Source organism: Anolis carolinensis, chromosome 5 (assembly GCF_035594765.1).
Source record: "Anolis carolinensis isolate JA03-04 chromosome 5, rAnoCar3.1.pri, whole genome shotgun sequence".
NCBI lineage: Eukaryota > Metazoa > Chordata > Lepidosauria > Squamata > Dactyloidae > Anolis > Anolis carolinensis.
In genome coordinates this window covers 152,080,941-152,141,888 of record NC_085845.1, presented here as the reverse complement: position 1 = coordinate 152,141,888, position 60,948 = coordinate 152,080,941, and the positions used below count along the sequence as shown (strand labels likewise).

Here is a 60,948-nt window from a genome sequence, read left to right as displayed (position 1 = left end):
TTTACTAAAGTTGAAGTAATTATCACAAAACAATTGCATGAACGTATTAACCCAGTGAAATTAAAACAGACTATGCATGGTCTGATTTATTAATCCCCAAAACAGAGTTAAGGATCTAATTATGAAATACATTTATATGATGTAAAATTAAAAAGTGATCAGTGTTGGACTGGGATTTAGAATCATTAAAATAGCAATGGAGGTTGATTCAATCCTAAAAATTGCTGTTGAAATTTTACGTTATTGGAATATTAGTGGTTTAGGAGCATACATCCATGATGCCTTATTGGTAAAACTGAGTTAAGTTAGACAAATGTCACTTTCTTGTTGACTTCTGTAGCAACTGTGAACTTTATAAACGCTTTTGTTCAAGTTCTAAATCCTTTTTTGTCCAATTTTTTTCTTACCGCCTTATGGCTAACATTAGCAAACGATACAAAACATTCACTTACAGATAGTTGTAATGCAAGCCCTTGCATGGCAATCCAAATTTATTGAACTACTGATGCTAAGTCATACAAAATTGCACCACTTTTAATTAAGGCTTTTAGTTTACATTTGGCCACCTCAAAGCAGTTGTAACATTAGGTTGGTCAATTTAAATACTGTGGCTCCCTGTTGGATTTTACACGCAATCTTTACACCCAAACGTTAATGCATACAAAGCAACAAGGCATTGTTAAATAAATCAGCAAAAAGGTAATTACTGCAACTTAGGCCCTGGGACCAATTACACATGATTAAAATTACTTCCCACATTCACATCCACAGTACTCGTCCACCATTTAACATCTCAACCAAAACGTTACACATGTAAAACAATCACTAACAGGCAAAAGTACTAAACCTGTATATTTGGTATTGCAAATACACTTATGCATGAGCAAGCAAGGGAATTCACAGTGAGAATCTACAGCTGCAGAAGCCCAAAAATGATTTACAAAAAAATTGTTAAATCATTAAAAAATTGTTTTAAAATATACACTTCTTGTTGTAGACCCCCACTGTACACACAACTATAAACATTGTTCCCTATGTAAACAAGGAAAAGGAAACATACAATAAAAGGTTGAAAAATCTGGACATTTCCTTCCCAACAGATATTAAAGGCAATGTCTTTAGGCAGACATTATACTGAAAGGACTCGTTTTAATAAGACTAGATCACTGTCTCCACAGGTTTTTTATCCTAAAATTAAAAAACTAGATAGCTGTTGTGTTAATCAAAGCGCTTTTGTACAATACAATGATGATCCTGTATTTCTTTTAAAAAAGTTACAATAAGCTACAAATACCAATGAAGCAAAGTTATCTGGAGTAGTCTATATAGGAGCTCTTTGGACTTTCTTTTATTACGCTAAAATAGTGGTGCTTTTAGGATTTACATTATTGTACTCTCCAATAGGAAGTATGGGGTTTGTTGTAGATACAGTACAGTTTTCATACATGTACAACATCGGCAGATGAACAATGTCTCTTTATCTGTAATACTGGATGTAGGCTCTGGTTTTACCAGTTGCATACACATAGGTTATTTATAAGTAAAAATCTTTCATGACACTGGAACGTGATTAGAATGTGCAAACTGATGTAGTAGCGATCATCCATTTCATAAGGGTACCACCATAGGAAAGTCCATTTAAGATGTTGGTAGGTTTAATAAAGTTGGAATGCTGGCACTGTTGTAGTCAGCAACAGTTCTTCAGACCTAGAGCAATTAGAAAAAAACCAAGGAGGTTTAGCACTCGGGTGGCATCTCAGCAACAAAGTAGCATCATTGTGTTTAAATAAAAGTATTAAATATTCCATGTGGTAGCCTGCTTGAGGATTCTCATTCTCCTGATGTTTAGTATAATTCATCTTTATGCCATTATCTTCAAACAAAATACATTATTAAATATTTATAACAAATATCAGATCCAGAGACAACCTGAACTAGCAAGTGTTCGAGAACAATCATGACAACTACAATATGAATACGGAACCCATTGATGACTTTATATTCCACTTCTCTCAAATAGCTGAAAACTTTATCCTGGGAGCTACAAATTCCCCTTTGGAGATCATACATACTTTTTACCAAACTCTGGGAGTTGCACTCCCCCCTCCTCAGTTTAATTTTTATTGAAATTAAGATTAGTCCTGATATTGATGTATGTTTTAAACACAATTTTGAGGATGTAGCAGCAGTATTTCCAGTACATATTGTCCAACTTACTTACATTTTATTTGATCATAATTGCATGCAGTTTTTTTTACTGATGATTTAATCACTTCTTGTGGTAAGGGTTTCAAATTATATGATAATGTTCCCTAAAGCAGATGTTTTACTCCTATTTACACTGCATAAGGAGCTCCTGGTGGCGCAGTGGGTTAAACCGCTGAGCTGCTGAACTTGCTGATGCTGACCAAAAGGTCAACGGTTCAAATCCGGGGAGCGGGGTGAGATCCCGCTGTTAGCCCCAGCTTCTGCCAACCTATCAGTTTGAAAACATGCAAAAGTGAGATTGGTAAGTACTGCTCTGGTGGGAAGGTAACAGCACTCCATGCAGTCATGCCGGGCACATGGCCTTGGAGGTGTACAGACAGCGTCAGTTCTTCGGCTTAGAAATGGAGATGAGCACCAACCCCCTGAGTCGGACATGACTAGACTTAATGTCAGGGGAATACAGTACCTTTACCTACACTGTATAATATGCAATGGCATTAAAATGTGGAATTGCTTTTAGGGAACATGCCAAAAAAAAGAAACTGTTGCTAACAGTGATAATTTTCAGTCCATATTTTAGTCTCTACTTAGTCTTTGTGTTTTTTAATTGGTTCTCAATATTCTTGCTTTCAGCCCATTGTTGAAATCAAATAAATGTCTTGGATTACAACTATGTTTCTCAGAAGAAAACTTTCCTACCTCCCTCTTCTCACAGTATTCCCTCAAAAAAGTAGTTTCTATGTGAGCAAGTGGCACTTTTGCAACACATATTCTTTGATTAGTCTTCTCTTATTATGAACAGAAATGCCTCCCACTTGCACAAGTATACCTTTGGAACCAAAGCATATCCCACATACAGTATACAATGCTTCTTATGCAGGACAGATTTCAAGTATTGGTAGACCACCGGCAGTTGTGTCTTTCATTACACTCTTGTTGCTTTCATCTTACCTGGCTCAGTGCTACAGTACAAACATGTATTAAAGTAGCTGACATGATGACTTTTTGCGTGCTTTTCCAGGCACAGGTGTTTTTCTGTTAATTTGCCGCACAAGGTCATAAAAGATCTGTAAACAGGGAGTTTCACATGTGAGTGTATTGTAATTTTTAATAACCAAGCATCTTATGACCAACTCCTATCTGTGTTCCATGTGCTAAGAACAAGAGAGATCCCTTGAATTTTCACTTATGTTCTCCAGCAACTGCAGAGACCCAAGGGAAAGGCGAGCTCTCTAATCTTTTGAGATAAAATTCTGCTGAAGCAGAGGTCCTATATGTTTTCTAGATACACCCTATTTAGACTACTCTACAAGAAATTACCTTTCAAAAGTGTCTGGAATCTTCAACTGGTCAACACACACTTCAGTAAGGGGCTGGGACTGATTACCTGCCTCACATGTTACAACTTGCTCACTGGCTACTGATCTGTTTCTAGGTATAACTCAAAGTACAGGCTACGACCATAAAGTCTCATACAGTTTAGAATGTATTCTCCCACATGGGCCTAATTAGGCTGAGATTGGTCCTACCAACCACAGAAGCTTAATTAGTGAGGACATGCCTTGGTGTCTGCTTCTAGGCCCAGATACTTCCTACCAAGCTACTCTGATATCCTTCTGTCACGGGCAAACACATATTTATTTAGGTGGGCATCTAGCAAATGATAGACTGCTGAGCAAGAGCCTTTTCACCATGTGAGTACTTCAATGTTTCTAATTAATGTTTTAAATTGTGTATTTAATCTTATCCTACATCAAACCCAATCCATGGAAACTTAATCAACACGTATGGAAGCTTCACTGATTTGATGGGGCCTACTTTACCTGAGAGTAGTAAATGGATTTAGATCATAGTGTTTTAATATTTACATTTATTTTTTAATTATATCTTGTCAGCTACCTTAATTCCTACTTTGGGGAGAAAACTGAGCTATAAATCCAGTAGGTACATACTTTCTATGAGCATTCAATACTAAAACAGATTAACTATTTCTCAGTTCCCCAAAAGTTCACAAAAGGCCTTGGGAGAGGAAAGAATAGTTTATGTTCCTTCTTCCAAGGCATTTTCAAGACACCGAGAATCTGCTAATTCATTTTTGAATTCTACCATTAAATTTCAGGATATAATGGCTCCACTACTGTGTAAAATGTACATATGACTATCACATTAAAATGATGTAAACATCAACAAAATAAGCATTACATTCAAAAACTCTGGGGAACTGGAAATACTAAAACTTAATATTAAAATAATATGCACCCTACATTCAAACAAAACTAATTATATCTATAATCCATTCTTCTAAGGCTACAACAGTTTACATAAATAACCTAACTTTACCAAAGCTGAAATTATTCTAATGATTTCAAAAGGACTTTGGCACAGATCATGCAATTTGTGTAATTTAACATCAGAAAATTAATATTATGACCAGTAAAATTCACAAAAGTTGCTAATGGCTGTTGGATAAAACAAAGACAGCTCAATAAAAGGCTTAGAACATTCATCTTTACCTCATTAACATTTATCTTTGATTTCGCAGAAGACTCTAAAAATGCACAGTTATTCCATTGCCTTGCTAAATTCTGTCCTTGTTCCTTTCCCACAACTCTTTCATCTTCCAAATCGCACTTGTTGCCAACCAGAATCATTGGTACCTAAAATGATAAAACACCCATGCATAAAATTTAGTAAATAGATTGAACAGCTGCTATTGTGAAGAACTGGGAAAATATTGGTTTAATTACAGTTTCCAACTTAGCACAGGGATGTTAATCAAGGATGAGGCGCCACAATAACATGTCCAAGATGTGGAACTAAGCAGCAGTTATTAGGAGGTGGTAAAATCTTCTCCGGGACTATGGCAACAGTGCTCCAATAGAGCAGTGTTGCACCTCCTCAGCTAAGGAGTTTTCTCCTCTTTTATTTCATTTAGAGCTTTGCTACTCAATCTGTCCCATTGTAACAATTCACAACTACAGCAATTATAAAACTATTATCCATAGTTTTTTGTTAAATGGACACATTCAGAAACCATGAGACCATTTCTACTCATATGTATTTATTAAGATAAATATATGAACACTATCTCTATTCGCCTACTTACATCATCAGTGTCTTTGACTCGAAGAATCTGTTCCCTTAGATCCTGTAAGTCATTAAATGTGGACTGTGCTGTGATGGAATATACTAAAGCAAATCCTTGACCATTTTTCATGTAGAGGTCTCTCATGGCTGTAAACTGTTCCTGTATCACAAAGACAGTAATGGAGATCTCAGGTTTTGACAAGTGCAACATGACTCAACATAAAATTGTACAACTTGGGTCTTCAGAACCCAAGCTTCTTCCTGGACTTTCAAAGAGAAAGAAGGGAAACTATTTTTGTTTATTGATTTTGCATAAACAATGAAAAGTAAATATGTAAAGTAATGCAATGCAACGGTTCTAAGGAAGTATTGTGATTCTCCCTCTCCTTTTTATTTTCATAGCAAACATAAGTTATAAATAGAAACAAAACCAGGTGTATTAATAATCCTCAACAGACACAAATAACTGTTTTGTATAAAAGAGACTACATTTTTCTATACTAATTTATTCCAGTTTATGTTTTTTTCCCAGTATGTTCAATTATCTGGTTTTTCCTTATATGCATGTTTTCCCCCACTAGATATTTCTGAACAACTCAACTCATACCTGACCAGTCAGTCTGTTAGGATTCATATGAATAGGAGAGCAACACATGAACGGTCATAGGATTCTCATTCCTGCTATTACATTCTTAAACAGGTACCAAACAGATGCCAGCATAAGTGTGTGACAATTAAAATGCTTCATCTGCTTTTCAAAACGAACCAATAAATTATCATTCTGTACTCTAATTTCTCATGCACTTGTAATTTGCGCTTCTGCTTACCAATAATTTAACTTATTTCTATCAAAATGGCACAGAAGTCATTTATTTGTGGATTAATGAAAAACTACACTTACATGCTAAATGTAGTCAAGAAAAACTAACAAAAATCTAGATTGTTCTGAAACCTAATTTATTACTGTGTAAACACAATTAAGAGTTGGCCTGCAACTCTCAACATGCTGAATTTTATTGTACATACCGTTCCTGCTGTGTCTAAGATTTCAAGCATACATTGTTGTGCATCTACTTCAACTTGCTGTCAAAAGAACAGAAGCAGATTTGTACTGAAGCATAAATCACGAAATTTCAAAAACTCAATTGCTTGCATTTACAAGTTATACCCACAATGCACAAGGTTTTGTCCCTTACCATATTCAAAGCAAATGGCAGGCTGTAAGAGAGTTTAAAAGTTTATATAATAAAATAGCAAAATGGTTAATTTTTACTGGGTCACCATGTTAAAGGGGGAAGCGACAGCAAGCGAAGAACAAAATGGCAGCAAAACCTTTAGTGCCTGTTATGACGGTAATGTTGCCTAACAGAAATATCTTTTTTATTAACACCACATGCCTCTGATTGTGGTATATATGGTACTAAGGTTTGTCTCTCCCTACTTGCCTGGCCTATTAGGTTAGTGTCATCATAATTTTTTATCTTTCTTTCTTCACCCTCTATCTTTATCTTTTTAACTTTTAATTAAATTCAGTGTTTTTATTCCATGCTCACATTGCCCAATTCCTTGAGTTAGAGTACATCTGAATTCCTTAATCCACCATCTCCGTCATCATGTTTTATATATACTCTGCATTTTGCTCAAAACTTGGGACTCAGAAAGTTTTCCCCTCAGAAATATCAATGATGTAATTTTCCTTGGGAAAACAAGTACTAACTATTCTATTCCTAATTGTTTTTATTACCTAAAGAGAATTTTCATGAACATTCTAGAATGTCATACCAGCTTGGGCAATCTTGCCACAAACAACAATATTCACAAAATTACGGAGTGTGTTGCAATAGTCTTAGACCTTAGGGCAACTACTGTTTGTCATTAATCTAGCTTTCGGCTTTAATGCAGCTGATGTTAGTTGACCATCAACTTCCCTGACTAATTTTAGAATGATTTGTCATTAGCATCACCATAGTAACATACTGTTTCTTATTTGCACAAACCTCAAAGATGTTTATAATATCATAAAATAATAAAATAACAAAAAACACAATTCATGATGTCCTAATCATTTGAGGGCTTTCTTTCTTTCTATCTGGCATTTCCCTTTAGCAAAGCCCCGAGAAGCTAGCATGTCACTCCTTGTTGTCATCCATTCTGAGAACAAACAATTTCATACCCATTACATTTATTACTGGATTCTTTTACAACACTCATGCCAACTGAAAGTACTGATATAAGAGGGTTGGAGAGTCTTTCTGTGAAATAATAATCCTCAAGATAAGAGTCCTGCAACTTTCCTGAGCTGAGATAATTGCATCACTCTCAATTTTACTTTCTGGATTTCGAAAACAAGGCCAAGCTTCTAACCAACCCATTCACATTTAACTGGAAAAATCTATATGCCCTGTCATCTCATGCTGAGTTAGTATAGCCAAATGTCATTTGGGGGGGGGGGGGGGGGGTTGTTTCTTTTAAAAACAATTCTTGCTTGTTTCAACATAGTAACATTAAATGGTACAAAACACAGAGCTTTCTTGGAAGGATTTGTTCAGAAGAGATTTTCTGTAACTTTCCCAAGGCTGAGAGAGTGTGACTTGCCCAAGGTCACCTAGTGGGTTCCATGGCTAGGCATGGATTTAAATCCTGGTCTTCAGAGTCGTAATCCAATGCTCAAACCATTACACCACACTGGCTATGAATTAATGTTACAATCTTAACATAATGCGCATACCTTTCTGTAGGAATCTTCTATCGTAGGATCATATTTTTCAACAAATATTCCTTGAACAAACTGTACAGTCTACAACAAAAGACAGTGATTACATATACACCATTTATATAATTGTTTGTAGTTCACAACACAAACAAAACTAAATTGTTTTAGATTGTTGCCTATATTATGGTAGCTTCTTCAAATGCTGTTACAGAAAGTATATAATTATAAGCCATTTTAATAAACTCATCGAGGTTGCTTGTAATTATGCTATAATCAATTTGAGCACAACTCCAGCACACACATGCATATATGTCACACCTTTTATTTGCGAGCTCTGTGTTTTATGGAAAGAAAGCTAAGAATGTTTTGGAAAGGTTATTGCTTAACTAGTTAAAACCTTTATTGTAATTATTAAGTTTATTTGATATTTATGTTTTGCCTCTGTATTTACCTGACAACACCATTTATCTTTTTAAATGAAATTTCTTAACATTATTATACTCTCACAAACATACTTATCATAGTTCATGTTTCCTACCGTTTTTAGAGCAATAGGTTATGTAACTGGAACAACCCTGTCTCTGGGCATTTTTTATTTATTTTTATGCTGTTGCTTTATGGTGATCATCTGTTTTACTAATTATTCGGAAAAATTCAGACAGCCAAATCACTAACATGTTGGAACATCTCTCATTTGTACATATACATATTTCAGGTATTCAGCTATGTTAAAAAGTACCCTCTTTTTCCTCTGCTAGTCTACATGGTTATTATTATGAACATCCAACCCTCATGTTGACACACAATGGGTTGCCAGGTTCTCAGTTATTTCTTTGGTGTTTCTCAATTTAAGGCTCACTCTAATCTTATTTTAAGCAGTGAAATATGGAATAGATTGCTGGAATACTCGCTGTAGGGTTCTTGTTTCCATTTCTTAAAGTAAATAAACACATGATAAAGATTAAGTAAATTCTTAATTAAAGGAACAGTGTAGTAGAACTTCTAAGAAAATACTCTTTAAATCCTAGTCAAATAATGGAGGTTCAAGGCTAGAAAATAAGGGAGGGAGACAGCCTGTTTTAAAGAGTTTGCCACCAATTAATCCAAATGCTGAAAACCTGCTACTATAGAATAAATAATCAATAATGCATTGGATCTAAATCCAGTTAGTCCTATTTAGAACAGATCCACTGAAATCACAAGTTAGAACTAAGAACTAAGAAGTCCAATTAATTTTAATCAGTTTATTTGGAGTGTGTTGTTGTGACTGCGCCTTCGGGGATTATGGTTGATGGGGATGGAATTCGAAGAGGAAGAAAAAACCCTCGTGATGAGGGTTCACTGGAGGAGTTGCGCAGGAAGCGACTTAGAGAGCTATATGGGGGATCTTCTGAGGAAGATTCAGATGGGGAGATGGATGCTGAGGAACAGGTGGTGGCTGGGGAAGCGGGCACTGAATGGGCACAGCCACCGGAGATGTCTGGGGATTTGGGGTCTATGGATACTTCTGAACCTGGGGTTTCTGCAGGAGCTGATCCCAATTGGGATGCTTGGAGAAGGGAGGATGGTTCTTTAAGTGTTCATGGGGCTAAGTGTGGGCAGGATGATTGGGACTCCGACGAATTGCTAGGTACTCCAGATCCACGAGCTCTAGCTGTGTGGAGCTCAGACTCTGAGTAGATTTGGGACACCTGGTGTTTGGGTGTGAGTGTTTGGTCACCCAGGAGGAAGGGGAATAAAATGGGAATGTTTGGCCACTGCACTTTGCGTGTGGCAAGGTGTTGCTGAGGCGCCATTGGGATCTCTGTGTTTCCATGAAGACTGGACTTGGACTATGATTTGAATCTGCTGTTATCACCTAGCTTGGCTCTCGCTGTGTCTTATCGTGGACCTGTTTTGGATGACTGCACCCTCTTCAGACCTTGGATCGGAATTTGACCTTGCTACTGCCTTCGCCCTGTGATTGATGACTACTATCGGCTTTTGACTCCTGGCTTGCTCTTTGGACACCGCTGTTATCTCCTGACCTGACCTTGGAATCCCAGACGACGTCTTTTCACCATCCTTTTGGAGCCTTCGGCTTTATCCACATTGTGGAAGCAGTCTACTGCATTCTTAGTTTGTTTGTTTGTTTCCTGACCAATTTGGTGTTTTCTTTTGGGAACTGTTCCTTTGAAAACTACAGAGCCAGCTGGCAGGGCTTGGACTCAGAAAGTGCAGTTTGCACTAAGTTTGTTTAGCTTTGTTTTTACCTGCTTGTGTTGCTGAATTATATTTTTGTTTGAACTGCTCTTGAAGCACTGATAGTGAAGTGTTTCAAGGTTTTTTCTGTGTTAACATTACTTTTTGGCTTATCTGCTGAATAAACTCTATTTTTGTTCGCTAATTGGCGTCTGACTCTTGACATGTGTGCTCATGAGTATGTGCCTTAAAGTTGTCTAATGAATCTGAGTGACTCCAGGGTTTTCTTTGGTGAAGAATATATAGCCTATAGCACCAGGTATTTGTTAGGTTTCTCCCATTCATGCACTAACCAAGGCTGACCCTGCACAGCTTACAGGATCAGGTGGCCTTTAGGGTATGATTCATTTTAAGTAGGCCTAATGTTGGAATTTCCCGCTGAACTAAAATGTGTGAATTTTAAAACTCACATTCTGAGTTCTGTTTGGTTTGAGCATACTTTTACTGAATTCATAAGATTTGCGGAACTTTCTACAGCATTTTCTTTAAATGTAAATGCAAATACAGTATTATTTGAATTATTTATCCAGTCTTTGGATCAATACTAAATACTAAATCCCCAGGGAGCCAAGATCTCACATACTGTCTCATATGATATGTTAGTTGTATTAATCTTTGTAGAAGCTTAAAACAATTGAATACTGTAGACTCAAATAAGATACTGTACACATGGATAAAGGGTTCTACTGTGATCTATACAATTCTTCTGGTATGCTGTACTGTGTCTCACATGGAGGAGAGGGATTCTTGTTGTTTCTTAATTATGGTTATTTATACAATTCTTCTGGTTCTGCTTTAAGAAAAGAATTCAAAGTGCTCTTTTAAGTTAGTTTCAAAGAAAGATTAGTCATTAAAGCTCTTCAGGAGTGAATGGAACCTAGAGTTCCTGGACTGTCTGAGTACCAAAACATAACAGGAATTTTAAAAAGATTAAATTTCTTTTGGATGTGGTGTTACAATAATAATATTTTTCTTTAGAGACCATGGTTACAGGTGACCATGGTTTATATTTCAGTATGAACATGGTATTTTAATTTACACACTAAAGTGAAAAAATACACAGGGAGATACAAAATTAGCATACAAACCATATCAGGCTTTTTAGTTCTAGAATTACCCTAACTATCCTAGAACTGTGACAAAGTGTTACATTTTATATACTCTATCACATTTGCACAGTTAACATTGCAATGTCTTTTTAGCACTTAAAACACAATAGCAACGGAAGTTTTACCCTTCAAAACACACAAAGCAACCTATACTTTATCTTAAAATCATGTGAAGTGGCAAAATATTACTTACCAGTGCAGACTTTCCAACACCTCCTGAACCAAGAACCACTAGTTTGTATTCACGCATGATGCAAGTGTTGAGTTACCACCTCAATATCTACAATAAAAAAGAAAACACTATATTGAAGAGGTGTGTGCTTCAAACTGACCTATTAACTTATACATAGTATTTATAGAATAAGAAGCATAATCATACTCTTCAACTGGGAAAAGGCTATTCTTTTCCAAAGTTAGTAGCAACTTTATGTTTTAAACCCCCAATAGCAAGTTAGGCAAACGTAAGGGGTGGGGATTTCATTTTCTCTCACACAGTACCTTGTTTCTTAACCAAATGGATCCTCATGCACACACCTGTCAAAATGTACCCAGAAACTTATATTATCTGCAGCTGAAATACTTGGAACTAAACCAGCAACTATCTGGTCCTATCCTTTAAATACAGAATCAAGAACATCTACCGGCTATTGAAGAAAAATCACCAGCAAAAGAACATTAGGTTATCCAGAGCTACCTGAAGTTTGTATTTTAGAGAAAGGGGATGTAGTCATGTTACCCTATCACAGCAAAAACAACAAATAATTTAGTGCTGCCTTAAAATTAGTAAGTTTTATTTGGGTAGCCAAATAAAAATCAAGATACTTTAATATAGTGAAACTTTTATTTCACCTTATTTAAAAAACAGATCTCTTTCCTATTTCTTTTCACTCTATTTTTTCTATGTATCCTATCTTTCTCTGTATCAAATTTATGCAAGTAATTTGTCAGGTTATAACTGTTCAACAGTACAAGTTAAAACACATACAAGTGAATTAATACATGAAATAAATGTATATCCAGCTTAATTTATTAGTAATGTAATTACACACTTCAAAGAATTAGTAAAATCATACCAGGAACAAGTTTTATGAAATATTACTATATATAGGACAAAAATTGGGTTCTGAGTTCTCCACTGCACAATTGAATGCTCACATATAAATGCAACAATTTACAAGTGAATAAATTAGTGGTGCTATTCCTTTTAACAGGAAAAAAAACTTGAAAAACTTGTATGTATACCATTCAGAGGAGGGGCTGGTTCCTTTTTTGATACGAGTTAAGGTACAGAAATCACATCAACCTGTAGGATAAGTTGACTAAGGTTTTTTGGGTTGGTTTTTAATTCACATTTCTAGACATATACATAAGTATAATTCTATACTTATACGTGAATATAACAGAACATGTGGTACTAGGGAGAGAAATAACATAGAAAGGATAGAGATAAGTTTACACCGCATCAAAAAGACCACGTCAAAATATTTCAGTAAACATTTTATCTATAACAATATGCACATTTGAAATGAAACAGGGTCAGAAAAGTCTTAGATAAGTAACGAAAAACATGTATAACTTTTTAGAGATCACTTGAAACCTTCTTTGAAAATTTATCCAAATTGTTTTTTTCTTTCACCAGCAGCCTTTTTTCATAGAATTTCCATTTTAGTGACCAAATTATCTATGCTTTTAAAAACATGGTGGGGCTTCCTGGCAAGGCAAGCTTATCTGTTCTTCCTTTTCATGTATGACCAGTAATGTATTCTGAAAGCATTTGCTTTTTTCCTTGACTGCTGTAGAGAGGCATACTCGGCTATAGAAGAACGAGCCAGAAAATTCTGAAGCTCAAACTTTATTGCATTGTTTAATGAAAACATGCAACACAACACCAAAACTATGTTTCCTCAACCTTCTTTCACCACCCTCCCAGTGTTTATTCTGCTAATAAAGCTTCCAATTAGATAGGGAAGAAAAGGAAAAACTTGGCAGGGATGAAAAGACTTTTAAAAAGGAGCTTCTTTATCAGAGGCTTTGTTATGTGTGGTATTTATATAGAGTTATTGCTTAGACAAATACCACAAAAAATAAAACAAAAAACACTTGAACTTTAAAAGAACGATCAAGGTGTTCCAAAATTTAAAGACACTTGAAAATATTTGATTGTTTAAAAGTCATGCTATCATTCTGGCACAGATACAGCTGCTATAGCTACAACACCAGGGATATAAAACATTGATTTTTAACAATTTTACATGATAAATATTCCTTATGGATTCATAATCCATAATAACTGCACACTGATGCAGTTTCTGTTGTTAGAATACTAGTGGCAAATACAAACCCAATTCATCTGAGCAGAGGGAAACCTTCAAAACACAGTGCATTTCTAGAAGTTACTTTACATATCAATGGAACAGACAGCCTTGATCCCGTGAAGACATATTACAAAGAATCAGAGTTCTTTATTTCTGATGCATATAACATGCTACCAAAAATAGGCCAAAAAGAAAATATAGGTTGGGCGCAGCAGGCAGGAAGTAAGTAAGTTAAGGCACTGAAGAAATAGGCTTCTCGGAGCTAGCAGATTTTGTGTCTTTCCTTGCCATCCTTTTTGACCCTTGAAGAACATCAGGAACACAGCCTGGATGCATTGGGAACAAGGTATCATCATGGATTAAACCACTTTGCAGCCCTACATTTAAAATAAACCACTCATAAAAGAAATCAATCTATCAAACCCAAACTTTGAAGGGAACTTTTTTAAATAATGAAAAGGATTCCGAGATGGTATTATTCACCTTCAGCCTTTTTGGGGTAATATAGTCAACTATCAGTTTTCTCCCATTCAAGCACTAACTATCAGTTGGCCCTCTATATCCACGAATTCTCCATTCATGGTTTCAACAGTCCTTTAAAGGCAACCATAAGGGTGATGTTGCTCTTGATGAAAATGCGTTTGACATCCCTGAACTAGTAAAAAAGGAAAATATATTTGATCAATTCTACAAATACAGAAACAGAAAATAACAGGAATAGCAAAACTCATGGCTGAGAATAATAAGCATAACAAAAATTCTCACAAATCTCAGTTTGGTCAGATAAAAAAGGAAAGAAGAACAGTAGACTACATCAATAAAGATTTATTAGTATTGGTAGTCTGAATGTTCTCTAACCATCTGTTCCCTGATAGGGCACATTATATCAGATGTTCACTACTTCTCAAACCTGAACTGCAAATGACACAATAGTTTAGTTTGGATTGCTCAGGGAGAAAACATTCTTGATGTAATGACTTGGGAACTGTCAACTATATACGTCAAATATATGCACCAACACTGTGGCACAGTGGTCAGATTGCTGAAATAGAATGGAAAATCCAGGTCCAAACTTCCACTTTTAGCCACGAAACTCACTGGGTGATATCAGACTGGTTGCTCTCTCTGAGCCTTACCTATAACATAGAATAAGTATGAATGATAAAGCATTCTTACCTAGTATGTATATTGCAGTAAGCAGGTATATATGACAAGCTAAGAAATGCAAATATCATAAGTAAATATGATACCCATATACTACCCTGTATCCATGTTATTTAGATGGCTTACAATAAATCAAAACAATTTTTTAAAAAAACAGAACATAAAATAAAAGACAACGTAATATAAAATGCTCACATCATCCCAGATTTAAAACACACTGCTTTTAGAACTGATTGGCCTAAAAAAAGTTGTTTGGGGAAGAAGAGAGGTTTTTATGTCACACCCAGCATACCAGATATTTGTATCTGGGCAAACCTTTCTACACCTGGGTAATTCTTTATTCAACAGCTTACTTCAGAGCAAGATCTCTGAAAAGTCAAGATTTAAGCAATGCCTATGGAAGCAAACAATCTATTCAGTAAATCAACCTCCCAAAGATTGAAACCTACATTTTAATTTGGTTGGAACATTGACTGGGAGTTAGTAAAAGTGTCAAAATAGAGGATATACTGGTCAAACTGCCCAGTGCCCACTAGTAATCTAGCATTTCTATTTTGTTGACTAGGGATGAACAATTAAAGACAGTGCAGCACTAATACAGTTTCATAGGTAATTGTGACCAACTTATCTCTAAGGCAAGTGAGGCTTTTGACATATCAACCCAAGTTAACAAAAGGTGAGTCAAACCATACATGTTACTTAAGACTGTAATGGCAATGATGAATCAATAAGCACACCCAGATTGTAAACCTAATCCTCCCGGAAACTCCTTAGAACAAGCTTAATACCATTCACAAAGATGGATAAATCATCAGTCAACAATGCCACCATCTTATATGCACTGAATTTCAATGTATTTATTTTTTCATTCAGTCCATTGCTGTGCTGCTCCAGTGCTGGTTCACCATAACCACTATCTCATCTACATATGACAAAAATGGTATAAAATGTCACATAATACTGATCTCACACCACATCTCTGGATAACCTTTCCCAGATTATTATAAACAGTCTGCAAAAAAAATAGAACTGAGAAGGATTGCAAAGCATCTCAAAAAACAAAGGTATAATCTCCCAGAAACAGCTTTTGAACTGGAACATGACCATACAACCCGAAAAACACCCAGTTTTTGAACTTCCTATACTCAATTCAGGCAGGTTATTCAATGGTCACCAGTTCTCTACGTAATTGTCATGAATTTTCCCAATGAAGTCAATCAGCCAAGTCAAGTGAGTTTATCCCTAAACCAGGCTAAACTGTAGCAATATAAATGCTAAGCTTCATCCAGCAATCAGTCTCAATCACTGAAAATAAAAAAACATAAGTTCTCTCAGAAAAGCCCTATTACTCTAGGAAGACTTGCTTGATTTTATTTTCCATTATTGTTTGTTTCTCCTTGCCAATAATGCACAGGAGAGTACCAGATAGAAGCTAGAACATATCAGTACCTGACAGAAACAGGAAACCATTGAAACCCTGTCTTAAGACTGCAAACAGACACAGCCTCCATATATTTTAATATCTACTACATTTTCCTTCCCTTCTCCATTTATCATTTGGCATGATGAAGAGTTCTGAAAAACTGAGATTGTTATGCAGTGTTTTCCAACTTCTTGGTTGGCTTTATAAACTTATAGTATTTTGTTATTATGAAGATCAAAAAAATTAATCTGGTCTAAACTATTTGTTTGCCTGATTAAATCACAAATTTAGCTAAGTTTATTTTATATTAATATGCAGCAGCGGCAGGCTAAGCTGTTAAACTAAACAGGGATGATTCTATTTGCAAAGAGAGAGCAAAAGTGATTCACTCATTCCTATTCCTAGCTCAAACTAATCTTATTGCTGTTATGTCCCCAACCTGCAACCATCCTGATGGCAGCATCCAATTCCTCCCAGGAATAACTAGTTCACTTGTGAATATCATCAGGAGAGCATTTTAAAGGCACAAATACAAGGTAATGCTACCCATAGGAGCATCCATAGCTCCTAAAGGTGACATTAGTTTTGCTATTGTATCATTCAGCTGTGGCTCTATTAAATATTGGTTCTACTCTTCAAGACATCAGCCTCTTGAAGTCAATAATCAGAAGAAAAACAGATGCTGTATGAAGGAAGTGTCTAGAAAATGATGGTGTTGATTTAGGACCATCTGACAGACAAAACTTTCTAGGTATCATGAGTCCCTCTGAAAAAGCTACAGGTAAGCAAGGATGTAAAGATGGAAAAGCACACAGATATTCCACCGGACAAAATATTCTCCCTCCTATCTGTTTCACATTGAACACACATCAAGCACATGTTACAGCCATGTCATAACCAGTCATTTTGAAACCTATGGGCATTTACATCATACCAGGAATATTAAAACATATTGTGCTGTGCATCTAATAGTAATGGGGGGGGGGAGGCAATTTTTCAGCTCAAGTTCTTGCCCAAAGCACAGAAACACATTTCATTTGCTTGGGCATCAGTAGACAGATCAGTCTCATCTCATAAAAGAAATTATAGCAATTTTTGTATATCCATGAGCCACATTAGTATCTGTAAAATTAGGAGCGCCATCAAAGATCAGAGAAACCATACCCACACTGAAGGTGATGATTTCAAAATTCCATCTCCAAATTTAGATTTCTGAAAATGTAGTGGCCAGCGTTATTTCTAAACATAAATACAGCACTGCCCTTTTAAGCTGGTTTAAAAAACAAAACAAAAACAGGCTGCTCTGATTTTAGCACATACATATATATAGTAGTTAAAAGAAAATAGTCTACAAGCGTTAACATACTTTTTGCTTTTATTACAATAGTTCATTCCAACTATTAGAACTAATATGCTTTTAGCAGATAAGGCACAAAAAAGTATTTTGCATGTATGCCTAGATACATAGAACCCACAATTATATAATCTCAATCTACAAATTCTTGAATCAAATGAAATTTCAGCCTTCAGAAAAAAATATCCACATCCTTAAGTAATCTTTCCCTCCATAACCATTACCTACTGAGGAACAAAGATTCAGATATATAAAGCAACTAGCATTTGCGGGGAAGATAGATAGTTGCTGAAGTAGTCAAGGAAGATGCAGTCAATGTAATCCTGAACTCGATCTCACAACACTGTTATTTTTACTGCGCATTTTAACAATATGAAGGAACAATTCTAAAGAGAACAGTCATACAGCATCTTGCAATGCCTGTGCAGAACCATGAAGCAGTACAAATAAGGTGATCTGTTTGTGGCTATCTGTCCATTAATAACTGTAGCCATCATGGTTCAATAGCTGAGCTAAACTCAATATATAAAACCGAAGTCTAGGTTGCTTGAAAGATTCAGATTCCAGGAAGATTACACAACTAATGATTGTTATCTGTTACAACAGTACATTTTACAGCAGCAACATTTTCAGTTTAGACTTAATCTTCAATTTCAAACTGGTGCCAAACATTCATTCTGCACATGAAGCCATATTTGGAAATGTAAGTTATAGCCCAACTTCCTTTATGAGAAAAGCTGAGCAAGACCAGTGACAGAGTAACAGTAATTAGGCCTTCCTATTACACAAGTTCCATAGAAGTCATGGAAAAAATGATAGCATTAAAGAGACCTGAAAATAATCCAAGCAAAAGGAGCAGAAACATTGATTTTGACATTTGCTAAGAAGGGTTCATTTTCCTAGAGAAAGTAAGCAAGCTTAGTATTATCTGCTGAAGCAGTAACATCTAGCTCCTAGATGCAGCACACTACATCATTTAATTGCCAGTTTCAGCCTGTGATATTGATTCCCTACTGTGTGAGCAAGCCTTTGTGTCGAATTCCCTTGATGTGAATGGCCTTTATTGACATTAGATGGTGCTCTGCCCAGTTCAGGAACTCTGATGCTATCCTGTTGTGACTAAAGTTTTTTTTATGCAAAACAATCAGATGCCACATGACTACCAAGCATTACTGACTCATTTTTCTCCCTCAACAATGAGCCAATACTCTTTTCTATCAAATGTCCCTTCCCAATTTGTTTTGATTATACTAGGCCAATATTATAAATGAGCTTGCCAGATATTTATAAACTTTAGATCAAAGATTGGGTGCTTCCCTGACCCACGTTACAACAAATTATCATCTTTCCAAATATTCAAGATAGATATTTTTACACACAAGAGAGCACTCTATTTCTAAATTAATACACCCTTTCAATAAGGCAGCAGACAATTCAAATTCAAATTTAAATCCAAAATAACACTTAAAAAGAGCAGTATAGCTAACATAGGTAACATGGGAATTTCTTAGGTTCAGCAAGCAATATCTGAGGAAATTTACTGAGGCAGAAAAGTATTTGCTGTTAACATTCAGCTAAGTTTGTAAATAAGGAGTCCATTTCTGAAACATGCCCTGTTCCTAGGGCATTTAAGACTTCACAGATCAAAACACTTATGCTGAACTGAGTCTATAAACGGAATAATCATCAATGCAGGTGGTATAAACATGGCTAATATAATCCAACTTGTAGTTTCTAGTCAGAAGCCAATCTCCTACATTTTAAACATTCCAAACTGTTCAAAGGCAACCCTATGGAGCGTACCACACATGCAAAACCATAAAACCAAAAACAAAACTTCCATAACTTGGAAGTGATCTGAATATGTGTAAACAAATTTTATTTATCCATTAAAGAACATAAATAGAATTTATTTATTGTGTCAGAAGAGGACCAAGGATACAGTTGTAATGTATTCCAAAACACAAACGAGGTGAAAAACTTGACATTGTACTAAATGTCATTTGACTAGTATCTGACCACTTGGGAGCACCTCTGGTGTTGCTATAAGAAGGTCCTCCATTGTGCATGTGGCAGGGCTCAGACTGCATTGTAATAGGTGGTCTATGGTTTGCTCTTCTCCACACTTGCATGTTGTGGACTCAACTTTGTGGCTGCATTTCTTAAGGTTGTCTCTGCATCTCGTGGTGCCAGAGCACAGTCTGTTTAGCGCCTTCCAAGTCGCCCAGTGTTCTGTGTGCCCAGGAGGGATCTCTCTTTTGGACTCTCACTTGCTGAAGTGCTCCTGTGAGTATCTCTGTAGATCTTAGAAAGCTATTTCTTGATTTAAGGCATTGGCGTGCTGGCTGATATCCGAACAGGGGATAGGTTGGAGATGTCACTGCCTTGGTCCTTTCATTGTTGGCTGCTACTTCCCAGCGGATGTCAGGTGGTGCAATACTGGCTAAACAGTGTAATTTCTCCAGTGGTGTGGGGTGTAGACATCCTGTCATAATGCAGCATGTCTTATTAAGAGCCTCATCAACTGTTTTAACGTAGTGAGATCTGTTCCATACTAGGCATGCGTATTCAGCAGAAGAGTAGCAAAGCGCAAGGGCAGATGCAACCAAACACAAATAGTAAAAAAGCAGAAGTTTGTATAATGTAGTCACTGCTATTTAGCTATGCAGAAACATGCCTAAACTCCAACTGACTATTATATGCCAGAAGCTAAACAGTATTATGGGTGGGCATTTTAAAAATCCTTGCATGCTTGCCCTTTTCAGTGTCAAACTCAGTGTTCTTGCTATCTTCCAGACTGAATATTAGCAGGGAAAGGGTCAGGTGAGAAAAGTGTTGCCCTCTAGATACTGTTGTGAGTTTGAAGTCTCCTCAGACCTCATCAACATTAGAGGAGCAGACTTACTCCATCAGTGAAGTAGCACATCATACAACATCTTTGGATTTTTGTTGTTCCACAGGAACGTTTAATTCTATGGATTTATGTAATCAATTCCTTTACTGCTGACTGGCTAAAAGTTTTCCGAAAGGCTTCCTGTTAAATATAACCACAATGGATTTTTAAAAGACATAAAAAGCAAGTCATTTTTTATAACTTGCTATTTTATGTATTTGGGCTAGACTTTTCTCATTTTACCCCAATATTGTTGTAAGAGAGAAGTAAAAAATTGGAAATGAATGCAATGTACTGGGATATTTAGAGAGATCATAAATACTGTATGACATAAAATGTATGTATGTAATATATGTATTTGCAAGACACATGCATCTTTCAGATTTTGTTTAGAGAAAATTGCTTATTAGTCAATATATCACATGTAATTTGCAATTGGACATTGTTTAATATGCAACCGTTTCATTGAAAAAAGCCAACAATCAGATAAAATGGTCTGAAAAATTACTGCTCATCTACCATGACAACCATATTTAATATCTAGATTCTAGAGGACTCCAATTCCATTTTAACTTTTTATCCTTTATCAAATTATAATACAATTCTGAAACAATATAAGCACTGAGAAGCTAGTACGGCTTTAGAAAGAATCTTCAGTTTTCCCAAACAAGAAAGACAAGTTGGATTTCAATTCCAATATCTTATAAGAATGCAAAAAAATAAAATTAATTAATTAAAATAAAATAAAAATTCAGTGGCAGGTGCATTTACAGATGCTTGACAATCTTTTTTTTGCCTTTGATCAAACAGTATACATGAAAAAACCAAACTAAATTCATAAAATTTACTGTTACCAAAACAATATTCAACAGTCAGTCTTAGATTTTAGACTAAATCTATTTTATGATTCATAATTTGCTCCCGAATATAAAGTATTTAATAAAAAGAAGCGAAGAAATTAAAGCTAAGCTATGGTACATATGCAATGTTGAGTTTATATTTATATTATAAACATCTTTAAGCAAATACATTTGAAACTTCATGTATTAAGACAGTTTAGCTTAATTTCACATTTGTATTATCATTTTCATATTGGACAACATGAAGTTTTAAACATCATAACTCTTTGACAAAATCCAACAACCTTGGCTTCAGAAAAGTGTAGTTTTGAAATGCTCTTAATGAAATAGCTCTGACAGTGAAAATAAGAAATTTCTTATCACATTTGCAAGCAAGGATCTGTCTCGGGTATTTTAATCACAACCATCTTGCTATTGTATGAAAAGGATAGGAAAATCAGGGGAAAAAAGGTTACAATTTTCCACTGGTCTTGTTAGCCAAAAATTGTGGTAATAGAATCATAGTCGGAAGTGAACTCATGGGCCATCCAATCGAACCCCCTGCCGAGAAGCAGGAAATCGCATTCAAAGCACCCCCGACAGATGGCCATCCAGTTTCTGCTTAAAAGCCTCCAAAGGAGGAGCCTCCACCACACTCCGGGGCAGAGCGTTCCACTGCCGAACAGCTCTCTCAGTGAAGTTCTTCCTAATGTTCAGGTGGAATCTCCTTTCCTTTAGTTTGAAACCATTGTTCCATGTCCTAGTCTAAAACAAGCCTGCTCTCTCTTCCCTATGACTTCCCCTTACATATTTATACATGGCTATCATGTCTTTTCTCAGCCTTCTCTTCTGCAGGCTAAACATACCCAGCTCTTTCAGCCATTCCTTGTAGGGCTTGTTCTCCAGATCCTTGATCATTTTAGTTGCCTTCTTCTGGACACCTTCCAGCTTGTCAATGTCTCCTTTCTATTGTGGTACCCAGAATTGGACACAGTATTCCAGGTGTGGTCTGACCAAGGCGGAATAGAGGGGTAGTATGACTTCCCTGGATCTAGACACTATACTCCTATTTATGCAGGCCAAAATCCCACTGGCTTTTTTTAGCCGCCGCATTATTGTTGGCTCATGTTTAACTTGTTGTCCATAAGGACCCCAAGATCCTTTTCACATGTACTGCTGTCAAGCCTGGCATCCCCCATTCCCTATCTTTGCATTTCATTTTTTCTGCCTTAGTGGTGTATCTTGCATTTCTCCCTGTTGAACTTCATTTTGTTAGTTTTGGCCCATCTCTCTAATCTGTTAAGATCGTTTTGAATTCTGTTCCTGCCTTCTGGAGTATTAGCTATCCCTCCCAATTTGGTGTCATCTGCAAACTTGATGATCATGCCTTCTAACCCTTCGTCTGTCATTAACAAAGGAGTTGAACAGAACCAAGCCCAGGACCGGACCCTGCAGCACTCCACTTGTCACTTCTTTCCAGGATGAAGAAGATGCATTGGTGCGCATCATTTGGGTTCGTTTGCTTAGCCAATTACAGATCCACCTAACCTTAGTTTTGCCTAGCCCGCATTTGACTAGTTTGTTTGCCAGAAGGTCGTGGGGGACCTTGTCAAAAGTCTTACTGAAATTCAGATATGCTATCTCCACGGTGTTAAGAGTTGTCCTGCCATTCTAGGCAGAATCAAACAGCTTCAGGCAACATCAAGGGAATTTCTCTTTTAGCAATTCCTGCAGAAAACGCAGGAAAGAATTCTGGTTTCAGTACCCAATGAAAAGATTGAGAGCCCTTTAAAAAGCTGCATGAATCCCATCCTCCCAGGTTCTGTTTCCCATATGAAAGCAAGGTAAAGACTATGCCTCTAACACATGTGGCAATTTCCTCCACTCTCACTGTGGAGAAACTACTGATCAACACAAAGCTGTTGACAGTTCCCACCCACTGTCAATATACCCTCTGTTTTTGCTTATCAGAGGATATGTGCCAGGCTCACCATGATTAATGTGACTTTTAAAGCTGTAAATAATAAAACACAAGGAATCATAGCAGATGAAGTACAACAGATTAAATTCAAGTCATATAAACTTTATATTCTTTCACTGGTCCAGGCAATAAACTACAATTCCACAACATGTACAGGTGTAAATGGGGCACCCCCATATGGCAGCCATTGTGGGATGGCACACAGAAGACTGTATCAAAGTTTCACATCTGCCCGAAGTTGCTATAAAAGCCTATTCTTATTCTTAAAGGACAGAAAAACAAGTGTAAGGATGTGAGAATTCCTTAACTGGATGTAATTTATAGGAAAAATATAGGCAACATATAGGGAGTTTACCTCACACACACATACACACACGTTTTAATTTTGTTTTTGCTCATCTTGGGAAATGTATTACCAGGATCAACTATCTTTATTTGTATGCCATCTAGAGAGGAGCTTCAAATAACATGTATCATGACTAATATGGTGTGTTCTGCAGACATCATCATTGTATAATTCTATACCACTATTCCAGTGGTTCTCAACCTGTGGGTCCCCAGGTGTTTTGGCCTACAACTCCCAGAAATCCCAGCCAGTTTACCAGCTGTTAGGATTTATGGGAGTTGAAGGCCAAAACATTTGGGGACCCACAGGTTGAAAACCAATGCACTTTCATTATGCTCCCACCCCAACGTGATTTTTTTTTTTAAAAAAACCCTTTAATGAAATATCCCAGGTTTTTTTTTTCAGTGTCAGGAGCGACTTGAAAAACTGCAAGTTGCTTCTGGTGTGAGAGAATTGGCTATCTGCAAGAATGTTGCCCAGGGGACACCCAGATGTTTTGATGTTTTACCATCCTTGTGGGAGGCTTCTCTCATGTAACTGTAAGCTGCTTTGAGTCTCCTCGGAAAGAAAGGCGGGGTAAAAGTGATGTAAATAAATAAATAAATGTCCCTGCATGGGGAGCTGGAGCTGACAGAGGGAGCTCGCCTACTCTCCCTGGACTTGAACCTTCGACCTATCTATCGTTCAGCAGTCCTGCCGGCACAAGAGTTTAACCCACTGCGCCACCGTGGGCTCCTATCCCATGATAACAAACTAGCCATTTCACCTCTTGTTGCATATCTAGCATATAGAATACTTCAGAATGCCTGATGCCCACCAATGTTTTTAATTTTGAGAGATCAAGATCTCCTATCCATTTCAGAAAAGCTGCAGGTATGCTCTTGTCTCAGAGATGTCCCTCATAAATTGACAAGTTTCTAATAGTGGATCACTCTCCTGACCTAAAAGTGCACTGACCTGAAATACAATGTGTTTTGAAAATACAACTTAAGCCTTTTTGCATCATACACCCATTAGAATATTGAGAATATTCCAGACACTCTGCTTTATTTTCTTCATTTGGCCTAAAATATAGAATCATAGAGTTGGAAGAGATCACATGGGCCATCTAGTCTGACCCTCAGCCATGCAAGAAAGGCACAATCAAAGCACTCCCAACAGATGGCCATCCAGCCTGTTTAAAAGCTTCCAAAGGCGCTTCCACCACACTCCGAAGCAGTGAGATCCACTGTGGAACAGATGTTATAGTCAGGAATTCTCCCTAATGTTCAATTGGAATCTCCTTCCTGTAATTTGAACCCATTCTCCGAGTCCTAGTCTCCAGGGCAGCAGAAAACAAGCTTGCTCCCTCTTTCTTATGACATCCTTTCACATATTTATATATGGCTATCATGTCTCGTCTCAACCTTCACTTCTGCAGGATAAACAGACCCAGCACTTTATGCCGCTTCTCATAGGGCATGGTCTCCATGCTGCCCTCCTCTGGACGCCTTATAGCTTCTCAATAATTGTTTTAAATTGTGGTGCCCAGAATTCGATACAGTATTTCAGATAAGGTCTGACCAAAGAAAATAGAGGCACAATTACTTCCCTTGATCAAAATATACTCCTTTTGATGCAGCCCAAAATTCCATTGGTTTAAAAAGCTGCTGCTTCACATTGTTGGCTCATGTATAACTTGTTGTCCACTAAAGAACTTTTTCACATGGACTGCCGTTGAGCCAGGTGACATCCATCCTGTATTTTTACATTTCAATTTTTCTGCCAAAGTGTAGTATCTTACATTTCTCCTTGTTGGAATTCATTTTTGTTAGTTTTGGTCCTACTCTCTAGTCTGTTAAGATCATTTTGAATTCTGATCCTGTCTTCTGGAGTACCAGCTATCCGTCTGAATTTGGTGTCATCTGCAAACTTGATAAGCATGCCTCCTAAACCTTCAGCCAAGTCATTAATAAAAGATATAGAACTGAACAGAACTGGTCCCATGACCGAACCCTGCGGCACCCCAATAGTTACTCCCAGAATGAAATGGAACAATTGGTGAGCACTCTTTGGGTTTGGTTGTCTAACCAATTACAAATCCACCTAACAGTACTATTATCTAGCCCACATTTTACCAGTTTGTTTGAAAGAAGATCATGGGGGACCTTGCCAAAGGCCTTACTGAAATCAAGATATGCCACATCAACAGCATTCCCTGCATCTACTAAGCTTGTAACTCTATCAAAAAAGAGATAAGATTAGTCTTGACATGACTTGTTTTTTGAGAAATCCATGTTGACTTTTAGTGATCATAACATTCGGGCTGTGGCGCAAGCTGGTGAGTAGCCAGCTGCAGCCAGCTGAGACCAATCACTCTGACCAAGAGGTCATGAGTTCAAGGCCAGCTCGGACCCTGAGTTCGTCTTTGTCTTTGTTCTATGTCAAGGCATTGAATGTTTGCCTTATATGTGTAATGTGATCCGCCCTGAGTCCCCTTTGGGGTGAGAAGGGCGGAATATAAATACTGCAAATAAATAAATAAATAAATAAATAAATAAATAAATACAGACTGCCTCCTTAATGATCTGCTACAGAATCTTTCCTGGTATGGATGTCAGGCTGACTGGACAGTACTTGTTTGGGTCCTCTTTTTCCCCTTTCTGAAGATAGGGTCAACATTTGCCCTCCTCCAGTCTGCTGGGACTTCTCCTGTTCTCCAAGAATTATCAAAGATTATTGCCAGTGGTTCTGAAATGACTTCTGCTAGTTCCTTCAATACTCTTGGATGTAGTTCACCTGGCCCTGAAGACTTGAGTTTGTTTAGAGGAGCCAGGTATTCCTTGACTACTCATTTACCTGTTTTGGTTTGCATATCCCCTATTGCCTCATCCACCTCATATTGCTCAGGCTGAATATTCATTTCTTTTCGGGAAAAGACTGAGGCAAAGCAGCTGTTGAATAAATTCTGCCCTTTCCCCATCCCCTGCCAGCATTTCACCACCCTATCCACGCAGAGTCTTACTGTTTCCTTGGTCTTCCTTTTTCTACTGACATAACCAAAGAACCCTGTTTTATTATTTTTAATCTGTCTGGTAAGCTTGAGCTCATTTTGCGCTTTAGCCTTTCAGACTTTTTCCTTACATGTGTTGCTTATTTGTTTGAATTCCTCTTTGGTGATTTCTCCCCTTTTCCTTTTTTTGTACATATCTCCTTTAAATCTTAGCTCAGCTGAAAGTTCCTTGGACATCCAGTGTTTTTTTACACTTCTTATTTTTCTTCTTCTTGCTGGCACTGTTTGAAATTGTGTCTCCAGTATCTCACTTTTAAGAAACTCCCTTCCATAATTCATTCCCTTCCCTTTTAATATTCCTGTCCATGGGAATACACTCAATATTTCTTTAAATTTCCTGAAGTCAGGTCTCCTAAAGTCTGGAAAACATGTTTGACTTCTCTTTGTTTCCCCTTTCCTCTGTATCATAACTTTCAGGAGAACATGGTCACTCCCATCTAAGGATCTCACCACTTCCACTCTATTTACCAACATTGTTGGCTAGGATCAGATCCAGAATAGCTGGTCTCCTTGTTGCCTCTTCCACCTTCTTGACAATAAAACTATCTGAAAGGCAAGTGAGGAATTAGTTGGACTTTGTACTCCTGGCAGTTTGTTTTCCAACAAATCGCCGAATAGTTTAAATCTCCCTTTACTACTATATCTCTTCGTTTTGTATGCTTGGTCAACTGTCCAAGGAAGGCGTTGTCCAGTTCTTCAGTCTGGCCTGAAGGTGTGTAGCAGACCCCCACTATTACATCTTTTTCAGTCCTTGTTCCCTTAATTCTTATCCAGATTCTCTCAGCCTGGCTTCCAGGATGGAAATCCTGATCTCTTCACAGGTGTAAACATCCTTGACATATAATGCTACACCATCCCCTCTCCTGTTATATCTATTTCTCTGAAATAAGCTATACTACTGCACTACTAAATTTCAATTATAGGACTTGTTCCACCAGGTTTCAGTTATGCCTACTACGTTGTAACTGTTTTGTTGTGCTAAAAGTTTCAGTTCATCTTGTTTATTTCCCATGCTCTGAGCATTACTGTAGAGACATTTAAGCCCATGGGATGTCCCAGCAGCTGTTTATTTGATATTATTGTACTCTTGCTGCTTGGCATTTGTTTTATTTGTATAACCTTCTGTTTAACCTTTAGGCTGTTCCCTACAGGCCTTGATAAAATTACTGTTCTCAAGGATATTGTCACCCCTCCCCCCCCCAATGTAATTTAAAGTCCACATGATTAGCAAAAACATTCCTTCTAACTTATGTGAAGTGAAGTCTCTCCTGTGCCAGAAGCTCATCTTCTTGCAAAAGCAGACCTTGGTCCAAGAAGTCAAATTGTCTGTGATCTATGAGAACTTATAGACCTAAACACTTTGATAGATTTCAAAAATCAGTTTTTGGCATGATATAATTAAATATATCCTGACAAGAAACTGCAGGAAATTTTATGGACAATATTTAGCTTGAAGTCCATTAATCTAATGATTCTATTAATTCACAGAGGAAGCCTTAAAGCACGTGTTAAACCCAAGGCCTATGGGCAAAATCCGGCCAGCTACATCATTTTATGTGGTCTGCGAGGCTTTCAATATCAGCACAACATAGTTACATTTATACAGTCTTACAATTACAACTGGCCCTTTAAAGGCAACCATAAGGCCGATGTAGCCTTCGGTGAAAATGAGTTTGACACCCCTGTCTTAAAGCCTGAAATTAATTTCTACAAATGAAATGTATGATTGTAAGTACTCTAGCGCCACTACCCTGGTTTATAAGCCAATAAGTAAGCCTGCACAATGAATGCAAGAGGTCATTGCCAACTTTTGGATTACTTGGTGAACTAAAAATCGGGGCTAGAAATCAAAAGTAAAAAATGAAGTAGGGATGTTAGTGCTTCCATTATTTATAGAGCTAAAGTCAAAAGACATGAAAGCAGGAGGGAAGCATCGGCAGATTAAGGAGAAGTTTCATTGTCTCCTCATTTCCAGAATCCAAAAAAGTCCACCAACTCGGGTTTGACTCTCCAAAGGTCATTCCATAGTATGAAAACTTTAAACTTACATTTCTGTAATTACTACTAGGTGTTCTAAGGCAACACAACTTAGAAAACCTAGTACCCTATCCTAAAAGCACTCTACGGAAGACTGCAGTTTTTCCAAGAAGGGTGGGAAAAGCACTCATGCACACACTCTGTTCACCTGATCTGGAAAATGTGATCTATCCTCATCTATTGATCTTGTTGAAGCCTTTACTAGCTCTGGAAATCACAAAAGTAAGTACAAAACTAGGAAGGGGATGTTTAGCTGAGAATTGAGTTTTGAAGCTGTCTTGCCAAATGCTCATTTTTATTCTATATTTTTGTCAGACACAAAACAAATTAAATCATTTGCCTTTCTAGCCAATCATTTTCATTGCAAGAGGTGGCAAAATAGTCAGAACCCACATGTTTATTAATTTTTGGTGCATTCTAATTTATCAAAATTATGTGTTTCGACTAAGGAACAAGACTAAAGCAGTCCACTGAGACTACGACTCTCCAGTAATTTTTCTATGATCTAACCTTGTGTCATCCTACTGGTAAGTATAAATTAAACAAAGATAGCTACTTATCGTAAAACGTTTTTTCTCTTGACCATTATAGCTCTAGGACTGCTTCATTGCAAATTTCAATATAAAAGTTGAAATCAAATATAATAAACAACTTTACACATCCCATAAAGAATGCATTTTTCTTTGGGATAGTTTAAAATTTTTAGACAATTAGTGCACTTTATTCAAAAGGGTCTATTCTGTATAACAATGTAGAAGAGTCTTATAAAGGCTATACTTTGAATACTAAGCACAATACATTTTCAGAAACTATAATGCAGACATCAGAAAGAAATATTTTGCCCTCTTTGTCTTGTCCTTAGCCCAAATCAAGCCCGTATTCACAAACATTTAAGGGGAAGTAAATTCTCTGACATCTACGATTCAAGCTACCATTCTTATCATTAATATATTTGATTCTGTAGGCCACTTACAATTTGTATTTGAATATGCATCTCTAGATTTGAACAGAAGTGCAATAGTTTTACCACAATAAGAAATTACTCATACTATGAAAAGTAAAAAGTATTATTTTAAGATGATACTAAAATGACTTTAGCTGGCCTAATAACCTATTCTGGGTAAAAGTGTTACAGTGGTTCTCCTCCTATATAGAAGGCCAGTTCCAGAATTCAGTCCCATAGTGAGTAAGCTCTAGTTGGAAAGAGTTCTATCTTGTCTCCTACATGAATTTGTTGAGAGAGATAATTAGGAATTTTGTGGGCCAGATACCATCAGTATGCTGAAGGCTCTAATATGGCTGGAGCTTCCCCAAAGGAACAGGTATGTGGCTTGGAAGTATTAGTAATTAGAAATTCAGATAGCAATTCGGCTCAAACTACTTGGGGCCAGTTTGATTTTGTCTATGAGCTACGGTCTTTCCTGGACAGAGATAACCTAGCCACAGTAGTTCATGCACTAATAACTCTCAACTATACCACTGCAATGTGTCTGCCTTTGAAGACGATAGTAAGCTACAGTCATTGCAAAATGCAGCCAACTAGATTGCTGGATAGAACAATGCAAGTCATATAATACTATTTTATAGGAACTGCTCAGGTTCCCAATATGCTTCCAGTTAGAAATCAAAATACAGATATTAATATTTAAAACCCAAAATCATTTTGGACCTTAATACTTGGAAGGTTAATTTCCCCCTATATATGTTGGCCCGAGGACTGTTAGATGAGTTCTCCTCTGTGACTTACGATTTGAGCAATACCACTGTTTTAAATATACTTACTGCTTTAAACTGTTCTAAACTCTTTAAATGTATTATATGCTGTACTGAGATCTTTGGATACAGAGTCTGATATAAGCATTAAAAATACATTTTAATTAAAAAGCTTGTATTTTGTTTAAAATTACATCTATGGGCTGACTTTGGTTTTTCCAGGAATAAGAACCAAACCTAAGAATTGTTCAATTAATTATTCACATTTACAGATGCCCTCTTAATATTAAGTTATAAAGAATTTTAATACTGAGGTTAACTATTATTGTAAAACATCAACACTATAAAATAATTTGCAATTTGTAATAATATTAAGATGTTCATTTGTATGTTTTTGTTCTTCTAAAAAAAGTTAAATGCTTCAGAAATAACTGGCCAATCAGTTCACCAAAACTTTGACAGGTTATATCAGGCAGGGCAAACTAAGGCTACTTAGTTTCTTGCCTCCTGGGCAAGGAGAAACAAGGGGCAAAAATAGGCAATCTTTGGATAGGCAATCTTTAGCTCTTTTTTACCTGGTTTCCGGTTCAATTATTGTTTACAGCCAGAGCCGGTCCAACAATGAGGCGAATTAAGCGGTCGCTTGGGGCGCAAAACATACGGGGGCGCAGTCAAGACTGCTTTTTCTATTGATTTGTTGTAAAACATGATGTTTTAGTGCTTAATTTGTAAAATCTTAATGTAATTTGATGTTTAATAGGCTTTTCCTTAATCCCTCCTTATTATCCAACATTTTAACTTATCCGATGCTTTTGTTATTTTTATTTTATTTTTTATTTTTATTTTGTATGAAGTAATCTTTCTATCCGCGAAGCCAAATATTAGCCCTAACAAGAAAATCCAAAGAAATTAGTGGGATTTATGCAATTCGTTGACTAACACATTCCATAATTGTATGGGTCTATTTGACTAAACCCTATATTTTGCCTGTTTTACTCTTAAAGTAATTTTACCATTTTAGCCACTTTTTATGCAAGCTAGAAATTCAGGATATGAATTCAGAATATAGAGCAAATAATATCACATCAGAAGAATAATGAAAACTATGGAAAAATTATGAAGTTGCTAACACATATAGATCTCATCTTGTAGTACTAAGTCTGTTTAAAGTGTTTTGCTTATAGTTAATCAAAATTAGAAATGTTTTATTATGTTGATTTAAAAGTAGATCAGGATGGTGATGAGACTAGTAACCAAATCTGATATGAGGAAGAGTTGAAAGCCTAGGGTAGTAGTGGTGAACCTATGGCACATGTGCCAGAGGGACATACAGCGCCCTCTCTCCTAGCCCCTCCCTTTCCAGTTTGGGCACTCGGTCTCTGAAAGGTTCGCCATCACTGGCCTAGGGTATATTTAACCCAAAGACTTATGACTGAGGAAAGACATAGCAACAATCTTCTAATATCTAAAGAATTGTCACATAAAAGACAATTCTTTCTGTTGTTCCCGAAGATATGATTAGAACAAGCAAATGGAAACTGCGGGTAAAAAGATTTCAACTACATTCAAGAGAAACTTCCTGATGATACAATAGGCAGCCATTGGTCAATGGTATTTAAGTAAAATCTGGATTACTATTTGTCAGGGATGCAACTGGTGAATCATGAATGACTAAGCAGTAAGTTTGATGATGATCTCTGAAGTCCTTTCCATTTATTGATCCTACTATGAACCTGTCAGACTACTATGATCATCTGGGGAGGGCCTTCTCTCTGTCCCACCACCCGCTCAAGTGCGTTTGGGAGAGCCCGAGAGATGGCCTATTTGGTGACTGCTCCTAGACCGTGGAACTCCTTCCCAAGAGAGACCAGGCTGGCCCCTTCCCTGACATTGGAAAATTAGGTTTTTTGTTCAAGAAAGGAGTCAACATTGGGAGCTATAGATGGTGAAGTTTACCATATATACTCGAAGATAAGCCAAGTTTTCAGCCATTTTTTGAGTTGAAAACGCCTCCCTCGGCTTATAATGGGATCAAGGTCGGGCAGCACTGTTTGCAATATATATTTATCTCTCTTCTTCTCCTCCCTTAATAGTGTGTTTTCTTTTCCTGTCAAAAGGGAGGGCAGGAGGAAAAGGAGATATATTTCATGTCCTTCTTGTTTGTATGGCTCTCTTTCAAACCCATCCAATTTCCTGGCTTTTTTGTGTGTATCTAAATGTATTAACATTTTTGTTCCCTCTGAAGTGTTCACTGGCCTTTGCAAGCCCTATAGATATATAAATGGGCCAGGATGTGGCACAGCTGGTTAGTAGCCAGCTGCAATAAATCACTACTGACCGAGAGTTCATGAGTTCGTAGCTAGCCCGGTTCGGATTGAGCGCCCGACCATTAAAAAATAGCCCAGCTTGTTGTTGACCTAAACAACCCGAAAGATAGTTGCATGTATCAAGTAGGAAATTTAGGTACCACTTATGTGGGGAGGCTAATTTAATTTGCGACACCATAAAAATCATCAAGCAGCATGCGGAAGAATGAGGAAATAATCCATCCAGGACTTGGTGTCACAGTGGATGTTGAAGCAGCAGCCCTCTCTGTGGCCAGAATCAAGCATATCCTCATGAAGCCGAAAGCTAGAAAATGTTAAAATTGCCTGTGTCTTTGTCTCTGTCTGTATGTTGTATGGCACTGAACGTTTGCCATGTATATGTACATTGCGATCTGCCCTGAGTCCCCTTCAGGGTGAGAAGGGTGGAATATAAATATTGTAAATAAATAAATAAATGTTTATATATGTGCATGTTTCTCCTGAAGTCTTTGAAAACCATATACAGTAGAGTCTCACTTATCCAACATAAACGAGCTAGCAGAACGTTGGATAAGTGAATATGTTGGATAATAAGGAGGGATTAAGGAAAAGCGTATTAAACATCAAATTACGTAGGTTATGATTTTACAAATTAAGCACCAAAACATCATGTTATACAACAAATTTGATAGAAAAAGTAGTTCAATACACAGTAATGCTATGTAGTAATTACTGTATTTACGAATTTAGCACCAAAATATCACAATATATTGAAAACATTGACTACAAAAATGCGTTGGATGATCCAGAACGTTGGATAAGTGAGACCTACTGTATATCCATTAATCTTATAAAAGCATTTTCCCCTGAAATATGTTAATCTCTCCTATAAATACATAGCCATTTCCCCCTGCAAGCCTTTGCAATCCCTATGTTCCTATATATCTGTATCTACCTATATACATTAATTTTATATATGAATTTCCCCCTCATATTTGCAGCTCTCTGCAAATCCAATATACAGTAGCGTCTCACTAATCCAAGCTAAACGGGCCGGCAGAAGCTTGGATAAGCGAATATCTTGGATTATAAGGACTGATCAAGGAAAAGCCTATTAAACATCAAATTAGGTTATGATTTTACAAATTAAGCACCAAAACTTCATGTTATACAACAAATTTGACAGAAAAAGTAGTTCAATACGCAGTAATGTTATGTTGTAATTACTGTATTTATGAATTTAGAACCAAAATATCACGATATATTGGAAACATATGGACTACAAAAATGGCTTGGATTATCCAGAGGCTTGGATAAGCGAGGCTTGGATTAGTGAGACTCTACTGTACATATAAATGTCTAGAGATTTTCATGTACCTGTATATCTGTATCTATAGCTATACATTACTTTTATATATGAATTTCCCCTCACGTTTGCAAGTCTCTGCAAATTCTATATAGATATTGATAAATACAAAGGTACCTATATATCCGTATCTGTGTGTGTGTATAAATATAAATGATTTTATATATGAATTTTCCCCTCATGTTTGAAATTTTGCAAATCCATATATATATATATATAGAGAGAGAGAGAGAGAGGGGGGGGTCTAGATAAATACATATGAATATAAATATATAGAGCTTGCAAAGATTATAGGGGGAAATGCACACACAAATATATACAGACATGTCTAGATATGAATATAGATATACAGGGCTTCCAAATATTGTATGGGAAATGTACACGCACACAGAGATATCTAGATAGATGTAAACATAGATATATAGGGCTTGCAAAAATTGCAGAGGGAAATGCACATAGAGAGAGGATATGCTAACTTTTCAAGGGGAAATGCATATGTAAAATTAGTATATCTAGCTCTGCATTTATATAGGCATTGAACGTTTGCCTATTACTATGTTGGAAGCCAGCCTGAGTCCCCATGGGGAGATAGGGCGGGATACAAATGAAGTTTTATTATTATAAAGTTATTGTTGATACCATATTGTTTTTGTCGACCCTACTTTTCCACTTACAGAGCTAGTTTACTGTTTTTCTTTGAAATATGGTAAATATTCAGAAACATTTAACAAACGGATGCCTCAATTAATGTAACTTTACTGGTATCTATTTTTATTTTGAAATTTACCAGTAGCTGCTGCATTTCCCACCATTGGCTTATACTCTAGAAAAAATGAAATGCAAAGATACAGAATGGGTGATGCCTGGCTCCACAGCAGTCCATGTGAAAAAGATCTTGGGAGTCTTCATGGACAAGTTGAACATGAGCCAACTATATGATGCAGCAGCTAAAAAAGCCAATGGGATTTTGGGCTGCATCAAAACAGGTATAGTGTCTAGATCAAAGGAAGTCATGGTGCCTCCTTATTTGGCTTTGATTAGACCTCACCTGGAATACTGGGCACCACAGTTTAAAAGAGGTATTGACAAGTAGAAGGTGTCCAGAGGAGGGCAATTAAAATGATCAAAGGTCTGGAGACCATGCCCTATGAAAAGCAGCTTAAAGCGCTGGGTCTGTTTAGCCTGCAGAAGAGAAGGTTGAGAGGAGACATGATAGCCGTATATAAATATGTGAAAGGATGTCATAAGGAAGAGAGAGCAGGCTTGTTTTCTGCTGCCCTGGAGACTAGGACTTGGAGCATGGGTTCAAATTACAGGAAAGAAGATTCCACCTGAACATTAGGAAGAATTTCTTGACTGGAAGAGCTGTTCAGCGATTGAACTCTTTGGCTCAGAGTGTGGTGGAAGCTCCTTCATTGGAAGCTTTTAAAAAGAGTTTAGATGGCCATCTGTTGGGGATGCTTTGATTGTGCTTTTCCTGCATGACAGGGGGTTAGACTAGATGACTCATGTGGTCTCTTCCAACTCTATTATTCTGCAGGCAAGCAAAGACCTCTCTCTGTCAGCAGGTATTTGAGGAAGGATAAGGGGTATACTGCTAGGGAGGTGTGGGTGGGACATGCGGGAAGATGTGACTATAAGTTTTAAATGCTGTTTTAAGTAAATTATATTTCACCCTAAATCCACACTGTATTTTTATAATCACTTTGTTTTAAAATGTTCATATATTTTTGAATTTATTGTAACTAATGCCAAGCCATTAGGGGGGTGGGTAATAAATAAAGTGTATTATAATATCATTGTATTATTATTAATCCCATACTCTGTGAACAAAAGATTCTCCCACTTATAGAAAGATTTCTGCATACAGAAAGGGAACTTTCTTGAGTTCATGTATGGATTCTCATTCTGTTCAGAGGGAAGAAATAGGGTTCAGGACTATGTTTATAGTCATGTATTAATATTAAAGATTTTTAATACAAAACAAAAGTTTGCTTCAATATATTTATGGAGAGTTACAAGAATTCCATAAAAGCAATGATCTCTGCACTGCTATCACCACATTAGCCTAGTTTGCTCAAAGCAGCAATTAAATTAAATCTGAAATAAATAAAAAAGAGGATTTTGATCAGTAAACTCTTCTGATCATCTATTAGCATCTTGGATTGTTTTTCACAACCTAGAGAGTTGTGCAAAGAAAAGTAGATTTCTCAGTAGCATGTATTTTTTAAAAGTTGGGAGAAAGTATTTTTGGAACACCACACTCATATATCTATCACAGGAGTTTTTATTGATATGTCAAAGGAAGTTGCCATTCTCCAAATATAAACTGTTAAAGTATACACAATTTGTGCTCTATCCATCCAATTCTCTTGGTCAACATATGACTGTTTGTATCCACACTCTACTGGCACAATAACATAGCACAAAGTCAAGAAAAAACTTAACAGACCCTGCTACTTTTTGTAAAATTTAAGTTGTTCGCCAAATAATGGGGGAAGGGAGTCCCACCACCATGTAGCTTTCATAATAACAACCTCTATATGTCTTTATGACTAAAAAATAAACACAATATTGGATTTGCTTCTGAAACTTGAATATGGGAAGAGCCAAAGGTACAAGCCACACAGGTCTTTAGAGGACTGTCAATGTAAAAAACATGCCCAGATAAGGAATGGGACAGAGTCTATGAAAGCTCATGCTACACAAAGTATTAGACCTCAAAAGTCCACATGAATCTATTATTCTTGATGCAATAAATTAATATGGCTATTTTTAGAAATAGCATTTGCCAACAGTTTTCTCCCTATTCGGAAAAAAAGTTTTCATGATCACTACACTCTAAATCACTTCAAGTTTTTCCCTACTTTCAAGGTACAGTAGTAACATCTGCAGAGCACTATAGTAATGAAGCCTCACGTGTATACTTGAGACAAACCTTATGATCGAAACAAACACAACTGCTGAATAGAATTTCCAGACAGGCACTAGACACTACCATATCCTGACTTTCTAGACATGGGGCTAATTGCAAGAGCACCCCAAGGCCAGAATACCAAAAGGACAGCCACTCTTCCCACCAATTACAGGGTTTGACAATTTTCATTTTAGCCTTGTCTGGTTTCAGTTTAACACAGGAAGTTACTGAAATATTGAATTAGGGCAAGTTAACAGGAAACTACAAAGGTATCAGCACAAGATTATGAAAAAAAGCTGCCAAATAAGAGATGCAAGCAAAACAGGATTTTAAATGACTACTTATTGTAAGGTATATGAGGAAACACTGAATGAGCTGACTATGTTCAACTTGATGCAGAGAAGACTGAGGGCTGACATGATTGCACTTTTTAAATACTTCAAGGGTTGTCACACAAAGGAGGGAGCAGGCCTATTTTTGCTGCCCCAGATAGTAGAACCACATCAAATAGTCTGAAGCTGCAGGAAAGTGTATTTCTATTAAACATAATAAGGAACTTCTTCACAATAAGAGCAGTGCCTTGAGATGTGGTGGGGTCTCCTTCTCTTGATCTCTTTAAAAGGAGTCTGGACAGCTACCTGCTGAGAATGTTCAATTATGCATTGAGAAGGGTGTTGTACTTGATGGCCCATGAAGTCCCTTCCAATAATATGATTCCAAGGATTTCCATTTTGAAAAGTTAACTTCATCAGGATATAAAGACCTTCACTCTTAATTCAGCACAAATTAACACTCACTGATTTTAGCAATACTTGTGCAGAGGACTGCATTTATATCCAAGGCACTAGGTTAACAGCCTGCCTGCCAGGAATATCATAAAGGAAAGCACCACAACCAGCCAACCCTCTGCTATTTGATCTTGATTTTTGTAACAGGTACAAATGACACCCAAAGATCGGTGATCAATGAAGTATTCTCTAGTTAACCCTTTCATTATTGGAACCGCCCCTGCCCACCTTTCATTATTGGAACCGCCCCTGCCCAACCCAAGTGCTAGGACACTTTTAAAAGTTCTTAAGAGGAAGCCATGGGAATGCTGTAGAATATTTGATTGTTTTATTTGAAGTTTTTAAATATTTTATGGGATTTTAATTGACTGGTTTATTTAACTGTAATTTAATATATTTATGTTTTGGGTTTTAAATCACACTATTTTTTTAATGTAGTGAGCCACTTTACATCTCAAATCAAGAGAAAAGTGGGATACATATAAATATACAGTAGACTCTCAGGGCCTTTCCACACAGTCATATAATCCAGAATATCAAGGCAGAAAATCTCACAATATCTGCTTTGAACTGGAATATATGGCAGTGTGGACTCAAATAAGCCAGTTCAAAGCAGATATTGTAGAATTTTGTGCCTTGATATTCTGGGTTATATGGTTGTATGGAAGGGCCCTGGGTTATTTGAAACCACACTGCCATATAATCCAGTTCAATGTGAATTTTTTACAGCTGTGTGGAAGGGGCCTCAGCTAACTGGACCTTAAGCAACCGGGACTCTCAAGCATGTGGCAAAAATGAAGAAATACTTTAAATAAAAATTAAAATACATGTGTAATACAGCAAAACTTCAAATATTAAATTAAAATTGCATAATGCAGTCACCAAGCTGTTTTTATAATACAGCAAAAACGAGTTACATTACGTTTGTCTTAGGGCCCTTCCAGACAGGCCGTATATCCTAGGATCTGATCCCAGGTTTTCTGCTATAAACTGGATTATTTGAGTCCGCACTGTCAGATAATCTGGGATAAACAGAAAACCTGGGATCAAATATAGGGATCTAGGGTCTGTCTGGAAGGGACCTAAATCTGTTTTGAATTACTAATATGTACCCTTCCACAGAGTCATATAACCCAGAATATCATGGCAGGAAATCCCACATACCTGCTTTGAACTGGATTATTTGAGTCTATAGTACCATATATTCCAGTTCAAAGCAGATATTGTGGGATTTTCTGCCTTTTCTGGGTTATATGACTCTGTGGAAGGGCCCTATATTTCCATGTTAATATCCAGTCAATACTGCAAAGAGTTTATGGGGCATGCATTATTACTTAGGTAGGCCTATCTGTAATTTCAGTAGTAACTCTCAAACAAGTAGAAACTACATTTATTCGGCACCAACTAATTCCCATGGGTGCCGGATAACAAAAGGCCTTTCCACACAATCATACAACCCAGAATATCAAGTTAGAAAATCTGACATTTTCTGCTTTGAACTGGAATATATGGTAGTGTGGACTCAAATAATCCAGTTCAAAGCAGATAGATGGGGTTTTCTGCCTTGATATTCTGGATTATATGGCTGTGTGGAAGGGCGCATAGTAGTAATTGAAAGTAGATTTAGGGCCCTTCCAGACAGGCCCTATATCCTAGGATCTAATTCCAGGATTTCTGCTCTAAACTGGATTATATGAGTCCACACTGTCAGATAATCTGGGATAAACAGAAAACCTGGGATCAGATCCTGGGATATAGGGCCTATCTGGAAGGACCCTAAATCTGCTTTCAATTACTACTATATTTCAATGTTAATATCTGGTCAGTACTGCAAAGAATTTATGGGGCATACAGTATGAGGGTCCTTCCACACAGCCATATAACCCAGAATATCAAGGCAGAAAATCCCGCAAAATCTACTTTGAACTGTGTTATCCGAGGGTCCTTCCACACAGCAATATAACCCAGAATATCAAGGCTGAAAATCCACAATATCTGCTTGGAACTGTGTTAACTGAGGGCCCTTCTACACAGCCCTATATCCCAGAATATCAAGGAAGAAAATCCCACATTATCCGAGTCCACACTCAGATAACCCAGTTCAAAGCAGATATTGTGGGATTTTCTGCCTTGATATTAACCCAGAATATCAAGGCAGAAAATCCCACAATATCTGCTTTGAACTGGGTTATTTGAGTCCATACTACCATATATCCCAGTTCAAAGCAAATAATGTGGGATTATACTGAGCTGTGTGGAAAGGACCCCAGTCCACGCTGCCCTATATTCCAGTTCAAAGCAGAAAATGTGGGATTTTATTACACAGCCCTATATCCCAGATTATCAAGGCAGAAAAACACAAAACATCTGCTTTGAACTGGGTTATCTGAGTCCATACTGCCATATATCCCAGTTCAAAGCAAATAATGTGGGATTTTACTGAGCTGCATGGAAAGGGCCCCAGTCCACATTTCCCTATATTCCAGTTCAAAGCAGAAAATGTGAGATTTTATTACACAGCCCTATATCCCAGATTATCAAGGCAGAAAAACCCACAATATCTGCTTTGAACTGGGTTATCTGGGTCCACACTCAGATAATGTGGGATTTTCTGCCTTGATATTCTGGGATATAGGGCTGTGTGGAAGGGCCCTTAGTTGGGCCTATTTGTAATTTTAGTAGTAACTCTCAAACAACCAGAAACTACATTTATCCGGCACTAACCAATTCCCACGGGTGCCGGATAACAAAGAGTTTACTGAGATAATATGAAGGGAGAACAAGACTCGACCAAAAAAACCCGCATTATTATTATTCCTCCTAGGAGCTGAAGAACAACTGATGAGAGGACGGTGTGGGCCGCCACCCCTTCCTTCCCTTCTCTTTCCCTTCCCTTCAGGCTTTCAATGCGGCTCCTTCGTGAAGGAGCAGGAAAATAGGAAGCGGAAGAGGCCTATCGCAGAAGCGAGGAGCGGCCGCAGGGCTTCCCGCTGAGGCCGAGAATGGAAACTGTTGAGGCGGGGCCGGCCGGCGAGAACTTTTTCCCCCGTTATAAGGCCTGGGTTCCTCCTCCTCCCCTCAGTGAAGGGGCTCGAACTTTTCCCCCTTCCCCAACTTCTCCCCAGGAAGAGGAGGAGGCCACCATTGAAAGAGAGGGAGGGGAGGAGGGAACAGCCTTCGCCCGGCATCTCTCTCTCTCCACTGAGGGGAGCGGCCGGGCTCGGTTCCGCCTCCGCCATGTTCTCTCTCTGTGTCGCCTCAACCGCCTTCCTCGCCTCCTCAAGTGGCGCCGCGACCCCTCCCCCTCCTCACCACAGGCTCCCTTCTCCTCAGAGGCAGCATGGCGGCCTCGACTTACCGGACGGCGCTGCCGCTCCCCGCCGCCGCCGTCCTGGCCAAAGCTCCCTCGCCTTCTCCCTCTCTCTCTCCTGTCCCGCCCTCTTCCCCCTCCCTTCTGCCTGGGCGAGGCTTGGAGCCGTTGCCGTGACGCTACACGCGCAGCCTCGCGCTGAGGAGGAGGAGAAGGGAGGGGCCACCTCTGCTCCACTCGGAATGCGCGCGCGCGGAGGCACTGCAGCCTTCTCTTCTGTCTTTCTCCCCTCCCTCACCCACCCTCCGTTCTTGGGGCGAGCTCGCCGCTCACAATGCGCATGCGCGGGGGAACTGCAGCCTTTCCTCCTCTTCTCCTCCCCTCCTCCTTTCTGTTCTTTTCTTCTTTTCTCTCCTCCTCTCTACTCTCTGCATCTACACCAGCCATGGGCAAACCTCGGTCCTCCAGATGTTTTGGACTCCCAACTCTCACGCCGGCTGTTAGGAATTGTGGGAGCTGAAGTCCAAAACACTTGGAGGGCCGAAGTTTGCCCATGCCTGGTCTACATTGTGGAATTTATGCAGCTTGGCACCACTTTAACAGCCAATGGAATGGACTCCTGGGATTTGTAGTTTGGAGGGGCACTAACACTTTTTATTATTATTATTATTAGTAATAATAATAACAACTTTATTTTTGTATTCGGCCTCCATCTCCCCAAAGGGACTCTGGGCGGCTAACATGGGGCCAAGCTCGGATAGTTGCAATAATACATTTCATCAGCAGATAAACATATATCAAAATAAAACATAATTATACACAATAACATAGTAAAAATGAACAATTAAAATTTTTATTTTTTCAAATAACCTAGCCCACACCGAGTCCCCAACCTAGTTAGAAATAAAGGTGGGCTATATAGTTGGCCGAAAGGTCCCAGGTTCAAATCCCGGGAGCAGAGTGAGCGCCCGCTGTTGCGCCAGCTTCTGCCAACCTAGCAGTTCGAAAACATGCCAATGTGAGTAGATCAATAGGTACCGCTCCGGCGGGAAGGTAACAGCACTCCATGCAGTCATGCTGGCCACATGACCTTGGAGGTGTCTACGGACAACACTGGCTCTTCGGCTTAGAAATGGAGATGAGCACCAACCCCCAGACATGACTGGACTTAACGTCAGGGGAAACCTTTACCTTTTATATAGTTGGCCTTCCCCATTTGCAGGTTTAACTTTTGCAAATTGGTTATTTGTTGATATGATTAATATTTTTCCTCCAGGAATCTCTTGGTCTCCAGTGTATTTCTGTGGTCTACTTCCACCTGAAATTGACCATAAAATTGCACTGGTGAACCTAGAGATTACTACAAGATGTTCTAGTGGATTTTTTTTTTTAAAAACCACTGCTTTGTATACTGCAAATGTAGAAGGGATGACTGTATATGTAACAAATGCGGGCTGAGAATCCCTTCGCTGAAATGCTATCTGCATCTGATAAAATATGTCTAGGAATTTTTTAAGTCTTCTGGGCAATTCTATGATATGTTTCTGCTGGACGTTACCACAAAGGTCTGTGGAATTTAGGTGACTGTGGTAACTTCCTGTGAAAGTGAGTCATTTAGGGTTCACTATTATCTACAGCTTTCTGTTTCCATAGTACAGGAATGTGTCCACACAGATGTGGGTGTTGTACTGTAGTTTAATTTAATGTTAATTTTTGTACGGTTTCGTTGTATTTTTTTCAATTGTAAGGCACTTTGAGCTCCAATTTTGGGGAGGAAACAGGATACAAGCAACAACAAAAGATCCATTTTCCGCATACAATTATGACAGTTGTTCTATATTCCTTGGTCTTGAACACTAAACCATAAACGTTAACAATAAAAAAAAAACTACTCAGGTGTAAAACTTAATATCTTTTAGGCTCACATTGCAATTGTTTATATAAGGGACTGACTAAATATGCACAGGACTGTTTTGTTAAGCTCATTACAACAAACTACTTCCCTTCCTGCCAGTGCAATTTAGGTCTGACTAACTTTAGATAAATTGGGTCTTGTGTAAAACTGGCAGGAAGTTGCAGTGACAGTGACATTTGTAGGAAAGGGAGTGGTGGCAGAAAGAGAGAAAAGTTCCTCACAATAAAAAACACTATGTTCTTTCCAAAGTGTCTTGCTATCTTTAGTTCATTTTGTGAAATTCATGCAGCCTGCCCCTAAACATAGTCACTCCAGAGTAAGTTGGGCAAATAATAAAATGTACTTTTCTACCAACTGAGTTAGAATAAGGCTAGTTGTCCATATAAAACTGCTGTATCTTTGTTTAGAGTTTTATGTGCACAAGTAGTGCAGTGCATATTGACATGTAAAAGTTAACAAAGCCTCTGACAAAGGGTGCATCTACACTGTAGAATTAATGCAATTTGACATTACTTTAATTGCCATGACTCACAGCTATGGAATAATAAGAATTGTAGTTTACAAGTTTTTAGCCTTCTCTGTCAAAGAGTGCTGGTGTCTCACCAAGCTACAACTACAATGGCAGTTAAAGTGATGTCAAACTGTATTAATACTGCAATGCAGATTTACTCAAATAAGCTACTTTTTTTTACTCCTGCTCTATTCCTCATCCTCTGTCTAGGGTTTTTAGCAATATGTATTAGCATTGGGGCCTGGAGAAACACAGTTTTTCAGTGTCAGGTAACAGCAACATGTCAGCAATAAACAATGCAATGAAGCTCAAGGTGGAAAAACAGGACTCTACTCAAACCAGCATGGTATAATGATTTGAGCATTGGACTACAACTCTGGAGATCAGAATTCAAATTTCCACTCACACATGGAAACCTACTGGATGACTTTGAGCAAGTCACACACTGCCAGCCTCAGAGGAAGTTAAAGGCAAACCTCTCTGATGAAATCTTTCCATGAATGGCTCAACTATCTTTTGTTGGTGAGCAATGAATGAATCAAGTCTCAGATTAAGACATGGCTTTCTTGAGATAGGGAGTTAAGTCCCAAGGATCAAGGACCCTTTTCCCATGTGGAGGGGGCCAGGACTTGCAGCAAGGACTGTCCTAGGATGCAGCTACACTATGGGGAGCCCCCGATGGTGCAGTGGGTTAGACCCTTGTGCTGGCAGGACTGATGACTTGGAGGTTGGGTTGCTGACCTGAAGGTTGCAGGTTTGAATCCAACACTGCGAGAACACAGATGAGCTCCCTCTGTCAGCTCCAGCTCCATGCGGGGATATGAGAGGAGCCTCCCACAAGGATAGCAAAAACATTAAAAAAAATCTGGGTATCCCCTGGGCAACGTCCTTGCAGACAGCCAATTCTCTCACACCAGAAGCGACTTGTAATTTTTCAAATAGCTCCTGACACACACACACACACAAACTACACTATGGATCTAATGCAGTTTGGGTTAATACCATTTATTTATTTATTTATTACAATATTTATATCCCACCCTTCTCACCCAATAGGGGACTCAGGGCAGCTTACAATAAAACACACATATAAAATTGTACAATACATTGTGAACTGCAGGGGCTCAACGCTATGGAATCGTGGGACTTGTAGGTTTAATGAGGCACAGCATGCCTAGACAGAGAAGGATAAAGGCCTTGTAAAGCTACAATTCCTATGATTCCATAGCACTGACCTTTGGGAGTTAAAGTGGTGTCAGACAACATTATTCTACAGTGTAGAGACACAAGGATAGGAGCAACCTTTAGTGACTCATTCCATAAATCAGAGAATTAGGCATTAAGAGATGAGAGTTTCAGATCCACTTGAACGGGTGGGGAAATGGTCCCATTCATGGTTAGAAAACACATCCGCAGCAAAAGAGAAGGAATTCCTGGAACTCAGATCTACACTGCATGCTTCACAGAACAGTTACAACTAAGCCCAGATGTAGATAAGCATCAGACACAGAACAGGGCACATATTTTCTTCCTAATGTCACAGAGTTCAGGAAGATCCATAGCCAAATTGATTAATTTGTGTTTTGCAGCAGAAGATCCTTACTTCAAATCCCAGAATATAGTGCCTGGATGGCATTCTGAAACTAATCTGGAAGAGAACAGCATGGGCTTCAAACTTGGCACCTTCATGGACCAATCAGCTCTTGGTGGTCATTCTGTTCCTTTAGAGCCAATGTGCAGAATAGCATCTCAGCAGGACTCCTTCCCTGACATCTCCTGGCAGCAACACCCATCTTACAAATGCTGCTTGAATCTCAATCCAAAGCCAGCAGAGACTCCTGGAAGAGCTGCTGCCTCTTGAATTTCCCCACCCTTCTTGCTTGCCCCATTCAGAGTCCAAAGCAAGCCCATATTAGGATGAAGAACTGCTATCTAGCCTTGACAACAAAGAAAGAGATGGTACAGTTGATCAACATCCAGGATGGAGCCGCTCTTGAATAGGGAAAGACATGTTGAGTTTGCCAATTGTTCACTCCCAGAGTAGTGTTGTGCCAGTGAAAGTGGCTGTGTAGGCAGCAGAGTAGCTCCGTGATGCCAAGTCAGTCTTAGTCAAAAACATAGTTACTTGGAAAAGTCCCATTTAAAAGACAAGATAACAACAAAGAACAAAGCATTATTCATCAGCCTTTATGAGCATAAAGTTGCTATTACAACTGACTATCCCAAACATTCAGTAAGATGTGATACTCTCATATATACAATCCCTGCCCATGAATATGCAGAATTAAATGTGCCCATGTTAACTGAATATGTGCATATTCTTCAAAACATAATGTGTAATTTATGGATAGTCAGGAAATTTTAATCCAATAAATGCTGTGTTATCCTCCCTTTAGAACCGCTTTGGTGGGGTTTTAAAAATATTTATACAAAACTAAATCACAATAGTTACAAATCATTATCTGAAGGAAGCTTGGTAGATGAGATACATCACAGATACCTACTAGTTCTCTGGTTAAAATTCCTCTGTAGAATATGAAGGGCATAAACCAAAGGGGTTGGCTCTTGCTGCAGCATTGTTAATAACTACAGATGTAGTCTAATGAAAAGATATGCTGAGGAAGAGAGGTGGGTTTTTTAAATTGCTGGTCTTGGGTATTCCTGATTTCAAAGAAGAAAAGATTATTCATGTGACACTTCATATTGCAAATAGTTCTTTCTATAATAAATCTAAGTTTAGAATAGGAGCTTTCAATATTTTCCATTCAGGGCATGCAGAATTGAAAGCAGAATAAAAGGTAATCTTTATTGCTTCAGTCATCAGAGAAGGATGCCAGGAAGAGTTCCAGATCTGACGTGCCCTCTGTTTACACACCCCAGTATTTTATGGACATTCAAAAGAACAGACATTGTGTTTTCGAAGGCTTTCATGGCCAGAATCACTGGGTTGCTGTGAATTTTCTGGGCTGTATGGCCATGTTCCTTCTGGGCAGGGAAATGGGTGCCAGTTAGGGGACAATGGAGGTATTATTATCAGAGTGGGATGGCCCTTAGGCAATGGGATTTTCTAGTTCCCTTGATGAAACAATGGGGAGAAGGACTGCAGTGATGGGCATTGTGGTTGCTTTAGGTGGGATATATTATGTCCATACATGATCAGTTGCTGGTAGAGCTGTTATTGGCATTCTTGATCTATTGTTCAACCCAGTGGCTTGGCTCATGGGGATGTTCAGATGGCTTGTGCCCAATGCGTGTTGGTGGGAAGGCAGAAAACCAGGTGAGGCTTCTCTGCTGATAGGTTTCCTGCTTCTAAAGTCGTGGGGCATCGGGAGGTCATCCAGCCAGGCCCTGTTTTTGGCTTTCAGACTTTTAGAATCTGGGTTTTTGGACAACAGTTTGACTCCAATTGTTATCTACTGTATGCACCATAACAAATCATGGGAGCTGTCATCTCGCTTATCCAACATAAATGGGCCGGCAGAATGTTGGATAAGTGAAAATGTTGGATAATAAATAGGGATTAAGGAAAAGCCTTTTAAACATCAAATTATATACAGGGATGTGAATTTTGTAAATTGGATGTTACTCATCCTGCTTATGAGAAGAACTGATTGAATTCCTTGTTGTAGTGAGACATTTTGTTTTTAGTTGTTTGTAATTTGTGTAGTTCTTTGGTTTCATTAAAAGGTAAGTGATCGTTTCTGCAACATGAAAAGGACAGAATGTGCTGTCATTATAGAAATGAAAGTGATTTGGTCATGTTCACATTACTCTCCTGGAGGATGGCATTTCCCTATTCCCCTTTGGGGCCTCTGGAACTGTAAGGAGTCAGATATGGAGAGATCTGGTATAATAAAGCAGCATTAACTCACAGTTTTTCCTGAAGTTCAGTCCCACTTTGTGTGCATAGTTTTAATCTCATTTGTTTTCCCACTGCCTTGGGGTATCTGAGTGCTTAGGATATGAATATTCTGATACTAGATAATAGGCCGGACACTGTGCAGTCCGGATGCTGTACCCGACGGGAAAAGTCTGTGCCAGCCATGTCTCATAGAGCATGGAGAGGCCCACTGACTATGTTGGATAATACAGAATGTTGGATAAGCAAAGATTGGATAAGTGAGACTCTACTGTATTTTATTTTATATCCCTCTATTCTTCAAAATTAGACTTGACAGCTCACGTGTGTGTTAAACAAAATATGTGCATTTATTCTACAGTGTAGATGCACTTTTAGTGACCAAATGCTTCTTTTCATAAAATCTTCACTTGCGTGGTAGACAGTTCCATGGCCTGAGAACAACTACCAAGGACATGTGGAAAGCCTAATGTTTTCCATCATTGTTTTTAAGAACAGACAAAATGGATCCTACCATTTGGTAATGTTTTCTTGTTGGAAAAATATCTTCTGGGACTGACACTGAAAAGCTGCAATGAGTCATTCTATAGTTAAGGAATTACTATTCCATTCTGGGGGATCCCTAACCTTCAGCAGGGAGGAGGGGTAAGAAAGCAGAGAGGCTCAATCCACCCTCTTCTTACCTAAGCCTGGATTTAGGTCAAATATATTCAAGACATCACTTTCCAGATGCAAAAAAAGTCCCTGAACGGGGAAATGTGCTTCTTCTCTATTTTGTATCCCTTTTGACAAATTCCAGTAGTACAGCTCACATGGTTTTACAATTTACCAAGGAAAAAAAGTATTCCAGTGAACTATAGATTTCTTAAGCTTAAATTCCTCACAAGATAAAATTTGAATCTAGCTCTCTGATAAGGCTGTGGGTGCAAAATTGTGACTTTGGGTGGGTGAGAAGAAGCCCATGTGCCCTGAGGGAATTATAAACTGTTAAAAAATATCTCACGATAATACCAGTGTTGACAGGCCCTTGGTAGTTGTATGTAATACTTCAGAAGAATATAATTTATTATCCAGAATAGAATTAATCTTAATTTTTTAAAATAATTGTCACCTGTATTTATAAATCAAGCAGACAAAAGTAGAGTGGGTGAGATAATTGTTTTAAATCTATATTTAAATAATATTCTAATATATCTTTCTGTCACCTGGTGGTGCAGTGAATTAAATTGCTGAGCTGCTGAACTTGCTGACAGAAACGTCAGCAGTTCAAATCCAGGGAGCAGGGTAAGCACCCGCTGTTAGCCTCAGCTTTTGCCAACCTAGCAGTTCGGAAACATGCAAATGTGGGTAGATTAATAAGTACTGATTCTGCAGGAAGGTAATGGCGCTCCCAGCAGTCATGCTGGCCACATGATCTAGGAGATGTCTATGGACAACGCTGACTCTTTGGCTTAGAAATGGAGATGAGCACCACCCCCAAGAGTCGGACACTACTAGACTTATTGTCAAGGGAAACCTTTACCTTTACTTTATATCTTCCTGTTCTATATTTAATAAAATAATGTCATAGGATTAGGGAATAAAAGTGAGAACAAGATCAACATCCAGAATAATAGTCATTGAAACAATAAAAAAGGTAATGCAGCATATTTACAGGCTCAAAAGAATATTATAAACAAAGGGTGTATTTGTGTCTCCTCACATAAGGAAGCCAAAACAGTATATTTATTAATGATCATTCTAAGAATGTATTTAAAGGAGACTAATCTGTGGGTTAGCACTACTGAGAAGTATTACAACCCATGAGTAATTTCTCTTTAAAATGTTTTGCAGAAGTTCAAGTGAAGATTAAAAGCTGGCAGACATTCTGTGTCTACATATTGTTACTTATGTTTATTGTCTGGATTTTTTTTTTCCGTGTCAGGAGCAACTTGAGAAAGTGCAAGTCACTTCTGGTGTGAGAGAATTGGCCATCTGCAAGGATGTCAAATGCCCGGATGTTTGATGTTTTACCATCCTTGTGGAAGGCTTCTCTCATGTCCCTGCATGGTGAGCTGGAGCTGACAGAGGGAGCTCACTCGCTGTCCCTGGATTCGAACCAATGACCTGTCGGTCAGCAGTCCTGCTGGCACAGGGGTTTAATCCACAGCGCCACTGGGGGCTCCTGTGTATAAGAGGATGCAATTTCCAGAAAATAGGATGAGAACAAAAACTTTCCCTCAATTTTCTTAGAGCTGATCCAAACATATGAATTTTTTTGGGATTTGGTGGTTGTTGTTACCTGTACTTATTGGGATTGTTAAAACTATCCATATGATGTACCCCAGTCTATCTCTAGGACTAGCTGAGACTTTGCAGATCCAGGGCAGAGTGTTTTAGATTTTCAAGAGTCTGTAGCCATTGTTTCCATTTCTTTTGCATTTCTGAATGGCGGCTTGATGTTTGTCACAGTCACAGGGAATTTATTTAGACCTTTCTTCCCTCACTGCATTTCCAAAAACCAGGAGCTCTTTCAAACTACACAACTATAGTGTTATGGTTCCACTACAATTGCTCTGGCAACATCTTATGGAGCTGTGGGATTTGTAGTTTAGTGGGGCATTACAGGAACTTTCCATTTGATAACTACGGATCCCAGGACTCCATTGACATAATGCCAGTTAAAGTGGAATCATAGTGCTATATGAGTGTCGTGAGAAGAGCTCCTGGTTAAACACTCCTTCTGCATTGCTCTGCATTCATAGTAGGATATTTTCATTTCTCTTCTCTTTTCTACAAAGTTTGTGGTAAAGCTCTATGGCAGTCTTGCTCTGCAAATATAAAAATATTTTCCCCATCCCCTAAAAGTACCAGATAGCGAATGGAAATACTGGAGGAAGAGCATGAGGAAGAAGGAATGAGGAGGAGGGAAGGAAGCCCTGTCCGCACCACAGTTAACAATGCCTCTAACAGATAAAAAGGAAACTAATATATTTAAGGCAGGACTGGACATGGGAATGGGAACAACTGATACAAAGTGTTATATGTATGAAATTTAGAAACAGAATAGTCCAAAGTGAACCATAGCTGTCAGTCCATCTGGCTGAATCCTCATGGTCTACAGCACAGATAGGCAGACGAAAGAGGAGCAACAGATAAACCCAGATCACTGTTATTCAAGGTTATCATCCCTGGACTGTTGGTGCCTGTCCCTGGGAAATTTGCAAGAAAGATGAAAACAGTTGTAACCAATGGGCAAATATGGTGCCCGTACTTGGCTCAAAGGGAGGGGGGATTGCTACCCCACTGAACCATACCATTCCTTAGTCATTGGCTACTGGTCCTTCAACGGTAGTCAATAGTGGATAATATGATGTCAGTTTCTGGTGCAATTGGGGGTGGGTGGGTGTTGATTCCTCAAAGCCAGGTAGCCAAAGAAGCACTGACCTAGTCTGCCCAATTAATGTCCTGTTGTAACCTCTAGTCTTGTCATAAAATATGAGTGATAATTATATATGCCATGCTGGGAACCAGCCTGGGTGTGTCTCAGGCCCCTTCCACAAAGCTGAATTAAATCCCACATTATCTGCTTTGAACTGGAATATATGTCAGCATGGACTTTCTTCCCTCACTACCCAGTTCAAAGCAGATACAGTGAGATTTTCTGCCTTGATATTCTGGGTTATATGGCTGTGTAGAAGGGCCATCAGGGACAAAGAAGACATTCACCATTTCAACATTCTTTATTTGGCTGTCTTGAAAAAAGACATTTACATAATCTCATCATCTCCATGCCCAGACATCCAGAGACAAAACTAGGATCAGCAGCTACCATATTTATATCTATTACTTTCTGTGTAATGTTTATCTATATATATAAAAGAGTGATGGCATCACGGCAATTCACAAAACAACAAAAGTACAGGCCCCCCAACCTCAAAATTTGACAACACAACCCATCATCCACGCCTCAAGGTTGATACAACAAAAAGAAAAGAAAAATAAAGTCCTAATTAGAGGGAGAGCAATAATTTTTTTTTATCCAATTGCCTCCAGTTTAGAGGGCTAATCTCTGCCCACTTGGTTGCCTAGCAACCAAGGGACAGCCAGGTTTCAGTTAGGGGACAGGCAGAGTTAGGCCTCACTTAGACTTCTTCCACAGATTATCTAATTTGCACTGGATTATATGGCAGTGTAGACTCAAGGCCCTTCCACACAGCTATATAACCCATTTATAATCTTATATTATCTGCTTTAACTGGATTATCTGGACTCCGCACTACCATATAATCCACTTCAGTGTGCATTTTATACAGCTGTGAAGAAGGGGCCTCAGATAATCCAGTTCTGAGCAGATAATATAAGATTAGAAATATACAGTAGACTCTCACTTATCCAACGTAAACAGGCCGGCAGAATAAGTGAATATGTTGGATAATAAGAAGGGATTCAGGAAAAGCCAATTAAACATCAAATTAGGTAATCGTTATACAAATTAAGCACCAAAACATCATATTATACAACAAATTTGACAGAAAAAGTAGTTCCATGCGCAGTAATGCTATGTAGTATTTACAGTAGAGTCTCACTTATCCAACACTCGCTTATCCAACATTCTGGATTATCCAACGCATTTTTGTAGTCAATGCTTTCAATATATCGTGATATTTTGGTGCTAAATTCATAAATACAGTAATTACTATACTTATAATTACTGTGTACTGAACTACTTTTTCTGACAAATTTGTTGTATAACATGATGTTTTGGTGCTTAATTTGTAAAATCATAACTTAATTTGATGTTTAATAGGGTTATCCTTAATTCCTCATTATCCAACATATTCGCTTATCCAACGTTCTGCCGGCCCGTTTATGTTGGATAAGTGAGACTCTACTGTACTGTATTTACAAATTTGCCACTAAAATATCACAATGAATTTAAAACACTGACTACAAAAACATTGATTATGAAAAGGCAGACTGTGTTGGGTAATCCAGAACATTGTATAAGTGAATGTTGGATAAGTGAGATTCTTCTTTAATATGAAATAATTACTGGGATAGAACAATGCAGAACAATATAATCTCTAAAACCAGGACAGTAAATAAACAGGGGAATTCCACACAGGAAACAATCAGGGCCAGCTAACACCTCCCAACAAAGTATTCCCATCATCAAAGTCTGGCAAATCCTGTTTTCTCAGGGCCACAGACAGTAGAAGCACATAAAATATCGCAAACAACATCACTCTGAAAACAAGGGTATTCCAGACAGGAAACAATCAGGGCCAGCTAACACCTCCCAACAAAGTATTCCCATCATCAAAGTCTGGAAAATCCTGTTTTCTCAGGGCCACAGACAGTAGAAGCACATAAAATATCGCAAACAACACCACTCTGAAAACAAGGGAATTCCAGACAGGAAACAATCAGGGCCAGCTAACACCTCCCAACAAAAAATTCACTCAGGGAGGAAACAGCCAGGCTTTAAAGCTGCAAGGCCATTACATCCTAATCATTTTTCCTAATTGCAGCATTCATACTTGCCTCCAACAAACAAAAAAAACCAATCAGAAATATTGTGTATTCACAACCTTTAGGAAATAATATCCCCTGATAGCGCAGCGTGTTAAAGCGCTGAGCTGCTGAACTTCTGGACTGAAAGGCCACAGGTTTGAATTGGGGGAGCGGAGAGAGCCCCCACTGTTAGCTCCAGCTTCTGCCAACCCAGAAGTTCGAAAACATGCAAATGTGAGTGCATCAATAGGTACTGCTCCGGCGGGAAGGTAACGCTGCTCCATGTAGTCATCCCACATGACCTTGGAGGAGTCTACGGACAACGCCGGCTCTTCGGCTTAGAAATGGAGATGAGCACCAACCTCCAGAGTAAGACACGACTGGACTTAATGTCTGGGGAAAACCTTTACCCTTGACCTTAACTACCACCAATTCCTCGATACTTTATTTCCCATACCACCATACTTCGCCACAGCAACACGTGGCCGGGCACAGCTAGTCCTTTTATATAATGTATCTATTTCCCAAGTCTGAAATGTATAAATTGTGCCCATCACCACCGGGACTACCTGCACTGGTTTCTGCCAGAGACTTTGAAGTTCAATCTTGAGGTCCTGATCGCGGCTGAGTTTTTCCTGTTGTTTTTCGTCAATGCGACTGTCACCTGGGATGGCGACATCAATGATCCAAACCTTTTTCTTTTCCACAACTCTGATGTCTGGTGTGTTGTGTTCCAGAACTTTGTCAGTCTGAATTCGGAAGTCCCACAGTATCTTTGCGTGCTGATTTTCCAATACTTTTGCAGGTTTGTGATCCTACCAGTTCTTTACTGCTGGGAGGTGGTACTTGAGGCATAAGTTCCAATGGATCATTTATTATTATTATTATTATTATTATTATTATTATTATTATTATTATTATATGCACTAAATATAGGAAACTACCTGAACTGCCTGACTCAAGACAAGGGCCAGCACTCAGGGATGCCTCTCAGCCTCAGGCAAAGAATATAACAAAAGTCTATTATTCTATAGGCAATAGCTCCCAACAGCTCAACTAGAGCCACCTCATTAGACATTTTTACCTAACTCAAACCAAGACTACAGAGATCAGCTTCTATTGTTCTCAGCAGCCTGGTTTTCATAATCTCATGATCCCCACCCTGGACACCTGCTGGCCTGGAATGCCAGCACTTCCTGAAGACTCCTCTTACTTACTTGGCTGGGAGGGGATCTCCAGCCACACCATCAAAGCTCAGCCAATCAGAGACAGGGGAGGGAAAATTAAAACTTGGATAATGTTATAAAACTAGTTGCACACTCCATGTTCTTTATGCGCATACTTTTAGGCAGTAGCCCACATGTACCTCTGTCTTTTGCTTCCTGGTGAGTTTTTAATCTGGAATTTTGGTTGTTAATTTTGGTTAGTAATGCTCGCCAGGCTGAGCCTTCATTTTATTGAGGTCTAAATTTCAAATCACTTGAAGAAGAAATATAGGCTGTCAGCTATATAGTTCATACTAAATCTCCAAGCAGATTTTCTGTCTCATTGCCACCAGCCTTAACTGATGAATTTGCATGAATAGCATACCAACACCTTCAGGGTCTTCAGGGAAAAGTTAGCAACTACTCCCTGGTCTTACATTGTCCGGCATGGGTCTATGAAACAAGAGGGTGATATTATCACAGTTTGGAGTTACAGCCTAGAGATGCTAAAAGGGCATGGTAGGGCTGTAGAGCTCCTCTGTTTCAGAGCAGATGGATCAAATTGATGTTTTTTTCTTTGTGAAATAGAGACATTTAATGGCAGAAACTTAATGTTGCAAATTACTAGGAATTGCAAAAAATTGAGAAGATTTAAAGCCTACTTTGTTTTTCTGGAAGATAAAACCCACTGGAGATCATTAAGTCATGCAAATTAAAATACAGGAGCATTGTTTCACACAGTGAGAGAGAAAGGCTTAAACCGTCCAGTGGTGAAAACTGTAATGATAAAGCATGAATGATTAAAGTGACACAGCAAAAACTTCAAACTCAGAACAAGAAAGTGAACTGGATCATGGAAGCAGTGTATTAATTATATTCCTGCCTAGATGGCTCAGCAAAATATTCTGAAAATTAAAAGGCAAATATTAGATTTAGTTAGAGGTGCTGGTGTGCTTTAAAAAAACCCATAGCAGATGTTGATGTATTTATAACATTAAAATACTCATTATATATCAGAACTTGGAAAGCTATTTTAAAAATAATTCATCTAATGACATACTGAAGCCATCCATGGCTGGGGGAAGCCATCCTGAAGGATGATGTTTTTGTCTCAGAACATTATAGTTATGGAAGACTTCCGTTATGGAAGGCTTCAGCACGTTATTATAATTACTTTTCTTAAATGTCACTTTCCCAGTCAAACCTGTTGCCATTAAAACGATAGTGCCATGGTATATTAAACAATTTTCATTTGGTACCTGATGATCTCATGCCTCTAACAAGATAGGCTTGCTGTGCAAATAGTGTATGCAAAATGACATTTTTTTATATCTAAGTTGTCATAACATTCATGGTTGCTTTTCCAAGTTCTGTTTGGTTTTAAATGTATTCCAACAGAACTCACAATAAAGAACAGTTAAAGAGTAAATGAGAAGATTACCTAATTGTTAACTGTTGCTGTTCAAGTGCTGGACCAGTGTCAGCATTTGACAAAGCTAAGACAGCTGTCAAAAACCCACTGTCACTCCATTGATGCCTGGCTAGGACTGCATTTTCACATTTTACATTTTCTATAACTCCCATGACATAGAATCGTTCTATTTTAATGACAAATTAAATAGGGGCAAGACTCGGTTTCGTGCCATTATTTGAGAATGTTTTTTCTTGCTGCTGGGGAATGCATGGGAGCTGACTGAATTAATTAATTGTATTAATTTATATCCTGCTTTTCTCCAAGACTCAAAGGCATAATATTGACCAGGTCTCCCCCAAACCTAAAACCTGCCTTTTTATATGCTCTCTTTCCTATCAAAAGTTCCCACCAGGCTTCTGTTATCAATGCCCTTCCTTTAATAGATTGATTGGTATCTTTGACCAATTTGCTGGTTATGTAATTGGCTTGGTTACTAGGATCCTTGACTAATTTTCTAATAATCATCTGCACATTTTCTATTCCTCAGAAATGAGGGAGCTTTCCTTTTTAAAAAACATGCTTAGCTCGATTTAGATAGAAAATTCCATGTATATTTAATTCTATCATCTCTCCATCTATTAGTTAAAGAATTTTAGACACTTTAGAATAAACCTTAATAATGACTTGCACATTGGCCAAATGGCACAGGTGTTAAGAGCATTGATTTACACTTTCTAGGATTTTTTCCAGGAAATAATAGAAACAGGACCATAGGCAAGCATTAGGGACATGAAATGACACCACCTATCTACATAATAATTACAGTGCCTCCATTGTCATTAAGTAGAAATTCCACTGAAATTACCCAGTGTCTGGTGATAGCATTGGATCCAGAAGCACTCCAAACAGCAAATATACTTTTTTAGGGGCAGTGAAAGCATTCAGCACAGGTGGAACACCATCTGCTGAAACAGATGAAGCAACCGTCCTTCCACAGAACACCCATCTTTTAAGAGTTTTGAAGACAATTTCTATTGATTCATCTGTAAAATAATCAAATAATATTTGAGTTTGTGTTCTATATTTCAGTCTTTTAAATATTTATTATATACTTAGTATATGAAAGTTATTCATAATAACAACAACAACAATTTTATTTTTTACCCGCTTCTCACTGCTTGAGGCAGGTTACAACACTGCTAAAACACATAATCAAAACACATAAACATTTGAAAACACTCCATAGAATACACATATTGAACATATTTCCATAAAATACATATTAAAATGCACAAAACAAAAGTTAGACATAGAGTGGAAGATTAAAATTCGTCATTAAAACTGTCTAGGTAGGCCTGCCATAAGAGATAGATCTTCATTTGTATCTTAAATTCCATCAGCTGCTTTAGCTGTTAGAGCTCTATCGGCAGGTAATTCCACAGTCATGGGCGGCTGATAAAAAGGTCTTCTGGGTGGTGATTGCCAGTCAGATTCTAGCAGGCTGGAGAAGACACCCCCCCCCCCAAGAGGACCTAAGTGTTTGAGGCAGATTATACAGGAGAAGGTGAACCTGTAAGTAACCTGGACCCAAACCATGTAGGGTTTTAAAGGTCAATATCAACACCTTATACTTTGCCCAGAAACTAATTGGCAGCCAGTGGAGTAGCTTTAGGATAGGTGTGATATGTTCACTTCTAGATGTTCTTCTAACCCAGGGGTTCTCAACCTGTGGATCCCCAGGTGTTTTGGCCTTCAACTCCCAGAAATCTGGTAAACTGGATGGGATTTCTGGGAGTTGTAGGTCCAAACATCTGGGGACCCACTGCTGTAATCACTCAGGCTGCCGTATTTTGATCCAACTTGAGTTTCTGAATTTGGTACAAGGGTAGCCCAATGTAAAGCATATTGCAGAAGTCCAACCTTGAGGTTACCAGCGCATCTTAAGGTCCTCTAAATGTAGGAAGGGGAACAGCTGGCAGATTGTGACTGGTGCATCTACCTGGAGTGACATTTGGAGACGGATCTAGGAGCACTCCCAAGCTGCGAACACAGTCTTTCAGAGGGTGTATAACCCCATCCAGGACTGGTTGACACACTTCCATCTCCAGATTAGGACCCTTGACGGCAAGCACCTCTGTTTTGTCTAGATTCAGTTTCAATTTGTTTTTCCTCATCCAGCCCATTACCTCCTCTAGACATTTGTTCAGAGGGAGATACATTATCCTTAGCTGAAGCTGTTTTTGAAGGCATGAAGAAATATATTTGGGTGTCATCAGCATACTGATAACACTTGCCCCATGCCTATGGATGATCTCTTCTGGCAGTTTCATGTAAATTTTAAAGAGCATTGGGGATAGAATGGCTTTCAATATGGAATTCTTGCTCTCTTTTTCTCATAAGGCTCAATGTAAAATAACTCTTTCTAGAGACTCCCTCTGTGCCCTTCTCTGTATTGACTATATAGGTTTGGTTCAAGGCCCCGCATGGATACCAAAACCCATGGATGCGCAAGTCGCATTATAGACAATGATATACTAAAATGACATCCGCTATTATTAAATGGCAAAATAAAAGTTTATTTTTTGGAATTTATTTTTGAAATATTTTCAAGCCATGGTTAACTAAATCCACAGATGCAGCATCTATGGATATGGAGGGCTAACTAACAGAGTTAAATGAACTGATAGCATTTATACTGCCACCTGAAATAATTGTTGCGTTCTGCCTAATGGAAAAGCTGGCCCTGCTATTATTTTCTGATTTAGCATTATATTCACTGGATGACCCTGTGTCAGCAATGGAAAAATTTAGTATCAGTCACGGCAGGATTATGATATGTTAAAAGCATCAAGTTGCTCTCCTAAGGGAAAAAATGCTCACTTTGTTTCAATAATCAATATAATAGAAATCCAAAAGAGTCTCTTTCTCTCTCTTCTCCAAGATAAGCTGAGCAGCTTGAAAAAGAATAAAGGTTTAAATGTCATTCAAAAGATGTATCAGGTTAGCCATTACTGTTAGGGTAAGCAGAATATAACAAAAGGTAGTGGAAAGAAGACGACTGCAGTAAGCCTTATTATACAAAAGAAGCCTGCTCCATTATTCTCAGATTATGTAGATGAATTTCTGACATGAAGCTGGTGTCACTCCGACTAACGAAAGACAAAACAGTTCAGAGGAGTTTCATTCTATGTAATAGAATGAAAGGACCTGGAATAAGATTTTCTGCTCATCAGTATACCTTGAGGGGAAAAGACTGAGCAGTCTACTCATTCCAGTCAGTTGTGTGGGAACACTTCACGATCCGAGGTGTTACTTCATCTGCATTATTGCTCAACAGAGCTCAGAAGTGCTGTTTTATCACCTAATGGTCATGAACAACATTGTATACTAATCTGACTCTTGGCAAATAAGTGAGCACTATTTGCTCCTCAGCCCTTTGAATCACCACATATAGTTCCTTCCATTTATGACATAATCTCCTGTTACTGCTTAATATCGGTCACATCCAGTGTAGACAAAGCAGAAATCATTCCTCCATGCCTCTGTTACTAAATAAAGGAAAATCCAAGACAAATATTGCTAGGTTAAACAACATTGGAGACTTGGGGTACTGTGGTGTCTATCCATTTATTTCCAAAAGTACAAGCTGAGTATTAAGGTTGTGACAATGTCGAAGAGCAAAGACACACAGCAAAACAAAACAGTTCATCGGTGTCGTGTGCTGGTCTCAAGGACTGAGGCGTATTAAACAAACACAAGGTGAGTCAAGACCATATTTATAAAGAAAACTAAAGCCTTGAGTTTTTCAAAGGTCTGGCCAATGAAAATGAATTGCAGCACACAGCTGAAGTAATGATGAACACAAGCCAAGGTCAAAAGTCAAATTAATGCAGATAAGCCAAGTAGTACTTAGCAAGTTCAGGTGCAAGAATAAACAGTAGCCAAAGTTGCAGTCCTATAGTCAGATGCCAGGAGTTCACTTATCAGTTCTTAAAAATTCAAGAGTTCCAAAAGGAAGTCAGAGTTCCTGATGCATTTTATCTCATTCTTCAGTTGAGAATAACCTCATTGTTTATCCCACACGGGACTCCCACTACATGCAGCACTTTATCCATCTACGTCACCCACGGGTTTTACAATTTCCACGCCTTGAACTTTGGCCCAGCTTGCCCTCGATTAAATTTTGTACTGGTTTTATACTCAGTTTTACTATGCCACTGTTATTAAGTTTTATTTTACTATGGTATTGTATCATTATTTTTATGGTATGCTATTGTGTGTCTTGTATGTATTTTATTTTGTTTTACTGTAATTGTTTGGGCTTGGCCCCATGTTAGCCATCCCGAGTCCCTTTGGGGAGATGGAGGAGGAGTACAAAAATAAAGTTGTTGTTTTTGTTGTTATTATTATTTTATTATGACACAGCAAACAAGATAGATATGCTGGATTTCATATCACAAAATCACAAGTCGAACACTTGTCTAGGACTGTGTGATGTATTTTCGGATGATGCGCACAGATCCCAGCAGGGATTATTATTATTATTATTATTATTATTATTATTATTATTATTATTATTAGAGTTCCAAAGTCAAGCCAGATAATCAGAGGGCAAACTGAAGTTCAAGACCATAAAAGAAAGCCAGCAAGTTAGTCCAGAACTCAGAATCAAGGATTCAGGATCCAACAGGGTCCAGAACAGGATTACAAAAACAAAAGTAGACTCCAGAATTCTAACCCAAGAGCAACAGACTCAAGATCCAGGTCAAGAGTATCAAGGTATGACAATGATCCAACGTTATCTGCTGCTAAAGAGCAATCTCTTCCAGACCCCTTCTTATCAAGAGATCTCAGCTGCTGCTCATTTCAGTAAGCCTTCATAGATAATCCCAGAAGCCTGTGATGTTTTCTTTGAGGAGGTCAAATTAACCTCTTCTAAGCTTGCTACAACACTAAAAGAGTACTCATCTACTGGAGATCTGCCCCCAGCAGTAGTCAGGCCAGGCCTGACAAAATGCTGGCCATAACAGCCAGTATCATGGCTCTTTTTTCTTGTGTCAGAAGCGAATTGAGAACACACTGCAAGTCGCTTCTGGTGTGAAAGAATCAGCCGTCTACAGAGATGTTGCCCAGGGAACGCTTGGATGTGTTACTAATGTCGAGCACACAAGCCCCTGCACTCACATTGCTTTGACACACAGCTGATTTCTGCTAGGAGTTCCATAGGCTCACAGAGACCCCGAATTTCCCTTCCAGCTAGACTTCAGTCACACAGATACATTGTATCCTCCCTTACAGTAGTTAAAAACCACAGGCAGCTTCTCTCCATTGAGGCTCCATTGTCCTTTGTTACATATTAACTCAGAGTAATAAATTGTATCTGCTG

The 60,948-nt window shown here is 38.3% G+C and overlaps 1 protein-coding gene across 2 annotated transcripts; it reads right to left on the bottom strand.

The window, feature by feature from the left end:
• Nucleotides 1-458: 458 nt before the first annotated feature.
• On the bottom strand, nt 459-41,387 carry rap1b (RAP1B, member of RAS oncogene family). 2 transcript variants are annotated; one of them, XM_008116597.3, is made up of 8 exons: nt 41,211-41,387; nt 11,552-11,638; nt 8,024-8,092; nt 6,322-6,378; nt 5,315-5,455; nt 4,722-4,865; nt 3,160-3,275; nt 459-1,707 (listed from the first exon to the last, which is right to left on the bottom strand). In XM_008116597.3, the coding sequence occupies exons 2-7, from the start codon at nt 11,606-11,608 to the stop codon at nt 3,189-3,191; spliced, it is 555 nt and encodes a 184-aa protein (XP_008114804.1). In that variant the 5' UTR covers nt 11,609-11,638; nt 41,211-41,387; the 3' UTR covers nt 459-1,707; nt 3,160-3,188. The 2 variants fall into 2 exon arrangements, with proteins under 2 accessions (XP_008114804.1, XP_062838663.1); XM_062982593.1 differs by lacking the exons at nt 8,024-8,092; nt 11,552-11,638; nt 41,211-41,387 and adding an exon at nt 6,492-6,513.
• Between the last annotated feature and the right edge of the window lie 19,561 nt (nt 41,388-60,948).

Excerpts from the sequence above, each read along its gene's own strand:
- rap1b (XM_008116597.3), bottom strand. The coding sequence starts at position 11,608 with ATGCGTGAATACAAACTAGTGGTTCTTGGTTCAGGAGGTGTTGGAAAG. Across the intron at positions 8,093-11,551 it reads GTGTTGGAAAGTCTGCACTG|ACTGTACAGTTTGTTCAAGG; the intron begins GTAAGTAATATT and ends CTTTTGTTGTAG. Across the intron at positions 3,276-4,721 it reads CAAAGATAAATGTTAATGAG|ATCTTTTATGACCTTGTGCG; the intron begins GTAAAGATGAAT and ends CCCTGTTTACAG.